The sequence below is a fragment of the Porcisia hertigi genome, chromosome 31 (assembly GCF_017918235.1).
Source record: "Porcisia hertigi strain C119 chromosome 31, whole genome shotgun sequence".
In the NCBI taxonomy this organism is placed as follows: Eukaryota; Euglenozoa; class Kinetoplastea; order Trypanosomatida; family Trypanosomatidae; genus Porcisia; species Porcisia hertigi.
Genome location: NC_090590.1, coordinates 287,895 through 359,343, shown reverse-complemented (window position 1 = coordinate 359,343; position 71,449 = coordinate 287,895). Strand labels below are relative to the sequence as shown.

At 58.9% G+C, this 71,449-nt stretch overlaps 5 protein-coding genes across 5 annotated transcripts; 4 read left to right on the top strand and 1 right to left on the bottom strand.

Moving 5' to 3' along the window:
* Positions 1–15,616: 15,616 nt before the first annotated feature.
* Positions 15,617–16,624, top strand: JKF63_03814 (uncharacterized protein; the record flags this gene model as incomplete). Its single annotated transcript, XM_067899812.1, has 1 exon — positions 15,617–16,624. The coding sequence occupies one exon, from the start codon at positions 15,617–15,619 to the stop codon at positions 16,622–16,624; it is 1,008 nt and encodes a 335-aa protein (XP_067755018.1).
* An 18,422-nt stretch (positions 16,625–35,046) lies between these two features.
* JKF63_03813 (uncharacterized protein) lies at positions 35,047–36,054 on the top strand (the record flags this gene model as incomplete). The annotated part of the gene is made up of 1 exon (XM_067899811.1): positions 35,047–36,054. One exon carries the CDS (start codon positions 35,047–35,049, stop codon positions 36,052–36,054), a length of 1,008 nt encoding a protein of 335 aa, XP_067755017.1.
* A 20,232-nt stretch (positions 36,055–56,286) lies between these two features.
* On the top strand, positions 56,287–56,730 carry JKF63_03812 (uncharacterized protein; the record flags this gene model as incomplete). Its single annotated transcript, XM_067899810.1, has 1 exon — positions 56,287–56,730. One exon carries the CDS (start codon positions 56,287–56,289, stop codon positions 56,728–56,730), a length of 444 nt encoding a protein of 147 aa, XP_067755016.1.
* On the bottom strand, positions 56,347–56,835 carry JKF63_03811 (uncharacterized protein; the record flags this gene model as incomplete). The annotated part of the gene is made up of 1 exon (XM_067899809.1): positions 56,347–56,835. The coding sequence occupies one exon, from the start codon at positions 56,833–56,835 to the stop codon at positions 56,347–56,349; it is 489 nt and encodes a 162-aa protein (XP_067755015.1).
* Positions 56,836–57,135: 300 nt separating this feature from the next.
* Positions 57,136–57,801, top strand: JKF63_03810 (uncharacterized protein; the record flags this gene model as incomplete). Its single annotated transcript, XM_067899808.1, has 1 exon — positions 57,136–57,801. One exon carries the CDS (start codon positions 57,136–57,138, stop codon positions 57,799–57,801), a length of 666 nt encoding a protein of 221 aa, XP_067755014.1.
* Between the last annotated feature and the right edge of the window lie 13,648 nt (positions 57,802–71,449).

Genomic DNA, 71,449 nt, shown 5'->3' with positions numbered 1-71,449 from the left:
TCGCCCCATAATGGCCCTCTGCTCATGATAGACACATGCCCAACCGCTCGTGCCCGCCTCATCGCGCACAGAGGCACGCACACGCCAGGTCAAACCTGCTAACCAGCGCCTTCTCACTCGGCTTTCCCCCCCCCTCCCCTCCCTTGACCGACATCGCTGCTGACCCCCTAATCCCTGAACCACACTATTGCCACCACCCGCATCCCAACCCTCGCCGCCAGCATGACTCGCGGCTTCCCAAGCAACACGCACGACGGGCTTAGCGGCGCCGCACGACTGGTGCACCTCGCAGCCGCCGCTTGCCTCGCCGTGGCCGTCGTCGGCTCCGCCTCCGTGTGCGCACAGGCCGCCAGTGAATCCCCCACCGCCCACCGTTGCGTCCACGACGATGTGCAGCATCAAGTGCTGCAGTCGGTGGCGCAGGACTATCACGTCGCTCGCGACCCCCTCTTAGCGGTGGGACTGCCCTACGTTGCAACAGCACGTGCAGTCGCTACAGGCCATGGCGCTGTAGGCTACCTCCTAGCGGACAGCACCTCGCCCAATGTCGTTCGCTCCACCGAGTGGGGTGAACTGCGCATCACCGTGTCCACTGAGGACCTCACGGACCCCGAGCGCTACTGCACACACGCTGGACAGAAGATCAATAACCACAACGGCCTCACTGTCACCTGCACCACTACGGACATCCTGACGGACGAGAAGCGCGACATGCTGATGAACTCGATCCTCCCCGAGGCGGTGCGGCTGCACACGCAGCGCCTGAAGGTGAAGCAGGTGCAGGACACCTGGAAGGTCACCCCATTAACGTACCCTCGCTGCGGTGATTTCAAGGTACCGGAAGCCCACCTCACTGACGGCGTCAACAACACCGACTTTGTGCTGTACGTCGCCTCGGTGCCCAGTGAAGTCGACGCTTCGGCCTGGGCTCTGACGTGCCTGGCGTTCTTGGACGATCAACCTGCCGTCGGTGTCCTGAACATCCCTGCTGCCAAGATCGTATCGCGGTATGACCAACGTCTCACGCGCACGGTAGCGCACGAGGTGGCGCACGCGCTGGGCTTCAGTGCGACATACCTTGAGCTGGCGGATGTGATGGACTACGTTGAGGGCATTCGCGGCAAGCCCTTTGAACATCCGGTGGTGAAGGGCCACAAGACGGTAGCGAAAGCACGCGAGCACTACGGCTGCCCAACCCTGCAGCACGTCGAAGTGCAATTTGATGGAGAGCCTTTTTCTGAGGCCTTGCACTTGTTGACGCGCGACGCCAAGGACGAGCTCATGGCGCCTTAGGTAGGCGCCTGGTACTACACTGCGCTGACGATGGCCATCTTCGAGGACATGGGCTTCTACAAGGCGGACTTCAGCAAGGCGGAGGCGATGCCGTGGGGCCGCAACGCCGGCTGTGACTTCTTCAACAAGAAGTGCATGGAGAACAACATCACGCAGTGGCCGCAGATGTTCTGCAATCGGACAGAACCGGGGCTCCTCTGCACGTCTAGTAGCCTCGAGATACGCAAATGCGGTGTTCACGCACCAGACACCCCCTTGCACGTGTATTACCCATACTTCACCGACACAGCAGTAGAGGAAAGCTCGCCTTACATGGAGCACTGCCCGTATGTGGAGGCCGAAGGTGAGGGTGCGTGCAACCAGGACACCTCCACTGCATTGGATCACATGAGTGCCTTCAACGTCTTCTCCGACGCGGCGCGCTGCATTGACGGGGCGTTTGCACCGAAGAACAGAAGTACGGATACCCGTCCCATCTTGGGCATGTGCGCCAACGTGCAGTGCGACAACACAACGAAGACGTACAGTGTTCAGGTGAAGGGCAGCAGCGCCTACGTGAACTGCACACCGGGCCAGCACATCACACTCGACACCATCAGCGACGCCTTCGAGCGAAATGGCTACATCATATGCCCGCCGTACGCTGAGGTGTGCCAGGGCAACCTGAAGGCTCTCGAAGGTCGTGCAGTGGACAGTAGCCACCCTCGCGGCAACGTCGCAGCTGGTGTGCACAGCACTGGCACCCTCTTGTTCGGTGGCGGAGTGACGCTGGTGATTCTACTGACTGCGGTGCTGTGTGCGTAGTCATGGAACGAATATACTCGCACCCATCATTGATGACTGTGCAGCTTCACATCGGCGGTGGGAGACGCGAGGTGTAACACCTTGCTGTGGCCTCTTATGCCCTCTGGACCTTTCTCCCGAAAGATACGGACGATGGTGAGTGGTGAGAGATGACAGGCCCTCATTCACCACGGTCGGTCTTTCAGGGACCGGCGCGAAAGCAGCGGCGGTACTGTGGTGCCCGCGCCTCGTCCAGTATGTCGGGGATAGTGTCGTCAGTCGCCAATCGTCCTTTTGAAAGTGAGAAGGACGAAAGAGAGACTGACGGTCCAAGTGCTAGCAACACCGCATCCCTCCGCTTCAGTGCGCACATGTGTGCGAGACGGGTGAAGGCGCGCTGAGTGAAGGTGGCGTGATGAATGCGGGTGACAGGAGGAAGACACACAGAGGAGCGCCATGGACTCCTCCACACCCCAGCGTAAGGAGTGTGCCAGCCATGCTATGGAATAGGGTGGCGTGAGGCCACTCAGGGGACAGTGGCGAGAGGCGCAGCACACGGTGCGCGTGCAGATCTGTGAGGTTGCATCATCTGTGGCTGCTCGTTTAAAAGGCCTCTCCTCATATCTTCTTGTTTGTACCCGGGTCCTCCCACTACCCCGACACCCTCACCGTGCAGAACCCCGGGCACGGCCCGCTGCGACCAACGGGTGTTGGCCACCGGAGCCTGTCTGGTGCCTATGAAGCGGCGCGTCTGCGATGAAGAAACCAACGACAATCATGCGGAGGGCCGATGAGACGGGTCGACCTTCTTCGGAGGGACGCGACGGTATGCCTGTGACGAACCTATGAGGCGCAAAGCATTCGCGGGGACACATGAACGATTGCCGGGTGCGGAAAAAGTCGTCGTTTGTTTTTCTGGGTAGGGGGGGTGCAGTCGACGGTTTTCTTTGCGCCTGACTTTGCCGCAGGATGTCTTTTGTCAAAGCTCATGTGAATGTGTTATCCCGCCGTTATTTTAGCCCCGGGTAGGAGATGGGCTGCTGGCCTCGTCCCCTCCCCTCTATCATCTCCCCTCCCCCGCCCCCTCCACTCAATTGCGATGTACCCCTGTATTTCTTATTGGGCTTTCCCTTCTCTTTTCGTATTTTGTTTTTGTGATTTCCTCGTTTGTTCCCCTATAGGGGGTCTATATACCCTCCCCCTCTCTCCCTCTCCCTCTTCTTTTTGTTTGTGGATTTTTTCTTTTTCTTGGTGAGCTCTCCTTCCCCTCCCCTCTCACAACATTCATCTCCCCATGGCGTGTGTATCGGTGTCTGTGTATGTGTGTGTGTGTCTTTGTGGGGAGGGAGAGAGTACTTACCCAACCGCTTCGCTACCGCTTCATGACCTGTCCCACCTCTGCGCCTCTCGGTGGAGTGATACATCGCTGTGCATACAAAGGCAAGAGGGGGGTGTGGGGTGGGCACTGTGGCGCTCGGAGTGTCGTTTTAATGTGGACCGCCCACGAAAAGCCATGTTTCACACGTCAAGTAGTCCACCGCACGGGTGGGGTGGGGGGGCACTCGGGAATCGAAGGCTGCAGGGAAGGGGGGCGGGGGTTCCACACCGCCGTCGGCAGTGGTCGATGTGGCGAACAGGCGCACACCCTGGAAGGCGTGTGTTTGCGTTTTGCTCGGTCTACCTTCTCCGTGCCAGACGAGACCCGCTCAGTTTCATCTGGTGGTGGTGAAGCGGTTCTTCGGGACACTGCAGGGAGACGAGCCTGAATGAAGGCCCCGGCAGGTGGAGGGGCCTGCAAGTGGGTGTGGGACGAGGGAGAGAGAGCCTGACCTCGGAATCCCTTGATGCACGCCGACGCACTCCGGAGACGAGCGGATACGCTCTTATTTGGAACTCTCTGCTCTCTCCGTGGCTCTTTTCGTGGGAGAAGAGGGCGCAGGCCGAGACAGGCACCCACTGCCATTTCCATTGTGCCTGTGCACTTTCGGTGGAGTCTGCACCAGCCCCACACTGACGGGCCTACACCACCGTTTTTCCCCCTCACCCCCACCACTCGCGCGCACCCCCTTCATCAGCGTCTGTGCTGTCGAATACGCCTCACTGTCAGAATCACTCACGCACATATGAGTACGCATTGTGCACACATTTATTTTTTTGGCCGAGGCGCACAGTAGACAGTGAGTGCTCACCACGTACTGACGCCTTCACCCTGCATCCTCCTCCCCCTAGAGGACAAGAGACGGAGAACTAAAGGTGTTCTCAAAACGTGTGTCCCTGGGAAGGGGCACGTGCAGAATGAACGCACACACAGATATGTAGACAAGCATGTACGCATTACATCCTCGCTCTGTGTCACTCCCCTTCCCCCCCCCTTCCTATCCATCCGTCCATCGCTTGCTGTGTACATTCATATATATGTACATTTATATTGGTGTATACTCTCTGTGAGTGCCGCAGAGAGGAATGGCAAGAGGCCCTCTCTCCCCCCCCCCTTCTGCCACGCCTTCATGAAGAAAACAGAACAACAAGAATAATGGTGGGGAGGGGAGAGAGTGACGGGGGAGGAGGTGTGCACGCTTGCAGTACTCTCTCTCTTTTCGGTCTTATCTATGTGTGGTGTCCATGTGGCTGCACTCTCTTTCAGAGAGGAGGACACAGCTTCTGCCTTCATCCCTCCTCGCACCCCCCCGCCCCTCCGATGTTACACGTGTCCATCTCGCCTCTTGGCTTGTTTGCCTTTGTATATTTGTCTCGTGACACACACGCGAGGAATGGCGGTATACCAACCAGGGCAACAACCACAAAGTCTGACAGAGGTGGGTGCATTCTGTACGTACATACATTGACGTGAGGTGTGGTGGTGCGAAGGGGGGGAGAGGAGGAGGGGCCGTGGCGGGCGGTGTATAGACCAACACAGGATGGGGTGGCGTGTTTTTATACGATTGGCTCCGTCACCAAATATTGTAGCTCAGAATGTACATCCTTCACCTCCCCCCCCCGCCTCGTGTGCACATACAACACGCGCGTGCCTCGAAGTGCTCCATTGTCCCCTACGTTACGCATACACACACTCACAGACTTTCCCCCCTCTCCACCTCCTGTTTGTGCTACTCGGTGACGTCCACATTGTTTGTGTGTGCGTGTACGTGTATAGACGTGGTTTTGTGTACTTGCATGTGTCGTCTTGTCAAAAGCTCTGGCCCCTCTCCCTCCCCTCCACTCCAGGCGGTGTGGCCCTGGTGAGATTCCCATTTTGATGCGGCCTGTTTCGCTCTCTTCCGCTTCGCTGACCCTCACCGGCGGCCCCTCCCTTCGCCCTCTCCACGCGCATGATGTGAACCATCCCCCACTCCACACACACAATCCCATCACGTCTCCCCTCCCCCCCCCACCGCCCACCGCTCCCCTAGACTGCACAATCCTGCGCCCATCAACGGCACTCGCCCTCGCTCTTTCTTCACTGAACCCCCTCCTCCCCCCCATACAGAGGCACGCACAGCACAGCACATACCCGCTGAGCAGCACCTCCCCACTCACTTGCCTTCTACCCCCTCCCCTCTATATACCTCCACATTCTACCCCACCGCCAGCATGACCCGCAACTGTTTGGGTAGCACGCACCAGCTGCGTAGCGCCGCCGCACGCCTGGTGCGCCTCGCCGCAGTGACGTGTCTCGCACTGGCGGCCGGCTCCGCCGCTGTGTGGGCACAGCCGGTGGGTGTCGTGACCACCGGCCACCGCTGCATCCACGACGAGCTACAGCAGCGCGTGCTGCAGTCGGTGCTGCAGCAGCACGGCAACCTCGGCACGCTCTCTGCCGTGGGTCTGCCATCTGTCGCATCCGCACCAGACCTCGATTCTGTGAGCGGCATGGTCGACTTCGCATGGCCGTATACCACGGGGCCCAATGTCACGCGCTCGAAGGACTGGGGTAAGCTGCGCATCAACGTGTCATTCGAGGACCTCACGAACTGCACGCGCTACTGCACGGAGGACGGGCAGATAGTCGATGCACACGACGGATCCAATGTTACCTGCACTTATGAAGACATCCTCACAGATGAGAAACGCAACATCCTGATGAACTCCCTCATACCACAGGCGTTAAAGTTGCACACGGACCGGCTGAGGGTGAAGCAAGTGCAGGACAACTGGAAGGTGCCTACGTTGCTAGGCGAAGTCTGTGGCAGCTTCAAGGTGCCGGAGTGGCACCGCACGACGGGCCTGAACAACACAGACTTCGTTTTGTACGTTGCGTCGGTCCCAAGCGAAGCGGGTTTGGTCGCGTGGGCAGCGATCTGCGAAGTGTTCACCGATGATCACCCCGCCGTCGGCGTGATCAACATCCCTGCAGTCGAAATCGTGTCAGCATACGACCAGAGAGCGATACGCGCGGTCGCGCACGAGATTGCGCATGCGCTGGGCTTCAGTAGTGCTTTCTTCAACGGCACCGGCATCATGCACAATGTCTCTGGTATTCGCGGCAAGGATCTCGATATCACTGTCATCAACGGCAGCAGAACGGTGACCAAGGCACGCGAGCACTACGGCTGCGACAACCTAAGTTACGTGGAGCTGGAAGACCAGGGTGGTCCTGGTTCTGCAGGCTCGCACTTGAAGATGCGCAACGCCAACGACGAGCTCATGGCGCCTGTGATGGGTGCCGGCTACTACACTGCGCTGACGATGGCCATCTTCGAGGACATGGGCTACTACAAGGCGAACTTCAGCAAGGCCGAGGTGATGACGTGGGGCCGCAACGCCAGCTGTGACTTCCTGGATAAGAAGTGCATGGAGAATGGCACAACGCAGTGGCCGCAGATGTTCTGCAACCGGACGATACCAGAGTACAGCTGCACCTCCGATCGTCTAGACATCGGACCATGCGGTATCGGGATCTACGCAGAATTGCCAAAGCCGTACTGGGACTACTTCAACAAGTACCCGCTCGCTGGCTACTCCCCATTTATGGACTACTGCCCCACTATCATCCCCTATTACGAAGGTGCCTGCAACCAGGATCCTCAGACTGCACCGGTGAGTTTCCAAAGCTTCAACGTGTTTTCTGAGGCAGCGCGCTGCTTCGATGGGGCCTTCGCGCCGAAGGGCATCAGACCTTGGCCTGGCTTCTACAACGGCATGTGTGCCAACGTCACGTGTGATACGTCGAAGCAGACGTACAGCGTCCAGGTGAAGGGGAGCACCACTTATGTGAACTGTACGCCGGGACTGAACATCACACTCGACAATATCAGCAACGGCTTCGAGGACGGCAGCTACATCACGTGCCCGCCGTACGCTGAGGTGTGCCAGGGCAACGTGAAGGCGGCCATGGACTTCGAAGATCAACATAAAAAAACACCGGACAGCGATAGCAGGTAGAGTAGCAACAGAAGCACTTCCACTGTCAGTGGTGATGACGACTACAACAACAAGAACATTACTCGTGGCAACGGTGCGGGTAGTGTCCACAACGCTCGCATACTGCTGACAGGTGCAGTAGCCCGTTGGTCTCTGATGCTGTTTGTGGGCCTGAATGCGTAGACCAGAAGGGGGGGAGCCGTCTCAGAGCCCGACGTTGAGGTGGCGTGTGTGTGTGGTTTGTGCCCCATTTGGCGTAATGGACGGACTGCTCCTGGGGATGAGGTGGGGGGTTGGATATTCATCGGTCCTCCCACCGGGATGTCGGTACGCTGCTGAGAGAGGAGTGAAGACAGCCCGACAGACCCCGCGGTCGTTGACTCCCCTGAGCACCCTCACTCCACAGAAGACAGTGTGTGGTGTGTGTGCGTTGTTGTCGAGAACTGCTTCCATCGCGTTTAGGTCGCGTACCGTCAACCCATTCGTGAGGCTGGAAGCTGAGTGTGCGGGACTGACGAGGCGCGACACGGCTCACATGTCCTCAGAGTGCACGTGTGTCGGAGGCATGCCGTATTCCCCGCATTGAAGTGTAGGTACCGTGCGCCGGGTGATGAGGATAGAGTGGGAAGACAGGCTCGCATGCCGGAAGCATGTTGGGCACACCTCGCGTTACACGGTGGCGTCATCCATATTCGTATGTGGCACGGTTGTACGGATCACGCGGTGGGGTGCAGATGGGGGTACGTTGGGTCGCTGGTTTTTAGGGGGGTGACAGCCGAATGACGTAGTGTGATGGTGCGGGTTGTGAAGGAGGAGGACAGGAGGGCTTCTCTGCTGTACCCTCGGTGAGACCAACCCTCCTTTGTTTTATGTGATCCACGCACTCATGCACTCCTCTTTGTCCCCTCATGCTCGTCATGCGACCCCGACACCGGTGCCCTCGTTCCCCGGAAAAGGAGCCCCTTGCTCCCCCTTCCCTCCCTCCCTGGTGCGAGCCTCCTGTGGCCAAAGAGGGAGAGGGAGCCGCTGCTGTCTGTCCGGTACTCGTGGTGCTACGCGTATGCACGGAAGAAACACACAGAGGGACGAGAGAAGGTGCCGTAGGATGTGCGAACCTCTCCGGTGACAGAGATGACGACGGTGCGTCTGTGAGAGAGAAAACGCTGCCGCCGTGCGCCAGCAGTGCTGCATGAGCGGTGGCTGTGTGTGTGTGTGTGTGTATGCATGTTGGTGTGGCCTAACGCCTGGACGTGTCGTGACGTATGTCAGGGGGTATTTCCCCTCTTTTTTGTGCTTTGAGTGTATGTGCCGGTGGACGTCTTGAGCTGATCTCCTGTGTCTGCACACACTCACTCGGTTTCTTTTTTCTCAGCTCTCGGTGCGGTTGAGGAGTTGCGCCAAACGTCCTTTTCCCTCCCATGCACGCTGTCCTCTCTCGAGGGTGGCGCTGATGTTTTTTTCTTACCCGCCGTTCGCTCATTTTGTTTTTGTTTTTGACCTGGTTGTCTACGTGAGGAGTGAACTACGCCGACCACCAGCAGATAACCACCCCTGACCCATCCTGTGTTGAGGCACACGTCGCCTTGTGGGCTCACATATCTGTCCATCTATACACACATATATGTACACACACACATGGAACAATCATATCCGAAGGTACAAATATATATGTATACATACATACACATGTATATACCCACACACAATACACACAAGGCTGTACTATAAATATGCCTGTATGTCTACCTCAGTACATATGAATGTATATATTTATATATTTATGTATATGTTTATGGATGTATATATGTATATATATGTATGGGTGTATGTATGCACACACACAGTCCCATGCTGTTTTTTGATATTGTATTGTTGTTGTTCCTCATTCCTCTCCGTACTGAATCGCAGTTGTTTCTCATGACTTCATTTTCTCAGCGTTTTCTGCTCTCTTTTATCTCACACCAGCCTGACCGCCTGCGTACACACCCTGCTCTCTTTTCCTGTGCGTGTGTAGGGGGGACGATGGCGGAGTTCACCGGCGAGGTGGTGTTTGTGGGCTCTATCCAAGACGAGCGGTAACACCCCTGCTTACCCATCATTCTTCCCTTCCCCCTTTAACCCCTTCTTTCCAGTTTTACTGTCCCTCTCCCCCTGTCTGCCATCCCCTCCCACCGACACACACACACACACCGCACACAGACGATGCATGTGAACCAACACGGCAATTGTGAACAGCCAGAAAAGACGGGCGGGATTCAGCTGCCATGCGTGTGTGATTGTGTAGCACAAGACTGAGGCTGATGACTTTGTGGGCACCGTCTGCCACCCGTACTGACTGGCGTGTGTGTGTGTTGTGGCGTGGGTGGTGGTGAAGGAGAGCCGCTGTGTTATACCCTCACGGCGTGTCGTTTACCCTTTTTTTATTGCTCTCTTTTATCTCCCTGATTTCTTCAAGGGTGCGTGTGGTCGTGGGGTGCCGTGCGTGCATTCCCCCACCCCCCCCTCTACCCTTTCTTTTTCCCCTCCTTATGGCTGCACTTTGTTTTCTTTTACTCCCCTGTGTGACTCGTGGGTGCCCCACTCTCAACTGATATACGCGTCGAGTTTGGGTGCGTGCGCGGTTGTGACAGCGCATCGGCTGCCTGGTTATCCCCGCGGGATCGCGGTTGCCGGAGCTCACTCTCCACTCCCACCGCCTTTTATCTGTACAGGTGCGCTGCAGCTTTGTTTTGCCCATGTACCCCCTTTCCTTCTTTGTGCCGCTGACACGTGCGCGGTGACCACACTGCGCAGAGGGCGGGTGAGGGTCACCCCACCCCTGCAAACACACACACACACGTATGTGGACACACTCATATATGCACGCAGTGCGGATGGTGCGCCAGCGCTGCACCGTTCCACCAAAGAGGAGTCTCATCCTTGTACGAGTCCCTCCATGATGTGTTTCATCGGACGTGTGTGTTGTCTACGCTGTGTGCTCGAGACACCCATTGTCCCTCACAGCAGCACTGCCCCCCACACACCTCAGGATATGCGTCAACACCACAACGCTCGCCTCCGCGTGTGGCGTTTTTGTGTTTTACTTGTGAAAGGGAGGGATCGTCTCGTGGTGGAGGGGGGGGGGGTCAATGATCCAATCTGTACTTTTGCTTCAACGGCTCATCTACCTCCCACGCCCGCAGGTGTGCGTACTCCCTGTACTCTGTGTGTATGTGTGTGTGGAGGGTGAGACGGGGTCTTTCTCACCCACACTGTTGCGGATGTGGATACTACTATACAAGACGAGAGATCACGTCTCTCCTTCCTCATCCCTGCCTCCCCTCCCTCTCCCTCCGTCCGTCCTCTCCTTTACCCCCTACGGCGGCGGATTCCCTCTTTTTTTCTTCTCATTGGGCTTTCGCTTTTCTGAATTCTCTACTCCTCCACCCCACCCCACCCCCTCACTCTCTCTGCAACCGCGTACTCCAAAGGCGCATGCGTCGGGATGTGCACTCTTTTCCTCACAGCGGGACAATCACTGGTGCCCGTGTGTGCCTGTGAGAGTGAGCTACAGTGTATTCCCTGTCTGTCTGCCGACTGGTTACCATGAGAGGAGTAGAGTGGGATAAAAAGTGTGCTGAGCTCCTCGCCCAGTGATTCCCCATGTGTTTGTGTAGAAGGCCCGTGTTCTTTTACCACGGCCGTCTTTTTATCTGGGCTTCGCTTCTTTTTCCTCTTTTGACGCCAGTGCGCTGTCGACACTTATCAGGGACACCGCTACACCCCCGGACGCGCACACAGACGCACAGACGCACACGCGCGTGGTCGACAGCAGTTGGGGTGGCTTGCGTATTGGTCGATCGTCAACCGTGCGCGTGCGGCCGTGTGGTGCGGTGATGCGTTGTGTCCCTGCGTTTTTTCTGTTTTCCAACGTGCCTTTTTCGAGTAGTCACTAAACGTGCTCCCACCCACCCTCCCCTTTCTTGGTCTAGCTGACGGCTGTGCGCTGCTCTGCGGTGCCGCATCTTCTAGCGTCACTAGCCCTTCGCGTTGCACCAACGCTGCACCACGGTTGTGGATTACGATTGGTGCAGCAGAGGCGGCTCATCCAGCGAATGTGGCCGTGAACTCTGTCTCCGTGTGCCGTCTACCCGCCCCTACCGCTCCTTCCCGCCACCCCCGAGACCCCTTGCCTTTGCCACCCCGCGGCAACTACCACCCGTAACCCCTCACCTCTCACCCCTTTGTTGTTTGCCCCTACACCGCTGGTTCGCGCGTCAGGCACAGGCACGCACGCACAGCACGTACTCGCTGGACAGCGCCTGCTCCCCTCACTTGTTCCCACACCGACACCTCCTTACTTTTTACACGTTTCCTCTCAGCGCCACTATGCCACCACACAATGCCAGCCGCACGCACCAGTTGCGTAGCGGCGCCGCACGTCTGGTGCGCCTCACCGCAGTGACGTGTCTCGCACTGGCGGCCGGCTCTGCTACTGTGTGGGCACAGGCCGGTGGTGGACCCGCTGCGGGCCACCGCTGTATCCACGACCAGATACAGCAGCAAGTGCTGCAGTCGGTGGTGCAGCAGCACGGCAACCTCGGCACGCTCTCTGCCGTGGGTCTGCCCGTTGTCGCAGCCGCCCCGGACCTCGGTTCTGTGCGCGGTAAGTTCAACTACGCAGTGGCTGATGGCACCCCGCGCGGTGTCACGCGCTCCAACGACTGGGGTGAACTGCGCATCACCGTGGCCACGGATAATTTCACGGACCCGCAGCGCTACTGCACACAGGACGGGCAGATGGTTGATAACCTCCTGGGCTTTCCCGCCCTCTGCACCACCGATGACATCCTGACGGATGAGAAGCGGGACATTCTGATGAAGTCGATCCTCCCCGAGGCGGTGCGGCTGCACACGGAGCGCCTGAAGGTGAAGCAGGTGCAGAGTAACTGGACGGTGACTCCCATGTCGGGAGTCGCCTGTGGTAGCTTCAAGGTGCCGCAAGAGCACGCCACCCACGGCGTCAACAACACCGACTTTCTGCTCTACGTGGCATCCGCGCCCAGCGCCCCAGGCGTAGTGTCGTGGGCTGCAATCTGCCAAGTGTTCCCCGACGGCCAGCCCGCTGTCGGCGTGATCAACGTCCCCGCAGCGAATATCGTGTCGCGCTATGACCAACGCGTCACTCGTACTGTAGCGCACCAAATCGCGCATGCCCTGGGCTTCAGCAACCAATCGTTCGTGAACGCCGGCATCAAGAACTCGAGCAGTGAGAAGCGCGATAATGCCAATACCCCTCCTGTCATCAAGGGCAACACGACGGTCGTCAAAGCACGCGACCACTACGGTTGCCCAACCCTGCAGCACGTGGAGCTGCAGGACCCTTTGGACACTAATATCGCCTTCTCTCATCTTGACGAGCACAACGCCAAGGACGAGCTCATGGCGCCTGAGGTGGGTGCCGGCTACTACAGTGCGCTGACGATGGCCATCTTCGAGGACACGCGCTTCTACAAGGCGGACTTCAGCAAGGCCGAGGTGATGACGTGGGGCCGCAACGCCAGCTGTGACTTCCTGAAGAAGAAGTGCATGGAGAACAACATCACGAAGTGGCCGCAGATGTTCTGCAACCCTACGCAGCCGCAGCTCCGCTGCACGTCTAGTCGCCTGGAGATGGGCAAGTGCGGGCCGAGCTTCATATTCGATGAGTCAGCATCGGACTCCCACTCTTTCACCCAGCCCTTCATCTACGGTGATGCGCTTCCCGTGAACTCCTGCCCGTATGTGGAGGCTGAACATAATGGTGCGTGCAACCTGAACTCCTCTACCGCGTCGGATGACTTCAAGAAGTTCAGCGTCTTCTCCGACGCGGCGCGCTGCATCGACGGGGCGTTTGCACCGAAGAACAGAAGTACGGATACCCGCCCCATCTTGGGCATGTGCGCCAACGTGCAGTGCGACAACACAACGAACACGTACAGTGTCCAGGTGAAGGGCAGCAGCGCCTACGTGAACTGCACACCAGGCCAGCACATTACACTCGACACCATCAGCGACGCCTTCGAGCTAAATGGCTACATCACGTGCCCGCCATACGCTGAGGTGTGCCAGGGCAACCTGAAGGCGGCCATGGACTTCAAAGCTGATCTCGGAAAGAACAGAGGCACAAGCAGCAGCAGCAGCGGACGAGGCGACACTCACACCGACAGCATGCCCAGCAACGGTAAAGGCGACAGCCTCAACCCCCGCGGCAACGGTGCAGCCGGCCTGCACCACGCACGCACCCTGGTGTCCGCTGGAGTGGCGCTGCTGGTGGTGACACTGACTGTTGGGCTGAGTGCCTAACATCAGAACGCCTGGCGCACTGCACATCGCAACTGCTGGCGCGGCCACCTAGCGAGGGTTGCATACACGACCGACACCCTCCGCTGAGGAAGTCATGGCGCACCCTGAGAGTGCCCCGACCTGAACCCGGTGAGCGTTTCTCCTCGTGGTGGTACTGCAGTGCATGCGCACAGCCCACCTCTACTCCAGTCACTTCGAAGCCGAGCACGAATCCGTACGGGGACCATTACGAGCGAAGAGTGGGACCCGAACACGCCTTCCTGGAGTCTGAGGTGCTACACACGTATCCGATGAGTGAATAGGCGTGTACGCAAACGGGCGTGACCCTCGGTGACACTCGTGCGTGAGACTGGAGGGCACGGGCCCCAGGCCAGCCCAGCGGTGTGGTGGACCATGAGCGGTGGCTGGGTGTGACACCACCGACCGGTGTCTTGAGGTACGGCTGCTGTCGATGGTTCATCGTACCGAGTGTTCTCGCTGCTCCACGTACTCGGTTGATGGGCAGGTGAGTGTTTGGCACCCCACCTCCACACCCCACCTCCATACTCGGGCGGTGGTGGTGTCGTCGTCTTCACCCCCTTCTCCACCACTTCTTTGTTTCTTATTGGATTCACCTTCCTCTCCTTCCCAGGTTATACCCGCTTACTTTATTATCCGCGTGTGTGGATTGGGTGGGTGGGTGCAGGGGTGGGATCGATGGGTGGAGTGGTGGACATGGAGGGCTGTCGATGTGGATGCTATATACAAAGCAAGAGGGTTCACTCCTCTTCTCCTTCCTCATCGCCCGCTCCTCCTCTTCATACCCCCCACTTCACCCCTCACCTCCACTCGGGGGAGCTCGTGTGCGTTCGTGGGCTTTACGCACCGATGTGTAGTGGGTTGGTGTGTGGATGAGTGGGTGTGTGCTCCCCCTCACCCCCCCCACGCCCTCCCGTCGCCCCGTCACCCCTCCCCTCACCCCCATCCCGAACGCGGTGGATTTCTCTTTTTTTCTTCTCTCTCTTTGGGCTCTTCATCATCCTTGACTTCTTCACTTTACCCCCCTCCCCTCCCCCTTCACTCCTTCAGAGGTGTCCTCCATGAGGATGGGATTTATGTTTGTACGTTTCTCTTCTTCTTACCCCTTCACAGCGCCCACATATACTCCTGCGGTCTGTGATGGTGACAGCGCCACGTCCCTGTGCCCCTCCTCCCCTACGACACAGAGTGGAGGGAGAGTGAGTGAGCGTGCTGGGTCCACCCCTCCGTGCCTCCGCCCTCTCTCCCTCCCTCTCTCTGTATGCGTGTGCTTGTCCCTCTTTATTTATCTCGTTCACTTCCCTTCTCATGTCGACACCAGTGCGCTGTCAACACGAAACAAGAAAACCATCACACACACCCCCCACTCACAGAGGACGAGAGACGGAGAACTGAAGGGGTTCTAAAAACGTGTGTCCCTGGGAAGGGGCCCGTGCAGAATAAGCGCACACGAAAAAAAAACAGGCGAACAAATATTGTTTTGATGGGGAGGCCCACTACGCTGTTATAGGTTTTTTCTGTTGATGCAACGCAATCACTGCGTCGCTTGGGCAAACGATTACCCCCCTTTAAATCACGCAACATTTCTTCCTCTTTTTCTTCCCCTCCTCCCCCCCCCCCCCCCGACTTCACCACCACGCACCCTCTATATATATATATATATATGCAGAGCAACAACGCGCCTCTGACTCTTTCCAATTGACTAGATCGCAACGCAACTCTCCCAAACGCACCAACGGTGAACACACACACACATATATATATATTTATATATTTATATAAATACATAGAGCGCTGTGTGTGTGTGTGTAAAAAAAAAGGAGTAAATACTATTCAAATGGAGGAAAAGCAGGCCTTCTTTGTCGAGAGCACGGATGGACGCAAATGCAAGATGGTCATCCGTGGCGATCTCGGCAAACTCAGCGTATCCAAGGTTCGCCGTTACCTCAAGTCTTACGGTGTACCAGAGAACCAGCAGCTGCTTGCGGGCAACCTGGTGCTGGAGGATGACATGCTGGGCGAACAGTTTGGCTTAACAAACGAAGCCGTGTTGCACCTACGGGACCCAGCGAGCATCGAATCCTCCCAGCCACTGTCAGCTGAACCATCTGAGCCGCCACAACAACAGCAGCAGCAGTCAAGCGCTGCTGCTTCGCCGCCTCATCGACTGAGCAACGCCAACCGCCAGTCGCTACAGCACCCGTTTCCCGCATCGCAACAGACGTGGCGCGAACCGCTAGACGACCCGGCCGTGCAGAATACACATCAGATGGAGCGTGAGATTGAACGCCTGCAGCGGCAGCTGAGTGTGACAGAAGCACGCAACGCGGATCTGGAGAATCAACTGTTACAAGCGACCCAGACATCCGCGATCACTCCACTGCGGGACAGAGCTCATGAAGCACGTCGAATGCGAGACTGCAGCGATGTGGATGGGCTTCTAGTGGCGAAGGAAAGTCTGAGGATGCTGGCAGAGAAGCTTCAAGTATCATTGAGCTTCGACAAGAACCTCACATGTGTCTTGGGGACGGACGAGGACTTCTCCATTTTGCTCACCTACGACCCCGCGACCGAGCGGTTGTACCTCTACTCATCACTTCTCACAGAACTACCCGAAAACATTCCGCTGCGGATGAAACTATTTGAGGTGCTCCTCGAGGGATCGCTGTTGGGCCGTGAGGTGTGTGGTGGTGGCATCGGCCTGTCAACTAAAAACAACGTAGTTGTCCTCACAACGTCTCTTCCGGTGCGTCATTGTAGTCCGGCGGCGCTGTGTGACGTGGTGCCCGTCTTTGTCGAGACACTGCAGCGCTGGAGAGGCCTGGTCGATGAGCTCCTGCGGTAGCCTAGAACAAAACGTTTTCTGGACAGGATGGGGGTGGAGGGATGGAGGTTGTCCTCCTCCCGCAACAACAACAACAACCTGATGCTGCCTTGGGCTGAACACCAGCCGCCTCCCGTTGCTCGAAAAGAGCCTCACCACTCTCTCGCTCTCTATCGATCTTGAATGCAGATGCATAAATGTGTATGCGCATGTCTCTGACATCGAGTGGCGCTGTTCCTTCCTTAACGTACGTACTGCGACGTGACCTGCTATTCGCTGGGGCCGTACCCCTTTTTAGGGATCACTCATCCTCGCCCGATCTTCAGTTCGGAAGACGAGGATTTCTTTTTTTGTTGTTGTTTGAGCATTGAGTAGAAGGAAACTTTTCAGTTGTAGCTGAAAGCGGGACGCAACTAATCTGGCATGCACCCGGGTAAGTGCTAGTGTGTGTTGGCTTTTGGCCCCCTCGCTCATTTCACGCCTACCCTCCCCCCCCCCCTCTCTATCATCCTGCCTGGCCTCATCCCTCCTCTCCTCCCTTCCCCCCCCTCCTCACTCACTCTTATGATTGGCAACATATCATTTTCAAATACTGCACTTGTGAGCGACTGCGTAAGCTTCACCCAAAGAATATATTAAATCTTTTTGTTTATTCGCCTCTCCCCTCTCCCCTTTCCCCCCTCCCACCCGCCACTGAACACGCGTTTTTATCACGGATAGGATGGATCGTTGTACGACTACTCTTTTGCATTACACATCTCTATGCTGTGAGTGTGACTGAATGAATGCGCATGTGCCAGCGCCTTGTCCCTCCCCTCCCCTCTCCCCTTCCTGTTACTATAACAGACTTTGACTGTTCTCTTTTTTACCCCCTGTGCCTCCAGGCTCAGTTGTCACCAGTGCGGTGTCGAAACCAAACAGGGACACCAACACACCCTAACGAGCTCATCCACCCACCCACCTACCACAAACACAGACACGCACGCACGCCGGGATACACAGCGAACGAGTGATCTGCGAGTTGGTCATTATGCGCCATGCGTGCTTGTGCTCGTGTGTGGTGCACCTCTGGTCCCAGTTTCCTTCCCCCCCCAATGCTCTCGTTTTTATTTCATCTGTAGTGTATGACATCCTCAGCCGTTGACTGCCCGACTCAGTGCAATGCGCCGAGGTCCCTCCCCTTCACCCCTCCCCTTTCCCCCCTCAAATGATAAAACAGAAGGACACCCCCGGGAGTTTTCCTTGCCGTGTCGCCTCGGCCACCACCACAGGCCCTCCCTCCGCGCTGACTAGGCGGTGCATGAGCTCCGTGGAGGTGCCGTTGTGGAGCCGAGGTGGTGAGGTCAGCGGACGCCGGCGTGGGCGTCCCACCATCACACCGCCGTTACCGTTGAGAGTTTACTCTACACCCGCGCACGGTCCCCTTCCCTCTTACCGCATCCCTAAATACAACTCAGCGCGTGACTGGGTGACTTGCACTGCTTCTTCCCCCCTCCGCTTTTCTCCCTCTCCCCCCCCCTCTCTCTGTCATGTAGCACAAACAGTGTCCACTGGTGGGGTCTGGCGCAGTAGTGCTGCTGTGGCGGCGCAGGCTCGCCTCGTGCCGGCATCACCGCTGCTTCGTGCCACGCACGGAGAGGGTGGGCTGCGTAGCACAGCCGCCTCTTCGCTCACGACTGATTGCCTGCCTGGCCGCGTACTGACGACGACCGTCCCCCGCTCCATTCCTCCCACCACAATCGCATCGGCGATATAAACGCGACCGAGCGCCACACAGAGCGGGCGACATGTGGCTGTGTGTTTCGCCTCTCTCCGGTTCGGTTACACTACGCAACCCAACATCCCCCTCGCTCTCCTTTGGAGGGAGATGGGGAGAGGGTGGGAGGAGCAGGCCGTAGAAACACACCACCACCACCGCCTCGCCTGTCCTTCCTCCCACCAGTCAACCCAGGTTACTTCTGTGGCGGCGTCCATGTTCTGCGTGAACAGCAACGATGGAGAGGTGATCCGTCAGCGCCTGGGAGAGCTGCAGGTGGCCAGCACGGTGCTGTGCGTAGCACTGCCGCGTAGCACGCACACACATACACACAGACGTTGCCCCCTGTCCACCTGCTGTTTGTGCTACTCGGTGACGCCTATATCTTTGTGCGTGTGTGTGTAGACGTAGTTTTGTGTACTTTCATGTGTCGTCCTGTCAAAGGCTCCGGCCTCTCTTCCTCCCTCCCTCCCCTCTCTCCACTCCAGGGGGTGCGGCCCTGGTGGGATTCCCACTTTGCAGCCGCCTGTTTCGCTCCCTTCCGCTTCGCTGATCCTCACCGGCCGCCCTCACCCTCTCCACGCGCATGATGTGAACCATCCCCCACCCCACACCCCCATCCCATCACGTCTCTCCCCCACCACCTGTCGGTGATGTTTCCCTCACCTCGCCCCACTCTCTCCCTCCCCTCTACCCCCACCGCCCACCGCTCCCCTAGACTACACAATCCTGTGCCCATCGACGGCACTCGCCATCGCTCTTTCTTCACTGAACCCCCCTCTCCCCCATACAGAGGCACGCACAACACAGCACATACCCGCTGTGCAGCACCTCCCCACTCACTTGCCTTCTCCCCCCTCCTCTCTATAAACCTCCACATCCTACCCCATCGCCAGCATGACCCGCAACTGTTTGGGTAGCACACACCAGGGACGTAGCGGCACCGCACGCCTGGTGCGCCTCGCCGCAGTGACGTGCCTCGCACTGGCTGCCGGCTCCGCCGCCGTGTGGGCACAGACCACCGGCAACTTGGCTGCGGGCCACCGCTGCATCCACGACGAGGTACAGCAGCGCGTGCTGCAGTCGGTGGCGGCAGAGCAAGGAAGCCTGGGCACGCTCTCTGCCGTGGGTCTGCCCGTTGTCGCAGCAGAGCCCGCCCCCACTGTGCAGCACGGCGGAGTCGACTACGCGCTGGCTGACAGCACGTCGTCGCAGGTGGAGCGCTCTGACGACTGGGAGCAGCTGCGCATCACCGCCTCTGTTGAGGACCTCACGGAGCACGAGTTCTACTGCGCAAGTGAGGGACAGCGCATCTACAATCACTTTAATGGTAATGTCACCTGCACTGCCGCTGACGTCGTGACAAAGGAGAAGCGCGACATTCTTGTCAATTATATCCTTCCGCAGGCACTCAAATTGCACACGGACCGGCTGAAGGTGAAGCGACAGCAGGGCACTTGGCAGGTGACTGGCATGATAGGGCAAGCCTGTGAGGCCTTCATGGTACCAAAGTGGCACACCACGACGGGGCTGAACAATACGGACTTCCTTCTGTACGTCGGCTCGGCTCCATGCGAAGAGGGTGTGCGCGCATGGGCTACTATTTGCCAGACGTTCTCCGACGGCCGACCCGCCGTCGGTGTGATTAACATCGCACCAGCGAAGATTGTGTCTCGCTACGACCAGCGTACCACGCGCACGGTTGCGCACGAGATCGCGCATGCGCTGGGCTTCACCGGTAGTTTCTTCAATGACAGAGGAATTACCCAGAATGTCTCTGGTATTCGCGGCAAGGATCTCGATATCACTGTCATCAACGGCAGCAGAACGGTGACCAAGGCACGCGAGCACTACGGCTGCGACAACCTGAGTTACGTGGAGCTGGAGGATCCAGGCTCGCCTGGGTCATCTGTCTCGCACCTGAAGATGCGCAACGCCAACGACGAGCTCATGGCGCCTTCGAGCAGCGCCGGCTACTACTCTGCGGTGACGATGGCCATCTTCGAGGACACGGGCTTCTACAAGGCGGACTACAGCAAGGCCGAGGTGATGACGTGGGGCCGCAACGCGGGGTGCGACTTCTTCAGCAAGAAGTGCATGGAGAACAACATCACGCAGTGGCCGCAGATGTTCTGCAACGACACAAACGAAGAGTACCTCTGTACCTCCAGCCGTCTACACATCGGGGGATGTGATGTCCTGACCTACGCAGAATCGCTGCCGTCGCACTGGCAGTACTTCGCCAACGACCGCCTGGGGGGCTCTATTGGATTCCTCGACATCTGTCCCGTTGTGGGCCCCTCTGACGAAGGTGCGTGCAACCAGAACACCACGACCGCACCGTGGTATGTCAGGACCTTCAACGTATTCTCTGAGGCAGCGCGTTGCATCGATGGGTCCTTCACGCCAAAGGGCCTCGCACATCTGCGTCGCCTCTACAACGGCATGTGCGCCAACATCCAGTGTGATACGTCGACGCGGACGTACGGTATCCAGGTGAGGTGGGGCAGCGGTTATTTCAACTGTACGCCGGGCCAGAACATCTCGCTCGCCACCATCAGCAACGGCTTCGAGGACGGCGGCTACATCACGTGCCCGCCGTACGCTGAGGTGTGCCAGGGCAACGTGAAGGCGGTGGTGGATTTCGAAGCTGCTCTCGAGAAGAACAGAGGCACAAGCAGCAGCAGCGGAGGAGGCCACACACCCACCGACAGCATGCCCAGCAGCGGACACGGCCACACCCCCACCGACAGCATGCCCAGCAGCGGCAGTGGTGTAAACAAACCGGATGCCACGTCCAGCAACGGCAAAGGCAACAGGCTCTTTCCCCTCGGCAACGGTGCAGCCGGCCTCCGCAGCGCACGCACCCTAGTGTCCGCTGGAGTGGCGCTGCTGGTGGTGACACTGACTGTTGGTCTGAGTGCCTAACATCAGAACGCCTGGCGCACTGCTCATCGCAAGTGCTGGTGCGGCCACCTAGCGAGGGTTGCATACACGACCGACACCCTCCGCTGGGGATGTCATGACACACCCTGAGAGGGCCCCGACCTGAACCCGGTGAGCGTTTCTCCTCGTGGTGGTACTGCAGAGCCTGCGCAGGGCCCCCTCCACTCCTGTCACTCCGAATCCGAGCACAAACCTGACACGGCTCATTACCAGAGAAGAGTGGGAGCCGAACAAGCCACCCTGGAGTCTGAGGTGCTACACACGTATCCGATGAGTGAATAGGCGTGTACCCAAACTGGCGTGACACTCGGTGACACTCGTGGGTGAGACTGGAGGGCACGGGCCTCAGGCCAGCCCTGCGGTGTGGTGGTCCATGAGCGGTGGCTGGGTGCGAAGCACCACCGACCGGTGTCTTGAGGTACGGTTGCTGTCGATAGTACATTGTGCCGAGTGTCCTCGCTGGTCCACGTACTCGGTTGATGGGCAGGTGAGTGTTTGGCACCCCACCTCCACTCCCCATCCACACTCGGGCGGTGGTGGTGTCGTCGTCTTCACCCCCTTCTCAACCACTTCTTGCTTATTGGATTCCCCTTCCTTCTCCTCTTCCCAGGTTATACCCGCTTACTGTATTATCCGCGTGTGTGGATTGGGTGGGTGGGCGCAGGGGTGGGATGGACGGTTGCAGTGGTGGACATGGAGGGCCGTCGATGTGGATGCTATATACAAAGCGAGAGGGCCCACTCCTCCTCTGCTTCCTCATCGTCTCACCGTCCCTCCCCCTCCTATCATCTCGCACACACCTTCTCTCCATACCCTCCACTTCTCCTCCCACCTCCCCACGGGACAGCACGCACGCACACACGATAAGGACGAACAGAACAAAGGACAGCGTGACGAGAGAGAGATGCAAACCATGTCGTGGCGTGTGACGTCGTGTTGGTCGATAGTGATGCTGGGGGAGCTCGTGTGCGTCCCTGGGCTTTACGCACCGATGTGTAGGTGGTTTGGTGGATGGATGAGTGGGTGTGTGCTCCCCTAACCCCCCCCCACGCCCTCCTGTCGCCCCGTCACCCTCCCCTCACCCCCATCCCGAACGCGGAGCTTTTCTTCTTTTTTCTTTTCTCTCTTTGGGCTCTCCACCATCCTTGACTTCTTCACTTCACCCCCCTCCCCTCCCCCTTCACTCCTTCAGAGGTGTCCTCCATGAGGATGGGATTTATGTTTGTATGTTTCACTTCTTCTTACCCCTTCACAGCGCCCACATATACTCCTGCGGTCTGTGATGGTAACAGCGCCACGTCCCTGTGCCCCTCCTCCCCTACGACACTGAGTGGAGGGAGAGTGAATGAGCGTGCTGGGTCCACCCCTCCGTGCCTCCGCCCTCTCCCCCTCCCTCTCTCTCTGTATGTGTGTGCTTGTCCTTCCTTATTTACCTCGTTCGCTTCCCTTCTCACGTCGACACCAGTGCGCTGTCAACACGAAACAGAAAACCATCACACACCCCAACACACACTCTTGTGCGCAGCACAGCGGAGAGGAGCTCGCTGGCTACGTCGGCGCCTGCGTCTGCATCACCTCGGATACATGCTCGGCTGTCCACGGCCTCGACGCTGCCGCAGTCTCAGAGTGTCGTAGAGCTGCCCCGACTGCCTCCATGTTTATTCTCATCCCTCCCATATTCGTTCTCCCCCCAACCGCCCTTTCCTCGCCCCATAATAGACCGCTGCTCATGACAGACAGGCCCACACGCAGTTCCTCAACCAACACAAGAGCACACACGCACAGCACCACCTGTCCGCTGGCCGAGACTGCTTCACACGTTCTGCTGCCTTGACCGCCGTCGCTGCTCACCCCCCAGCCCTGAAGCACACCGCCAAAACGACTAGCAGCTTCCCCAGCGGCACGCACCAGCGGCGTAGCGGTGCGGCCCGCCTGATGAGCCTCGCCCTGGTTGTTGGTGTCTCCGCTGTCGCGTGTGCACAATCCACGGGCACCGCGACCGTAGGCGAGCGCTCTATCCACGATGAAATGCAGCAGCGCGTGCTGCAGTCGGTGGCGCAGGACCAGCACGGCGGCCGCGTCACTCATTCAGCTGCGGGCCTGACCTACGCCGCGGTGGCATCTCACCCTGCTGTCGAGCACGACCCGGTGAACTACGCGCGGCTCGACATCACGCCACACGGCCTCGATCCCTCCGCAGACTGGGGTGAGCTGCGCATCACCGTGTCCGCCGAGGGCCTCACGGATCCCGCCTACCACTGCGCCTACATTGGGCAGCAAGTAAACAATCACAACGGAACGAACGTCCGCTGCACAGCCGCCGCCATCCTTCCGGATACACAGTGGGACATCTTTGTCAATTCGATCTTCCCAGAAGCAGTGCAGCTGCACACGGGACCGGCTGAGGGTGAAGCGAGTGCAAAGCACTTGGAGGGGGTCACTGCAATGACCGACAGGGTTTGCAGTACCCTTAAAGTGGCTGATGAGCACCGCACTGTGGGCTTCAACAACAACAAGGGCTTCGTGCTCGACGTCTTCTTGACGCCAAGCGAGGGGGATGTTCTCGCGTGGCCCACCATTTGCCAAGTGTTCTCAGGCAAGAACAACCCGCCATGGGTGTGATGAACATCCCTGCAGCCGTCGTTGTGTCCCGCTACGGCCGGGCCCTCACGCGCATTGTCACCCACGGGTTGGCGCATGTGCTCTGCTTCAGCATAGAGTATCTTCATGGCACCGGCATGCTTCTCCCCACACGACGGTGGCGAAAGCACGCGACCACTACGGCTGCTGGACTTCGGAGTGCATGGAGCTGGAGGAGCGGGGTGGACCGGGCTCAACTGGCTTGCACCTAAAAGGGGCGCAACGCCAAGGACGAGCTCATGGGGCCTGTGGTGAGTGCCGGGTACTACACTGCGCTGACGATGGTCATCCTCGAGGACATGAGCTTCTACAAGGCGGACTTCAGCAAAGCCGAAGTGATGACGTGGGGCCACAACGTCAGCTGTGACTTATTGGAGAAGAACATCACGCAGTGGCCAGAGACGTTCTGCAATCGGACAGAACCGGGGCTCCGCTGCACGTCCAGCCGCCTCGGCGTCGGCCAGTGTGATTTAGTTACTCACACGCATGTGTTGGCGGACTACTTCCAGCACTTCACAAACGTATAGCTTCTCGGCTCTTCGCTCTACATGGACTACTGTCCTGTTGTCGAAGCGAGCAGGGCGCGTACCTGCAACCAGAACCCCGTGACTACATGGGCTGATGTCAGAATCCTCAACGCCGTCTCCGATGCTGGGCGCTGCATCGATCTTGCCTTTTTGCCGAAAGGAGCATCCGTGCGGAACCGGGCTGACACGCGGGCATGTGCGCCCACGTGCAGTGCAACAACGCAACGCGCACGTACAGCATCCAAGTGTATCAGAGCAGCATCCACATGAAGTGCACACCGGGCCAGAGAGTCACGCTCGTTGATGTCAGCGACGCCTTCTAGGCCGGCGGCTCCATCACGTGCCCGCCGTACGTTTAGTTGCGCCAGGGCAACGTGAAGGCGGTGGTTGACATCGAAGCTGATCATGAGGCCAACACCACCAGAAGCAGTCCGGATACCCACAGCCAGAGGCACAGCAGCTCCAACAGTAGCAGTACAAAAGGCACATCGGAGGGCGAAGGCTGCGACTGTCGGTGCAACGGTGCAGCCAATCTGCTTGCAAGGCCCATACTGTTCTCGATTGGGGCGACAATGGCGACCCCGATGCTGGTTGTACTCACTTGTGCCTGAAGCAGGAACGGCTCTTGGGCCTCAAGGCAGTGCAACTATTTTCTCTCGGCCCCTAACGTCTGCCCCCCCCCCTCCTCCTCCCGGGTAAAGAGGAAGGCAAACAGTCTGTGGCGGGCTGCCTATTGCCGCTGTCCCTCTACCGAATGGTTGAGTGGATGGTATGGAAAGATCACGACACCGCCCCTGTTCAATACCCCCGTTGTTCTTCGAGGGGTGCCAAGATGAATCACCGTAACGACTGCGCGGACACGCACTGTCGTGCTATGGCTGGCGGCTCGCAACACCGTCATTCAAGCCATCTGAGGGAGAGAGGGCCACGAAAGGAGACGCACCAGTCGAGTGGTGCACCACATCATCCCATCCCAGATCACACATTTCTGTGACTCCCACCGTACACCGTCGATCCTCCCCCTCCCCCACTCGATTGTGAGCAGTTCTCCGGCCTTCATATAACGGGCAGGAACTCGCGGCCAGTCAGGAGAACCCTCATCGCACACAGCGTGGTTGAAGAGACTGAGAGAGCCCTATGGCCTGTACTCCTGGAGCATCCTCTTTTTTAAATTCCCTCCCCCCCCCCCCCCTCACCCCCTCGTACACACACACTGCCTGATCGCCCTCGTTCCTTTCTTCCAACTACCCACCCACTTTGCATATCCACTCTACGACAGGTGCCGCTGCTTCCACGCCCCGAGGAGGACCCTTGTTTGGCCCCGCTGGGACGAGGGAGTGTGGGCCACTGCAGGTGTCTTCAACACTCATATTGCCACGTGTCTCCAACGAATGGACGTGGAAGCACAACGAGGAGGGAGGCGGGAGGGGCGCATGGAACAGCTGTGCTCACTTCGTCGATCTTGTGCACAGAGGGTACGCTCTCTAATGATCCTCACGAGCAACCCCTCAGCACGGCCCGCCTGCCATCCACTCGCATGTGGCCGTGCACCTCACATGCCTTCACGCGTGACACAGGCGACGTTCTACTTACAAACGTATGCGCTTGAAGCATTGCACAAAAGGGAGGCAACTACCGTGGAGCTCCGATATACATGGATGTATACTGTACATTGGCATGTCGACTACGCGGTGAGCAGCTGCTGGTCGGAGTACGGTGGGACTCCTGTGCGGTTGTGGGCGCTCCATCCAATGGGCGTGTCTCCTCTGTGTGATTTCGTGTGTCCGGATGGGTGCCATGCCGATCGCACGTCTTCCCTCATCGCCCCCCTCCGTGTGGGATGGCGGGTGGTTTTCACTTATTTTGATCCGATGTGCCTTTCCCTTTTATAAACGACTTGTATATCCCCCACGCTGTCTTGTGAGCAGAGCGGAGGGGGCCGATGTCTGTCCGACTCGTCGTGTTAGCGGAGAGACAAAAAGAGGGCAGAGCGTCTGGTGTGGGTGTGTGCACTTATCACCACCACCACCCCCTGCTGGTGTTGTCGCTCTACTTGTTCTGTTATTGTTATACATCTCTCTTTGTTATACGCTGTCTAGAGTCTTTGTTGTCCTGCATATTTTTACTCCCACTGGTGCACTGCCAAGACAGGCACACCAGCATACTCGACAGCCCCCTCCACACACACACACAAACAACGCGAGTGTACACGCACAACCACCGGTGTGCAAGTCGCACGTTTTTGACTTGCGTGTGCGTGTGTGTGTGTGTGTGTGTGTGTGCGCAGGCATGTGGGTACACCCCCAGAGACGTGCAGTATCCCTTCGGTGCCCTACTTCACTTCGCCCAAGTGCCTTCTTCATCCGCGGTGAAAATGAGCTCCCCGGCCACTGGCCGTCCTCCATCCCCCCCTCTCGGCCACACCACAGAAAAACTCTCCCTGGTGTTGCATAGCCCTTGTGTTACACGCTCTGAGAATCGTGGCCTTTGTGAGGTGAGGGCTGGGAGGGTGTCAAGACGACTTGAGTTTCCACTTCGCACCCCCGTCTGTCGCTGTCACGGTCGCGCTGCGCCGGTACTACTCGGACGGCCCCCCTCGGGGCTACCGCTGTCAGCACCAGCACCACTTCTGGCGGGTGTACAATGGCGAATGCATGGGCGCCTGAACCCCCGTCTGCCGTAACCCCTCGGCTGCTGCGTGCTTGGTGCCTCCCTGCCTTGTATGCTCTCTGCGCGCATGTCGATTCCCCTCATGCTCGTCAATGACCGAGCTTATGGCGTTATATGTGGCGGCCTTCCGTGCCTCACGGTGTGGGACGTAACACTGGTTGTCAACAGCGTGACACCCCGTGTGTGTCGGTAGGGGTGGTCTGTGCACACGCTCACACCCACAACCACGCATACGCCTATACATACGCATGGGCAGTGACGCATCTGGTGTACCCCCGCACCTGCACTGCCCGGTCACATCTCTGCGCGGTCCAACTACTCCATGCTACACCCCACACCCTCCCCCTCCTCCGTGACAGTCTATCTAGCTCTCTTCTCCCTCTCCCACTTCTGTTATCCCTACACCGCACGGTCCTCTGCCACACTCACACAAACGGTCACGCGCACTCGTTCGACTCAACCAGCACACCGCCACACACACACACACAGCACATACCCGCTGAGTATTGTCTCCTGTGGCCCCTTGTCTTCTCTCCACTCTCCTATCCCCTCCACACGCACGCCCCCTCCCTCACCGCCAACATGACTCGCAGCTTACCAAGCAGCACGCACGACAGGCGTAGCGGCGCCGCACGCCTGGTGCGCCTCGCAACCACCGCGCTCCTCGCCCTGGCTGTCGTCGGCCCCGCCGTGTGGGTACGTCCGGTGAGTGCTCTGAACGCGGACAACCACTGCATCCACTGCGAGCTGCAGCACTGGTTGCTGGGGTCGTTGGTGAAGCAAAAAAGCACCGGCAGGAGCACACACTCTGCCGTTAGCCTGCCCTACGTTGCCATATTGAATAACCTCACCGTAATGAGTGGCACAGTTGAGTCTCTACGGTATGACATCACCGCACCAAGTGTCTCGCGCTTCGAGCACTGGCGTGAGCTGCGCATCAACATGTCCACGGATAATTTCACGGACCACCACCGTTACTGCACACAGTGACAAGCAGACAGGTCACGGATTAACGCGGCTACGTTGTCAACTGCAGCGAAGACGACATCCTTACACAAGATAAGCGCGACATCCTGATGAACTCGATCATCCCCGAGGCGGTGCGGCTGCACACGGACCGCCTGAGGGTGAAGCAGGTGATGAGCAGCTGGAAGGTGAAAAAGGGGAAGGACAGAATATGTGGTGACTTCACCGTTGCCACAGACCCGCCTCACTGACGGCGTCAACAACACCGACTTTGTGCTTTATGTGGGATCCCTGCTCAGCGATGTAGGGGTAGTGGCGTGGGGCGCGATCTGCCAAGTGTTTCCCAACGGTCAGCCCGCTGTCGGCGTCATCAACGTCCCCGCGGACAAGATCGTGTCGCGCTACGACCAACGCGTCATTCGTGTTGTAGCGCACCAGATCGCACATGCGCTGGGCTTCAGCGATCAATTTTTCGACAGCCCCCGCATGAAGAACTCGAGCAGTGGAGCTGGCGATGGGTATTATACCACTCCTGTCATCAACAGCAACAGGACGGTGGAGAAGGCACGCGATCACTACAACTGCCCAACCCTGCAGCAACTGGAGATGGAGAAAAATCCCGTAAATGACACCGAGATTTTTCACTTGTTGACGCGCAATGCCAAGGACGAGCTCATGGCGCCTGTAGTGGGTGCCGGCTACTACACTGCGCTGACGATGGCCATCTTCGAGGACACGGGCTTTTACCAGGCGAACTACAGTAAGGCCGAGGTGATGAGGTGGGGCCACAATGCCGGCTGTGACTTCCTAAACAACACGTGCAAAGATAACAACATCGCGCAGTTTCCGCAGATGTTTTGCAAACTGACGCAGCCCGACCTCCGCTGCACGTCCAGCCGCCTCGACATTGGGGGATGCGGTTTTGACACTCATCACACCCTCTCGGCGACAGCTTACCGATACTTCATGACAGAGCAGGACGATAGCTCACCTTACACGTACTCCTGCCCGTATGTGGTGCCAGTACGTAAGGGTGAGTGCAACCTTAACTCCTCCACTGCGTCGGGTCCCTTCGTGAAATTGAGTGTCTTCTCCGACGCGGCGCGCTGCATCGACGGGGCATTTAGGCCGAAGAACATCAGCAAGGAAACCCTCCCCATCTTGGGCATGTGCGCCAACGTCAAGTGCGACAACACAACGAAGACGTACAGCGTCCAGGTGAAGGGCAGCAGCGACTACGTGAACTGCACAGAGGGCCAGCACATTACACTCGACAACATCAGCAACGCCTTCCAGAACAGCAGCTATATCACGTGCCCGCCGTACGCTGAGGTGTGCCAGGGCAACGTGAAGGCGGTAGTCGAATTCAAAGCTGCTCTCCAAAAGAACAGAAGCACAAGCGGCAGCAGCAGCGGACGAGGCGACACTCACGCCGACAGCATCTCCAGCAGCGGACAAAGCAACGTCCCCGCCGACAGCATGACCAGCAGCGGACAAGACAACGCCCTCGCCCACAGCATGCCCAGCAGCGGACCAGCCACACCCCTGCCGACAGTATGCCCAGCAGCGGACGAGGCCACACCCCCGCCGAGAGCATGACCAGCAGCGGACAAGACAACGCCCTCGCCCACAGCATGCCCAGCAGCGGACACAGCCACACCCCTGCGGACAGTATGACCAGCGGCGGACGAGCCACACTACCCCCACCGACAGCATGCCCAGCAGCGAACAAGACCACGCCCCCACCGACAGCATGCCCAGCAGTGGCAGTGGTGCAAACAAGCCGGATGCCACGTCCAGCAATCGCAAAGGCGCCAGCCTCAACCCCCTCGGCAACGGTGCAGCTGGCCTCCGCAGCGCTCTCACCCTGGTGTCCGCTGGAGTGGCCCTGCTGCTGATGACACTGACTGTTGGTCTGAGTGCCTAACATCAGAACGACTGGCACACTGCTCATCGCAACTGCTGGTGCGGCCACCTAGCGAGGGTTGCATACACGACCGACACCCTCCGCTGGGGATGTCATGGCGCACCCTGAGAGGGCCCCGACCTCAACCCGGTGAGCGTTTCTCCTCGTGGTGTTACTGCAGTGCATGCGCAGGGCCCACCTCCAATCCAGTCACTCCGAAGCCGAGCACGAATCCGGACGGGGACTATTACCACCGGAGAGTGGGAGCCAAATAAGCCTTCCTGCAGTCTGGGGTGCTACACAGGTATCCGACGAGTGAGGTGGCGTGTACGCAAACGTGTCTGACACACCGTGACACCCGTCGGTGACTCGCGAGGGCACACTCTGGATCGCGATAGCACCAGCCCCAGTCCAGCAGTGTGGTGGCCCATGAGCGGTGGCTGGGTGTGATACCACCCACCGGTGTCTTGAGGTACGGCTGCTGTGGATGGTTCATCGTGCTGAGTGTCCTCGCTGTTCCACGTACTCGGTTGATGGGCACGTGAGTGTTTGGCACCCCACCGCCACACCCCATGCACACTCCGGCGGTTGTGGTGTCGTCGTCTTCACCCCCTTCTCAACCACTTCTTTGTTTCTTTTTGGATTCACCTTCCTTCTCCTCTTCCCATGTTATACCCGCTTACTGTATTATCCGCGTGTGTGTGTGGGTTGGGTGGGTGGGTGCAGGGGTGGGATAGACGGCCGTCGATGTGGATGCTATATACAGAGCGAGAGGGCCCACTCCTCCTCTCCTTCCTCATCGTTTCCCCGTCCCTCCCCCTCCTATCTTCTCACACACACCCTTCTCTTCATACCCCCCACTTCTCCTCCCACCTCCCCTCGGGACAGCACGCACGCACACACACACGATGAGGACGAGCAGAACAAAGGACAGTGTGACGAGAGAAACATGGAAACCATGCTGTTTTGTGTGTCGTCGTGTTGGTCGATAGCGGTGCTGGGGGAGCTCGTGTGCGTTCCTGGGCTTCACGCTACGATGTGTAGGTGGGTTGGTGTGTGGATGAGTGGGTGTGTGCTCCCCCCTCACCCCCTCCACGCCCTCCTGTCGCCCCGTCACCCCTCCCCTCACCCCCCATCCCGAACGCGGTGCATTTCTCCTTTTTTCTTCTTACCTCTCTTTGGGCTCTCCACCATCCTTGACTTCTTCGCTTCACCCCCTCCCTCCCCTTCACTCCTTCAGAGGTGTCCTCCATGAGGATGGGATTTATGTTTGTGTGTTTCTCTTCTTCTTACCCCTTCACAGCGCCCACATATACACCTGCGGTCTGTGATGGTGACAGCGCCACGCCCCTGTACCCCTCCTCCCCTACGATATAGAGTGGAGGGAGAGTGAGTGAGCGTGTTGGGTCCACCCCTCCGTGCCTCCGCCCTCTCTCCCTCCCTCTCTCTCTTTGTATGTGTGTGCTTGTCCTTCCTTATTTACCTCGTTTGTTTCCCTTCTTCCGTCAACATCAGTGCATTGTCAACACGAAACAAGAAAACCACCGCACACCCCAACACCAACACTCTTGAGCGCAGCACAGCAAAGAGGAACTCGCTGGCTACGTCGGCGCCTGTGTCTGCATCACCCCGTGTTCATCCTCGGCTGACCACGGCCTCGACGCTGTCGCAGTCTCAGAGTGTCGCAGGGCTGCCCCGACTTCCCCCATTGTTTATTCTCATCCTTCCCCTATTATTTCTCTCCCCCCAACTGCTGCTTCCTTGTTCCTCTCACTGCCCTTCGCTCATGACAGACACACGCCCAACCGCGCTTGCCCTGCACCACGCGCACCCAGTCACCCGCGCACACACAGCACATACCCGCTGGCCTGCGCCTTCTCACTGGACGGCTTCTCCACCTCTTTGACCACATCATTGCCGCCGCCAGCGTGCGCGACCGCGCTGTCGGCACGCCCCCGCCCCTCTCTCCAAGCAGCGCGCACCGCGGGTGTCCTAACCGCAGACAGCCTCTGCATCGTCGGCGAGGTACAGCACCGCGCCCTGCAGTCGGTCTCGCAGGTCCAGCACAGCGGCATCGACCCCCTCTCAGCTTTGGGCCTGCCCTACGTTGCAGCAGCACGTGAAACCGAGGATGCCCAAGGCGCGGTGAACTAAAAGGCGACAGCGGATGAGCAAGCCAAAGAGACACACACACACACATACACACGCAATGCGTCGAGTGAGGCGGCTTACAGCCCACGACTGCCAACTTTGGAGATACGCGGCGACGGAAAGCGGGGGAGTGACACGGGGGTGTGCGGGGCGGAGCGGACTGGCGTGCGGCTACACTGGGCGGAGAGCGTTGCCACATGGAAGCCGGGACACATGCGCTGGAGAACGTGGTCCCATCAGGAGGACACCGCCGCCTCGAGGTGGCAGTGCTTACAGACTCCTCCCCCCTCCCTCACCTCACTTCTGATGGCGCTGGACACACAGGCCCAACCAGCGTGTAAGATGGGACCCTCACACGTATTTGGTCCATCACCCTCAAACCCACTCGGCGCAAAGTCCACCTGTCCTTCCAGCTCGTCTTCTCACATTGCGGTGACCCGCGAAGCAAGGCCGTGTACAAAGCAGCCAACAAGGGGAATGACATGCCTGAATCCTATACGGCGTGGATCACAAACGTTGCGGCAGACATCAGGCGACAACTTGGGAAAGAAACAGATGCGGCACTCACCAACGGAGAGGGGCCCGAACACGCATCGGTCCAACTCACTCGGCCACGTCCACCACATACCGCCCTCAAGAAATACAGGGAAATAGGATCGCAGTAGAGAGCCCATAGTGGTGCATTATCGCACGGACACCTCCAAACACTTTTTGGTGGGCCACGTAGAGCCATTCGTCGGTAAGGAGGACAACATGGCCTGCCGATGGTGTCCACTCATTGGACCCAGATCCACCCCCCCCTCCTCCCTACTCTAGCCGTGGCAACACGGCAGCACAATTCACTAGTGTGTGCGGTCTGTCTCCCCATATGCGCCTCACGACAAGCGGGAGTAACGCACATGATGACGAGACACCGGTGGCAGGGAGGGCTCAGGCCCCTAGTAACGCTGAGAGGGACGGCAAAGGCACAGGGGTCCTACAAAAAGGTGTACAAGTGCCACACATGCTCTGAGGTGGTCCCCTCCCCCCGAGAGAGGCCTCTCGGAGCAGTACATGCCCACACCCATCTCCTCCTCTACCGGACAGACCCCCGGGACTACCTCCACCTGGCAGTGCGACGGCGGACCCAGTGACCCACAGCAGCGCCGTGAACAAACCCTCCCGGTGACCCACCGACAGAACTCGATGCACCAGACACGCGCCCCAGGAACTCCAATAGAGAGTGTGACAACAAAAAGAAACGTTGTGTCCTCGGAGGTTCATGTATCCCCTCAACAAGCGAGCAGCGGCAGCGCCTCCCCTGACAACGCTGCAGGCGAACGTTTGGAAACACGGCATGGCTCACACGCCACAGATGCCCGCTGAGGTCGCCCAGTTGCCCACCGCCGCCACCAGCGGCTACACTTCGGTGCCCGGTGTGGGGACTTTGTGGGTCCGCCTAGAGGGATAGTATCCCACAGGATCAGGACCCACTGGGGGGACATGACCCCCAACACTCCGACCCACCACCCTCCCGGGGGTAGACAAGACACGCCCGAGGCCACAGTCCCCTGGCGTCATTCCATGTCCACACACTGCGCGTGGGTATTTCGATCCAACGCAGCCCGTGTGTGGCTCCACACGACGACACGGCCCATGCACACGCATCGGAGACCCTCCCCCTCCAAATGAGTGGCAACGAGAAGCCCTTTGCAGTGTGCCCGATGTGCGAGAAACGGTATGAATAGTGGACCACTCTTGTCTGGCGCATCCCCGCACGCACCACAACGAGGGCACAGTGGCCCAACGCGAGATGCCGGGTGGGACGGATCCACACAGGGAGCCTGCCGCGAGAAACCCCACATGCCCGCACTGTCCGCGCACACCTGCAGATGAGCAGTGTCTCACGCATCATCCAACTGTCTCCCATGGCCAAGCTGCACCCGCCATCCCCCATGACCCACGGAAAGAGATCTGCGAGGAGTCCTCGACTCACCCATTGGTCTGTCCCGCACTGGCCAACGTTGGGTGAGAGTGTGGCGTAGAAGATGGTCCTGTGCATAGGGTTGTCCAGTCCAAGCGATTCTCGGTGTACCCCAGACGACTATGCGGCCTCGCGGATTCGGCCGAGATTCCCAAGCCAGGATAGGACGAGAGCAACATTGAGCGCCAACTGCGTTAATCGGCGACACCCCTCACCCCCATGATAATGATACCGAGCGGCGGACCGGCAGCGATCCACGTTTTACTTTTCTGCTCCAGGGCTGACCATCGGGAGCTGCACAGGGTGCGGCCTGTCGGGACGACGTGTGGAGGGTGCGGGACTCGCCCGCGTTCGAGAGTTGCACCGGCAGGCTGGGAGAAGGAGGCCCTGTGGTGTATATGCTGGGGGACATCCATCCCCCCACCCCCTCCCCTTCACAGAGGACGAGAGACGGAGAAGTGAAGGTGCTCTCAAAAATGTTTGTCCCTGGGAAGGGGCACGTGCAGAATGAACGCACACGAAAAAAAAACAGGCGAACATATATTTTTCCAAAATGGGAGGCTTACTACCCTGTTATGAACTTTTTTTTGATGCAACGCAATCACTGAGTCGCTTGGGCAAACGGTTACCCCCCTTTAAATCACGCAACATTTTCTCTTCTTCTTCCCCTCCTCCTCCCTCTCCCCCCCACTTCACCACCCCACACCCTCTATATATATATATATATATATATATACAGAGCAACAACGCGCCTCTGACTCTTTCCAATTGACTAGATCGCAACGCAACTCTCCCAAACGCATCAACGGCGAACAACACACACACATATATATATATATACTTTTATATTTATATATAGAAATACATAGAGCGCTGTGTGTGTGTGTGTGTAAAAAAAAAGGAGTAAATACTATTCAAATGGAGGAAAAGCAGGCCTTCTTTGTCGAGAGCGCGGATGGACGCAAATTCAAGATGGTCATCCGCGGCGATCTCGGCAAACTCAGCGTATCCAAGGTTCGCCGTTACCTCAAGTCTTACGGTGTACCAGAGAACCAGCAGCTGCTTGCGGGCAACCTGGTGCTGGAGGATGACATGCTGGGCGAGCAGTTTGGCTTAACAAACGAAGCTGTGTTGCACCTACGGGACCCAGCGAGCATCGAATCCTCCCAGCCACTGACAGCTAAACTATCGGAGCCGCCACAACAACAGCAGCAGCAGTCAATTGCTGCTGCTTCGCCGCCTCATCGACTGAGCAACGCCAACCGCCAGTCGGTACAGCACCCGTTTCCCGCATCGCAACAGACGTGGCGCGAACCGCTAGACGACCCGGCCGTGCAGAATACACATCAGATGGAGCGTGAGATTGAACGCCTGCAGCGGCAGTTGAGTGTGACAGAAGCACGCAACGCGGATCTGGAGAATCAACTGTTACAAGCGACCCAGACATCCGCGATCACTCCACTGCGGGACAGAGCTCATGAAGCACGTCGAATGCGAGACTGCAGCGATGTGGATGGGCTTCTAGTGGCGAAGGAAAGTCTGAGTATGCTGGCAGAGAAGCTTCAAGTATCATTGAGCTTCGACAAGAACCTCACATGTGTCTTGGGGACGGACGAGGACTTCTCCATTTTGCTCACCTACGACCCCGCGACCGAGCGGTTGTACCTCTACTCATCACTTCTCACAGAACTGCCCGAAAACATTCCGCTGCGGATGAAACTATTTGAGGTGCTCCTCGAGGGATCGCTGTTGGGCCGTGAGGTGTGTGGTGGTGGCATCGGCCTGTCAACTAAAAACAACGTAGTTGTCCTCACAACGTCTCTTCCAGTGCGTCACTGTAGTCCGGCGGCGCTGTGTGACGTGGTGCCCGTCTTTGTCGAGACACTGCAGCGCTGGAGAGGCCTGGTCGATGAGCTCCTGCGGTAGCCTAGAACAAAACGTTTTCTGGACAGGATGGGGGTGGAGGGAGGGAGGTTGTCCCCCTCCCCCCTCTCCGCAACAACAACAACCTGATGCTGCCTTGGGCTGAACACCAGCTGCCTCCCGTTGCTCGAAAAGAGCCTCACCACTCTCTCGCTCTCTATCGATCTTGAATGCAGATGCATAAATGTGTATGCGCATGTCTCTGACATCGAGTGGCGCTGTTCCCTCTTTAACGTACGTACTGCGACTTGACCTGCTATTCGCTGGGGCCGTACCCCTTTTTAGGGATCACTCATCCTCGCCCGATCTTCAGTTCGGAAGACGAGGATTTCTTTTTTGTTGTTTGAGCGTTGAGTGGAAGGAAACTCTTCAGTTGTAGCTGAAAGCGGGACGCAACTAATCTGGCATGCACCCGGGTCAGTGCCAGTGTGTGTTGGCCTTTGGCCTCCTCGCTCATTTCACGCCTACCCTCCCCCCTCTCTATCATCCTGCCTGGCCTCATCCCTCCTCTCCTCTCCTTCCCCCCTCCTCACTCACTCACTCTTATCATTGGCACCATATCATTTTCAAATACTGCACTTGTGAGCGACTGCGTAAGCTTCACCCAAAGAATATATTAAATCTTTTTTTTCTTCGCCTCTCCCCTCTCCCCTTTCCCCCTCCCACCCGCCACTGAACACGCGTTTTTATCACGGATACGATGGATCGTTGTACGACTACTCTTTTGCATTACACATCTCTATGCTGTGAGTGTGACTGAATGAATGCGCATGTGCCAGCGCCTTGTCCCTCCCCTCCCTCTCCCTTCCTGTTACTATAACAGACTTTGACTGTTCTCTTTTTTACCCCCTGTGCCTCCAGGCTCAGTTGTCACCAGTGCGGTGTCGGAACCAAACAGGGACACCAACACACCCTGACGGGCTCAGCCACCCACCCACCCACCACAAACACAGACACGCACGCACGCCGGGATACACAGCGAACGAGTGATCTGCGAGTTGGTCATTATGCGCCATGCGTGTTTGTGCTCGTGTGTGGTGCACCTCTGGTCCCAGTTTCCTTCGCCCCCCAATGCTCTCGTTTTTTCTTTCATCTGTAGTGTATGACATCCTCAGCCGTTGACTGCCCGACTCAGTGCAATGCGCCGAGGTCCCTCCCCTCCCCTCCCCTCAAATGATAAAACAGAAGGATACCCCGGGTGTTCTCTTCGCCGTGTCGCCTCGGCCACCACCACAGGCCCTCCCTCCGCGCTGACTAGGCGGTGCATGAGCTCCGTGGAGGTGCCGTTGTGGAGCCGAGGTGGTCAGGTCAGCGGACGCCGGCGTGTGCGTCCCACCATCACACCGCCGTTACCGTTGAGAGTTTACACCCGCGCACGGCCCCCTTCCCTCTTACCGCATCCCCAAATACAACTCAGCGTGTGACTCTGTGTCTCGCACTGCTTCTTCCCCCCTCCGCTTTTCTCACTCTCTCCCTCTCCCCCTCCCTATTTCTGTCATGTAGCGCGAACAGTGTCCACTGGTGGGGTCTGGCGCATTAGTGCTGCTGCGGCGGCGCAGGCTCGCCTCGTGCCGGCATCACTGCTGCTTCGTGCCACGCACGGAGAGGGTGGGCTGCGCAGCACAACCGCCTTTTCGCTTGCGACTGATTGCCTGCCTGGCCGCGTACTGACGACGACCGTCCCCCGCTCCATTCCTCCCACCACGATCGCATCGGCGATATAAACGCGGCCGAGCGCCACACAGAGCGGGCGACATGTGGCCGTGTGTTTCGCCTCTCTCCGGCTCGGTTACACTCCGCAACCCAACATCCCCCTCGCTCTCCTTTGGGGGGAGAGGGTGGGAGGGGGGAGGAGCAGGCCGTAGAAACACACCACCACCGCCTCGCCTGTCCTTCCTGCCACCAGTCAAACCAGGTTACTTCTGTGGCGGCGTACATGTTCTGCGTGAACAGCAACGATGGAGAGGTGATCCGTCAGCGCCTGGGAGAGCTGCAGGTGGCCAGCACGGTGCTGTGCGTAGCACTGCCGCGTAGCACGCACACACACTCAGACGTTGCCCCCTGTCCACCTGCTGTTTGTGCTACTCGGTGACGCCTATATCTTTGTGCGTGTGTGTGTAGACGTAGTTTTGTGTACTTTCATGTGTCGTCCTGTCAAAGGCTCCGGCCTCTCTTCCTCCCTCCCTCCCCTCTCTCCACTCCAGGGGGTGCGGCCCTGGTGGGATTCCCACTTTGCAGCCGCCTGTTTCGCTCCCTTCCGCTCCGCTGACTCTCACCGGCGGCCCCTCCCTTTCCCTCCCTCTCCACGCGCATGATGTGAACCATCTCCCACCCTCCACTCACACCCCCATCCCATCACTTCTCCCCACCACCCGTCGGTGATGTTTCCCTCACCTCGCCCCACTCTCTCCTCCCCTCTACCCCCACCGCCCACCGCTCCCCTAGACTGCACAATCCTGCGCCCATCAACGGCACTCGCCCTCGCTCGTTCTTCACTGAACCCCCCCTTCTTCCCCCCATATAGAGGCACGCACAGCACAGCACATACCCGCTGAGCGGCACCTCCCCACTCACTTGCCTTTTCCTTCTCCCCCCTCTCCTCTATAAACCTCCACATCCTACCCCATCGCCAGCATGACCCGCAACTGTTTGGGTAGCACACACCAGGGACGTAGCGGCACCGCTCGCCTGGTGCGCCTCGCCGCAGTGACGTGCCTCGCACTGGCTGCCGGCTCCGCCGCCGTGTGGGCAAAGACTACCGGTGACTCGGCTGCGGGCCACCGCTGCATCCACGACGAGGTACAGCAGCGCGTGCTGCAGTCGGTGGCGCAAGAGCGAGACAGCGTGGGCACGCTTTCTGCGGTGGGTCTGCCCATTGTCGCAGCAGAGCCCGCCCCCACTGTGCAGCACGGCGGAGTCGACTACGCGCTGGCTGACAGCACGTCGTCGCAGGTGGAGCGCTCTGACGACTGGGAGGAGCTGCGCATCACCGCCTCTGTCGAGGACCTCACGGAGCACGAGTTCTACTGCGCAAGTGAGGGACAGCGTATCTACAATCACCTTAATCGTTATGTCACCTGCACTGCCGCCGACGTCGTGACAAAGGAGAAGCGCGACACGCTTGTCAATTATATCATCCCGCAGGCAGTAAAATTGCACACGGACCGGCTGAAGGTGAAGCGACAGCAGGGCACATGGAAGGTGACTGGCATGACAGGGCAAGCCTGTGAGGCCTTCAAGGTACCAGAGTGGCACCGCACGACGGGCTTCAACAACACGGACTTCCTTCTGTACGTCGGCTCGGCTCCATGCGAAGAGGGTGTGCGCGCATGGGCTACTATTTGCCAGAGGTTCTCCGACGGCCGACCCGCCGTCGGTGTGATTAACATCGCACCAGCGAAGATTGTGTCTCGCTACGACCAGCGTACCACGCGCACGGTTGCGCACGAGATCGCGCATGCGCTGGGCTTCACCGGCAGCCTCTTCAATGACAGGGGAATTACCCAGAATGTCTCTGGTATTCGCGACAAGAAGCTCAATATTACTGTCATCAACGGCAGCACAACGGTGACCAAGGCACGCGAGCACTACGGCTGCGACAACCTGAGTTACGTGGAGCTGGAGGATCCAGGCTCGCCTGGGTCATCTGTCTCGCACCTGAAGATGCGCAACGCCAACGACGAGCTCATGGCGCCTTCGAGCAGCGCCGGCTACTACTCTGCGGTGACGATGGCCATCTTCGAGGACACGGGCTTCTACAAGGCGGACCTCAGCAAGGCGGAGGTGATGACGTGGGGCCGCAACGCGGGGTGTGACTTCTTCAGCAAGAAGTGCATGGAGAACAACATCACGCAGTGGCCGCAGATGTTCTGCAACGACACAAACGAAGAGTACCGCTGCACCTCCAGCCGTCTACACATGGGGGGATGTGATGTCCTGACCTACGCAGAATCGCTGCCGTCGCACTGGCAGTACTTCGCCAACGACCGCCTCGGGGGCTCTACTGCATTCCTCGACATCTGTCCCGTTGTGGTCCCCTCTGACGATGGTGCGTGCAACCAGAACACCACGACCGCACCGTGGTATGTCAGGACCTTCAACGTGTTCTCTGAGGCAGCGCGTTGCATCGATGGGTCCTTCACACCAAAGGGCCTCGCACATCTGCGTCGCCTCTACAACGGCATGTGCGCCAACATCCAGTGTGATACGTCGACGCGGACGTACGGTATCCAGGTGAGGTGGGGCAGCGGTTATTTCAACTGTACGCCGGGCCAGAACATCTCGCTCGCCACCATCAGCAACGGCTTCGAGGACGGCGGCTACATCACGTGTCCGCCGTACGCTGAGGTGTGCCAGGGCAACGTGAAGGCGGCCATAGACTTCAAAGCTGATCTCGAAAAGAACAGAGGCACAAGCAGCACCAGCAGCGGACGAGGCGACACTCACACCGACAGCATGCCCAGCAGCGGACAAGGCCACACCCCTACGGACAGCATGCCCAGCAGCGGCAGTGGTGTAAACAAACCGGATGCCACGTCCAGCAATGGTATAGGCAACAGGCTCTTCCCCCTCGGCAACGGTGCAGCTGGCCTGCACAGCGCGCGCACCCTGGTGTCTGCTGGAGTGGCGCTGCTGGTGATGACACTAACTGTTGGTCTGAGTGCCTAACATCAGAACGCCTAGCGCACTGCACATCGCAACTGCTGGTGCGGCCACCTAGCGAGGATTGCATACACGACCCCCACCCTCTTTTTGGGATGTCATGGCGCACCCTGAGAAGGCCACGACCTCAACCCGGTGAGCGTTTCTCCTCGTGGTGGTACTGCGGTGTATGCGCAGGGCCCCCTCCACTCCAGTCCCTTCGAAGTCGAGCACGAAGCCGGATGCGGACTCATTACCAACGAAGAGTGGGAGCCGAACAAGCCTTCCTGGAGTCTCAGGTGCTACACACGTATCCGACGAGTGAATAGGCGTGTACGCAAACGGGTCTGACACACGGTGACACTCGTCGGTGAGACTGTGAGGGCACGCGGCCTCAGGCCCAGCCCAGCGGTGTGGTGGTCCATGAGCGGTGGCTGGGTGTGACACCGCCGACCGCTGTCTTGAGGTACGATTCCTGTGGATGGTTTATCGTGCCGAGTGTCCTCGCTGGTCCACGTACTCTGTTGATCTGCAGGTCAGCGTTTGGCACCCCACCTCCACACCCCATCCATACTCGGGCGGTGGTGGTGTCGTCGTCTTCACCCCCTTCTCAACCACTTCTTTGTTTCTTTTTGGATTCACCTTCCTTCTCCTCTTCCCATGTTATACCCGCTTACTGTATTACCCGCGTGTGTGGATTGGGTGGGTGGGCGCAGGGTGGGATGGACGTTGCAGTGGCAGACATGGAGTGCCATCGATGTGAATGCTGTATACAAAGCGAGAGGGACCACTCCTCCTCTGCTTCCTCATCGTTTCCCCGTCCCTCCCCTTCCTATCATCCCACACACACCTTCTCTCCATACCCCCCACTTCTCCTCCCACCTCCCCTCAGGACAGCACGCACACACACACGATAAGGACGAGCAGAACAATGGACAGTGTGACGAGAGAGAGATGGAAACCATGCTGTAGTGTGTGTCGTCCTGTTGGTCGATAGCGGTGCTGGGGGGAGCTCGTGTGCGTCTCTGGGCTTCACGCACCTAGGTGTGAGTGGGTTGGTGGATGGATGAGTGGGTGTGTGCTCCCCTCCCCCCCCCACGCTCTCCCGTCGCCCCGTCACCCCTCCCCTCACCCCCATCCCGAACGCGGTGGATTTCACCTTTTTTCTTTTTTCTCTTTGGGCTCTCCACCATCCTTGACTTCCTCACTTCACCCCCCTCCCCTTCCCCTTCACTCCTTCAGAGGTGTCCTCCATGAGGATGGGGATTTTTGTTTGTATGTTTCACTCCTTCTTATCCCTTCACAGCGCCCAGATATACCCCTGCGGTCTGTGATGGTGACAGCGCCACGTCCCTGTGCCCCTCCTCCCTTACGACACAGAGTGCAGGGAGAGTGAGTGAGCGTGCTGAGTCCACCACTCCGTGCCTCCGCCCTCTCCCCCTCCCTCTCTCTCTCTGTATGTGTGTGCTTGTCCTTCCTTATTTACCTCGTTCGCTTCCCTTCTCACGTCGACACCAGTGCGCTGTCAACACGAAACAAGAAAACCACCACACACCCCAACACCAACACTCACTCGAGCGCAGTACACTAAAGAGGAGCTCGCTGGCTACGTCGGCGCCTGCGTCTGCATCATCCCGAGTGCATCCTCGGCTGACCACGGCCTCGACGCTGCCACAGTCTCAGGGTGTCGCAGGGCTGCCCCGACTCCCTCCATGTTTATTCTCATCCTTCCCCTATTCTTCCTCTCCCTCATCTGCTGCTTCCCTGTCCCTTTCACTGCCCTCTGCGCATGACAGACACACGCCCAACCGCGCGTGCCCGCCTCATCGCGCACAGAGGCACGCACACGCCAGGTCAAACCTGCTAACCAGCGCGTTCTCACTCGACTTTCCCTCCCCCCCTTCCCTTAACCGACATCGCTGCTGACCCCCTAATCCCTGAACCACACTATTGCCACCACCCGCATGCCCACCCTCGCCGCCAGCATGACTCGCGGCTTCCCAAGCAACACGCAGTAGAGGCGTAGTGGTGCCGCACGCCCGGTACACCTCGCAATCACCGCGTGCCTCGCCGTGGCTGTCGTCGTCTCCGCCTCCGTGTGCGCACAGGCCGCCAGTGAATCCCCCACCGCCCACCGTTGCATCCACGACGATGTGCAGCATCAAGTGCTGCAGTCGGTGGCGCAGGACTATCACGTCGCTCGCGACCCCCTCTTAGCGGTGGGTCTGCCCTACGTTCCAACAGCACGTGCAGTCGCTACAGGCGATGGCGCTGTAGGCTACCTCCTAGCGGACAGCACCTCGCCCAGTGTCGAACGCTCAACAGAGTGGGGTGAGCTGCGCATCACCGTGTCCACTGAGGACCTCACGGACCCCGAGCGCTACTGCGCACGCGCTGGACAGAAGATCAATAACCACAACGGTCTCACTGTTACCTGCACCCCCGATGACATTCTCACGGACGAGAAGCGCGACATGCTGATGAACTCGATCCTCCCCGAGGCGGTGCGGCTGCACACGGATCGCCTGAAGGTGAAGCAGGTGCAGGGCACCTGGAGGGTCACCCCATTAACGTACCTGGGCTGCGGTGATTTCAAGGTACCGGAAGCCCACCTCACCAACGGCGTCAACACCGACTTTGTGCTGTACGTCGCCTCGGTGCCCAGTGAAGTCGACGCTTCGGCCTGGGCTCTGACGTGCCTGGCGTTCTTGGACGATCAACCTGCCGTCGGTGTCCTCAACATCCCTGCTGCCAAGATCGTATCGCGGTATGACCAACGTCTCACGCGTACGGTAGCGCACGAGGTGGCGCACGCGCTGGGCTTCAGTGCGACATACCTTGAGCTGGCGGATGTGATGGACTACGTTGGGGGCATTCGCGGCATGCCCTTTGAACATCCGGTGGTGAAAGGCAGCAAGACGGTGGCTGTGGCACGCACGCACTACGGCTGCCCAACCCTGCAGCACGTGGAGCTGCAGGACTCTTTGGACACTAATATCGCCTTCTCTCATCTTCACAAGCACAACGCCAAGGACGAGCTCATGGCGCCTGTGGTGGGTGCCGGCTACTACACTACGCTGACGATGGCCATCTTCGAGGACACGGGCTTCTACAAGGCGGACTTCAGCAAGGCCGAGGTGATGACGTGGGGCCGCAACGCGGGGTGTGACTTCTTCAACGAGAAGTGCATGGAGAACAACATCACGAAGTGGCCGCAGATGTTCTGCAATCGGACAGAACCGGGGCACCGCTGCACGTCCAGCCGCCTCGAGATGGGCAGATGCGGTGTTCACCCACCAGACACCCCCTTGCATGCGTATTACCCATACTTCACCAACACAGCAGTAGAGGAAAGCTCGCCTTACATGGAGTACTGCCCGTATGTGGAGGCCGAAGGTGAGGGTGCGTGCAACCAGAACACCTCCACTGCATCGGATTACATGAGTGCCTTCAACGTCTTCTCCGACGCGGCGCGCTGCATTGACGGGGCGTTTGCACCGAAGAACAGAAGTACGGATTCTCGCCCCATCTTGGGCATGTGCGCCCACGTTCAGTGCGACAACACAACGAACACGTACAGCGTCCAGGTGAAGGGCAGCAGCGCCTACGTGAACTGCACACCGGGCCAGCACATTATACTCGACACCATCAGCGACGCCTTCGAGGCCGGCAGCTACATCACGTGCCCGCCGTACGCTGAGGTGTGCCAGGGCAACCTGAAGGCTCTCGAAGGTCGTGCAGTGGACAGTAGCCACCCTCGCGGCAACGTTGCAGCTGGTGTGCACAGCACTGGCACCCTCTTGTTCGGTGGCGGAGTGACGCTGGTGGTTCTACTGATTGCGGTGTTGTGTGCGTAGTCATGGAACGGATATACTCGCACCCATCATTGATGACCGCGCAGCTTCACATCGGCTGTGGGAGACGCGAGGTGTAACACCCTGCTGTGGCCTCTAATGCCCTCTGCACCTTTCTCCCGAAAGAGACGGACGATGGTGTGTGGTGAGAGATGACAGGCCCTCATTCACCACGTTCGCTCTTTCAGGGACCGGCGCGAAACCGGCGGCGGTACTGTGGTGCCCGCGCCTCGTCCAGTATGTCGGGGATAGTGTCGTCAGCCGCAAATCGTTCTTTTGAAAGTGAGAAGGACGAAAGAGAGACTGACGGAGCAAGTGCTAGCAACACCGCATCCCTCCGCTTCAGTGCGCACATGTGTGCGAGACGGGTGAAGGCGCGCTGAGTGAAGGTGGCGTGATGAATGCGGGTGACGAGAGGAAAACACACAAAGGAGCGCCATGGACTCCTCCACACCCCAGCGTGAGGAGTGTGCCAGCCATGCTATGGAATAGGGTGGCGTGAGGCCACTCAGGGGACAGTGGTGAGAAGCGCAGCACACGGTGCGCGTGCAGATCAGAGAGGTGCGTCATCTGTGGCTGCTCGTTTAAAAGGCTTCCGCTCATATCATCTTGCTTGTACCCGGGCACGGCCCGCTGCGACCAACGGGTGTTGGCCACCGGAGCCTGTGTGGTGCCTATGAAGCTGCGCGTCTGCGATGAAGAGACCAACGACAATCATGCGGAGGGCCGATGAGACGGGTCGACCTTCTTCGGAGGGACGCGATGGTACGCCTGTGACGAACCTATGAGGCGCAAAGCAGTCGCGGGGACACATGAACGATTGCCGGGTGCGGAGAAAGTCGTCGTTTGTTTTTCTGAGTAGGTGTGTGTGTGTGTGCAGTCGACGGTTTTCTTTGCGCCTGACTTTGCCGCAGGATGTCTTTTGTCAATGCTCATGTGAATGTGTTATCCCGCCGTTATTTTAGCCCCGGGTAGGAGATGGGCTACTTGCCTCGTCCCCCCCCTCTATCATCTCCCCTCCCCCGCCCCCTCCACTCAATTGCGATGTACCCCTGTATTTCTTATTGGGCTTTCACTTCTCTTTTCGTATTTTGTTTTTGTGATTTCCTCGTTTGTTCTTCTATAGGGGGTTTATATACCCTCCCCCCTCTCTCCCCCCTCTCTCCCCTCTCCCTCTTCTTTTTGTTTGTGGATTTTTTTCTTTTTTCTTGGTGAGCTCTCCTTCCCCCTCCCCTCTCACAACATTCATCTCCCCATGGCGTGTGTATCGGTGTCTCTGTGTGTGTGTGTCTTTGTGGGGAGGGAGAGAGTACTTACCCAACCGCTTCGCTACCGCTTCATGACCTGTCCCACCTCTGCGCCTCTCGGTGGAGTGATACATCGATGTGCATACAAAGGCAAGAGGGGGGTGTGGGGTGGGCACTGTGGCGCTCGGAGTGTCGTTTTAATGTGGACCGCCCACGAAAAGCCATGTTTCACACGTCAAGTAGTCCACCGCACGGGTGGGGTGGGGGGCACTCGGGAATCGAAGGCTGCAGGGAAGGGGGGCGGGGGTTCCACACCGCCGTCGGCAGTGGTCGATGTGGCGAACAGGCGCACACCCTGGAAGGCGTGTGTTTGCGTTTTGCTCGGTCTCCCTTCGCCGTGCCAGACGAGACCCGCGCAGTTTCATCTGGTGGTGGTGAAGCGGTTCTTCGGGACACTGCGGCGAGACGAGCCTGAATGACGGCCCCGGCAGGTGGAGGGGCCTGCAAGTGAGTGCGGGACGGGGGAAAGCCTGACCTCGGAATCCCTTGATGCACGCCGACGCACTCCGGAGACGAGCGGATACGCTCTTATTTGGAACTCTCTGCTCTCTTCGTGGCTCTTTTCGTGGGAGAAGAGGGCGCAGGCCGAGACAGGCACCCACTGCCATTTCCATTGTGCCTGTGCACTTTCGGTGGAGTCTGCACCAGCCCCACACTGACGGGCCTACACCACCGTTTTTCCCCCTCACCCCCACCACTCGCGCGCACCCCCTTCATCAGCGTCTGTGCTGTCGAATACGCCTCACTGCCAGAAGCACTCACGCACATATGAGTTCGCATTTTGCACACGTTTATATTTTTGGCCGAGGCGCACAGTGGACAGTGAGTGCTCACCACGTACTGACGCCTTCACCCTGCATCCTCCTCCCCCTAGAGGACAAGAGACGGAGAAGTGAAGGTGTTCTAAAAACGTGTGTCCGTGGGAAGGGGCACGTGCAGAATGAACGCACACACGGGCATGTAGACAAGCATGTACGCATTACATCTTTGCTCTGTGTCGCTCCCCTTTTGCCCCTCCCCTCCCTATCCATCCGACCATCGCTTGCTGTGTACATATATTTGTATATATATATATATATTTGTGTATACTCTCTGTGAGTGCCACAGAGAGGAATGGCAAGAGGCCCTCTCTCTCCCCCCCCCTTCTGTCACGCCTTCATGAAGAAAACAGAACAAGAAGAATAATGGTGGGGAGGAGAGAGAGTGACGGGGGGGGAGGTGTGCACGCCTGCAGGACTCTCTCTCTTTTCGGTCTTATCTATGTGTTGTGTCCATGTGGCCACACTCTCCTTCAGAGAGGAGGACACAGCTTCTGCCTTCATCCCTCCTCGCACCCCCCCCGCCCCTCCGATGTTACACGTGTCCATCTCGCCTCTTGGCTTGTTTGACTTTGTTTATTTGTCTCGTGACACACACGCGAGGAATGGCGGTATACCAACCAGGGCAACAACCACAAAGTCTGACAGAGGTGGGTGCATTCTGTACGTACATACATTGACGTGAGGTGTGGTGGTGCGCAGGGGAGGGGGGGCCGCGGCGGGCGGTGTATAGACCAACACAGGATGGGGTGGCGTGTTTTTATACGATTGGCTCCGTCACCAAATATTGTAGCTCAGAATGAACATCCTTCACCTCCCCCCCCCGCCTCGTGTGCACATACAACGCGTGTGCCTCAAGGTGCTCGATTATCCTCTCCGTCACACACACTCACAGACCTTCCCCCCTCTCCACTTTCTGCTTGTGCTACCCGGTGATGTCTATATCTTTGTGTGTGCGTGTAGACGTGGTTTTGTGGACTTGCATGTGTCGTCCTGTCAAAGGCTCCGGCCCCTCCCCTCCCTCCCTCCCGCCCCCCCTCCCTTCCACTCCACTCCAGGCGGTGTGGCCCTGATGGGATTCCCATTTTGCTGCCGCCTGTTTCGCTCTCTTCCGCTTCGCTGACCCTCACCGGCGGCCTCTCCCCCTCGCCCTCTCCACGCGCATGATGTGAACCATCCACCCATCCCCCACCCCACATCCCCATCCCTTCACGTCTCCCCCACCACCCGTCGGTGATGTTACCCTCACCTCGCCCCACTCTCTCCTCTACCACACCCACCACCCACCGCTCCCCTAGACTGCACAATCCTGCGCCCATCAACGGCACTCGCCATCGCTCTTTCTTCACTGACCCCCCCTTCTCCCCATACAGAGGCACGCACAGCACAGCACATACCCGCTGAGCAGCACCTCCCCACTCACTCGCCTTTTCTCTACACCTCCCCCCTCCCGCCTATATTCCTCCACGACATACCCCACCGCCAGCATGACCCACAACTGTTTGGGTAGCACGCACCATGGACGTAGCGGCGCCGCACGCCTGGTGCGCCTCGCCGTAGTGACGTGTCTCGCATTGGCGGCCGGCTCCGCTGCCGTGTGGGCACAGACTACCGGCGACTCGGCTGAAGACCACCGCTGCATCCACGACGAGCTACAGGAGCGCGTGCTGTGGTCGATGGCGCAAGAGCACAACGGACGCAATAGTCTCTCTGCGGTGAGTCTGCCCGTTGTTGCCGCAGAGCTCGCCCCCAATGCGGAGCACCGCGGAGTCGACTACGCGCGCGCTGGCGGCGGCATACTCACGGAAGCCGCAGCGCTCCACGGAATGGGGTGAGCTGCGCATCAACGTGTCGTACGAGGACCTGACGTGACTCCAAGTACTACTGCACAGAGTGACGGGACAGCGTGTCAACAATCACCTAGATGCTTTTGTCAACTTGCACTAAAGCTGACATCCTCACGAGATGAGAAACGCAACATTCTGATCAACTCCCTCATCCCACAGGCGCTCAAAGCTGCACACGGACCGGCTGAAGGTGAGGCAGGTGAAGGGCAGGTTGATAGTGCCAACAACTATAGAGGTCGAATCTGTAAAAGCTTCAAGGTGCCGGAAGCGCATCGCACGACGGGGCTCAGCAACACGGACTTTGTGTTGTACGTTGCTTCAGTTCCAAGCGAAATGAGTGTACTCGCATGGGCAGTGACTTGCCAGATGTTTCCAGACAAGCATCCCGCCGTCGGTGTGATCAACATCCCCGCATCCGCATCGTGTCCCGCTACGACCAGGCCATCACGCGCACGGTTGCGCACGAGATTGCGCATGCGCTGGGCTTCAGTAGAGCTTTCTTCAACCGCACTGGCATCATGCACAATGTGTCGGGTGTTCGAGGCAAGCCTTTTCCTGTTCCCGTGATCAAGGGCAACAACACGTTGGCGCAGGCACGCGAGCACTACGGCTGCGACACCCTGGAGTACGTGGAGCTGGAAGACCAAGGTCGTCGTGGCTCTTCAATCTCGCACCTAAAGATGCGCAACGCCAAGGACGAGCTCATGGCGCCTGAGGTGGGTGCCGGCTACTACAGTGCCCTGACGATGGCCATCTTCGAGGACATGGGCTTCTACAAGGCGGACTTCAGCAAGGCCGAGGCGATGACGTGGGGCCGCAACGCCAGCTGCGCCTTCCTCAAGGAGAAGTGCATGAAGAATGGCACAACGCAGTGGCCGCAGATGTTCTGCAACCGGAGGATACCAGAGTACAGCTGCACCTCCAGCCGTCTAGACATCGGGCCATGCGGTATCGGGACCTACGCAGAATCGCCCGAGGCGTACTGGGACTACTTCAACAAGTACCCGCTCGCTGGCTACTCCCGATATATGGACTACTGCCCCACTATCATCCCCTATAGTGGCGGTGGCTGCAACCAGGACCCCGGGAAGGCACCGGAGAGTTTCCAAAGCTTCAACGTGTTTTCTGCGGCAGCGCGTTGCTTCGATGGGGCATTCGCGTCAAAGGGCATCAGACCTTGGCCTGGCTTCTACAACGGCATGTGTGCCAACGTCACGTGTGATACGTCGACACAGACGTACAGCGTCCAGGTGAAGGGCAGCAGCACTTATGTGAACTGTACGCCGGGCCTGAACATCACACTCGATGAGTACAGCGGCAATTTCGAGGCCGGCGGCTACATCACGTGCCCGCCGTACGCTGAGGTGTGCCAGGGCAACGTGAAGGCGGCCATGGACTTCGAGGGCAAACATCGTAAAGCAGTCAAAATGGGACAGCGGGGGTAGAGTACCGACAGGGGCACTTCTACTGTCAGCGGTGATGACGACTACACCGACAAGAACATTACTCGTGGCAACAGTGCGGGTGGCGTCCACAACACGCGCATACTGCTCACAGGTTAAGTAGCCCGTTGGTCTCTGATGCTGCTTGTGGGCCTGAATGCTTTAGACCAGAAGGGGTGGGAGCCGTCTCAGAGCCCGACGTTGAGGTGGCGTGTGTGTGTGGTTTGTGCCGCGTTGGAGTAATGGACGGACTGCTCCAGGGTGGTGTGGTGGGTTTGGATGCTCAGCGGTCCACCCACCGAGATGTCGGTACGCTGCTGAGAGAGGAGTGAAGACAGCCCGACAGACCCCGCGGTCGTTGACTCCCCTGAGCACCCTCACTCCACAGAAGGCAGCGTGTGGTGTGTGTGTGTTGTCGAGGACTGCTTTCATCGCGTGTGTCGCGTACAGTCAACCCATTCGTGAGGCTGAATGCTGAGTGTGCGGGACTGAGGAGGCGCGACACGGCTCACGTGGCCTCGGAGTGCACGTGTGTCGAAGGCATGCCGTATTCCTCGCATTGAAGTGTGGGTACCGTGCGCCGGGTGATGAGGATGAAGCGGGTAGGCAGGCACGCATGCCGGAAGCATGTTGGGCACATCTCGCCTTCCGCAGTGGCGCGCCATCCATATTCGTATGGGGCACGGTTGTGCGAGCGATGCGGTGGGGTGCAGATGGGGGTACGTTAGGTCTCTGTTATGGCGAGGGTGACAGCCGAATGACGTAGTGTGATGGTGCGTGTTGTGAAGGAGGAGGACAGGAGGGCTTCTCTGCTGTACCCTCGGTGAGACCATGCCTCCTTTGTTTTGTGTGATCCACGCACTCATGCACTCCTCTTTGTCCCCTCATGCTTGTCATGCGACCCCGACACCGGTGCCCTCGTCCCCCGGAAAAGGAGCCCCTTCCTCCCCCTTCCCCTTCCCTCCCTGGTGCGAGCCTCCTGTGGCCAAAGAGGGAGAGGGAGCCACTGCTGTCTGTCTGTCTGGCACTCGTGGTGCTACGCGTATGCTCGGAGGAAACACACAGAGGCACGAGAGAGGGTGCCGTGGGATGTGCGAACCTCTCCGGTGTGGGCGAGACGACGGTGCGTCTGTGAAAAAGAAAACCGCCACCGCCGTGCGCCAGCAGTGCTGCATGAGCGGTGGCTGTGTGTGTGTGTGTGTGTGTGTATGCATGTTGGTGTGACCTAACGCCAGGACGTGTCGTGACGTATGTCAGGGGGTATTTCCCCTCTTTTCTTGTGCTTTGAGTGTTTGTGCCGGTGGACGTCTTGAACTGATCTCATGTGTCTGCGGACACTCACTCGGTTTCTCTTTTTCTTCCCCTTCTCTTCTCTCTCACCTCGTTTGGGCGGGAGGGGGATGAGGAGTTGCGCCAACCCTCCACTCCCCCTCCACCCCTCCTCCACCCAGTCATGGCGGTGAATTTCTCATTTTGTTCTTTTTCATTGTTGGGTTTCTGCGTGCGCTGTTTTTCCTTTTTTTCTTCTCCGCCTCCTCCCCTCCCTTCTTATACGCATCTTCCTCCGTTCGCTCTGTTTTTATTATCCACAGCGAACATCTCTCTGTGGGCTTCGTGTGTGTTTGACAGATGGCTGTCTGTCTGTTTTCCTCTAGAGAACAGAAAGGGGGATGGAGAGAGAGTGGGGGAGACGGAGGGCGGCTTGGTGAGTACACCCCACCCCTCCTCTCCCTCACACACACTCCGTACCCCGTGTCCTGTTCGATTATGGGAACGCACATGCCCCGCTTTTTATCTGGGCTTCGCTTCTTTTTCCTCTTTTGACGCCAGTGCGCTGTCGACACTTATCAGGGACACCGCTACACCCCCGGACGCGCACACACACGCACACGCACACGCGCGTGGCCGACAGCAGTTGGGATGGCTTGTGTATCGAGGGATCGTCAACCATGCGCGTGCGACCGTGTGTGCGGTGATGCGTTGTGTCCCTGCGTTTTTTTCTGTTTTCCAACGTGCCTTTTTCGAGTACTCACTTTACGTGATCCCACCCATCCTCCCCTTTCTTAGTCTGGCTGACGGCTGTGCGCTGCTCTGCGGTGCCGCATCTTCTAGCGTCACTAGTCCTTCGCGTTGCACCGACGCTGCACCACGGTTGTGGGTTACGATTGGTGCAGCAGAGGCGACTCATCCAGCAAATGTGGCCGTGAACTCCGTCTCCATGCACCGTCTTCCCGCCCTTACCGCTCCTCCCCGCCACCTCCGTGACCCCTTGCCTTTGCCACCCCCCGGCAACTATACCACCCGTAACCCTTCGCCTCTTGTCCCTTCTGTTGTTCGTTGTTTGCCCCTACACCGCTGGTTTGTGCGTCAGACACAGGCACGCACGCACAGCACATACTCGCTGGACAGCGCCTGCTCCCCTCACTTGTTCCCACACCGACACCTCCTTACTTTTTACACGTATCCTCTCAGCGCCACTATGCCACCACACGACGCCAGCCGCACGCACCAGTTGCGCAGCGGCGCCGCACGTCTGGTGCGCCTCACCGCAGTGACGTGTCTCGCACTGGCGGCCGGCTCTGCCACTGTGTGGGCACAGGCCGGTGGTGGACCCGCTGCGGGCCACCGCTGTATCCACGACCAGATACAGCAGCACGTGCTGCAGTCGCTGGTGCAGCAGCACGGCAACCTCGGCACGCTCTCTGCCGTGGGTCTGCCTGTTGTCGCAGCCGCCCCGGACCTCGCTTCTGTGCGCGGCAAGTTCAACTACGCAGTGGCTGATGGCACCCCGCGCGGTGTCACGCGCTCCAACGACTGGGGTGAACTGCGCGTCACTCTCTCTGCAGAGGATCTCACGCAGACAGACCGCCACTGCACACAGGACGGGCAGATAGTTGATAACCACCTTGGCTTCGACGTCCCCTGCACGGCTGAGGACATCCTGACCGAAGAGAAGCGAGACATCCTGATGAAGTCGATCCTCCCCGAGGCGGTGCGGCTGCACACGGAGCGCCTGAAGGTAAGGCAGGTGCAGAGTAACTGGACGGTGACTCCCATGTCGGGAGTCGCCTGTGGTAGCTTCAAGGTGCCGCAGGAGCACGCCACCCACGGCGTCAACAACACCGACTTTCTGCTCTATGTGGCATCCGCGCCCAGCGCCCCAGGCGTGGGGCCGTGGGCTGCAATCTGCCAAGTGTTCCCCGACGGCCAGCCTGCTGTCGGCGTGATCAACGTCCCCGCAGCCCAGATCGTGTCGCGCTATGACCAACGCGTCACTCGTACTGTCGCGCACCAAATCGCGCATGCCCTGGGCTTCAGCAACCAATCGTTCGTGAGCGCCGGCATCAAGAACTCGAGCAGTGAGAAGCGCGATAATGCCAATACCCCTCCTGTCATCAAGGGCAACACGACGGTCGTCAAAGCACGCGACCACTACGGCTGCCCAACCCTGCAGCACGTGGAGCTGCAGGACCCTTCGGACACTAATATCGCCTTCTCTCATCTTGACGAGCACAACGCCAAGGACGAGCTCATGGCGCCTGAGGTGGGTGCCGGCTACTACAGCGCGCTGACGATGGCCATCTTCGAGGACACGCGCTTCTACAAGGCGGACTTCAGCAAGGCGGAGGTGATGACGTGGGGCCGCAACACCAGCTGTGACTTCCTGGAGAAGAAGTGCATGGAGAACAACATCACGAAGTGGCCGCAGATGTTCTGCAACCCTACGCAGCCGCAGCTCCGATGCACGTCCAGCCGCCTCGACATTGGCAAGTGCGGGCCGAGCTTCATATTCGATGGGTCAGCATCGGACTCCCACTCTTTCACCCAGCCCTTCATCTACAGTGATGCGCTCCCCGAGAACTCCTGCCCGTATGTGGAGGCTGAACATAATGGTGCGTGCAACCAGGACACCTCCACTGCATCGGATCACATGAGTGCCTTCAACGTCTTCTCCGACGCGGCGCGCTGCATCGACGGGGCGTTTGCACCGAAGAACAGAAGTACGGATACCCGTCCCATCTTGGGCATGTGCGCCAACGTGCAGTGCGACAACGCAACGAACACGTACAGCGTCCAGGTGAAGGGCAGCAGCGCCTACGTGAACTGCACACCGGGCCAGCACATTACACTCGACACCATCAGCGACGCTTTCGAGCTAAATGGCTACATCACGTGCCCGCCGTACGCTGAGGTGTGCCAGGGCAACGTGAAGGCGGTGGTGGACTTCAAAGCTGATCTCGGAAAGAACAGAGGCACAAGCAGCAGCAGCAGCGGACGAGGCGACACTCACACCGACAGCATGCCCAGCAACGGTAAAGGCGACCGGCCCAACCCCCGCGGCAACGGTGCAGCTGGCCTCCGCAGCGCGCGCACCCTGGTGTCCGCTGGAGTGGCGCTGCTGGTGGTGACACTGACTGTTGGTCTGACTGCCTAACATCAGAACGTGTCGCACACTGCTCATCGCAACTGCTGGTGCGGCCACCTAGCGAGGGTTGCATACACGACCGACACCCTCCGCTGGGGATGTCATGACGCACCCTGAGAGGGCCCCGACCTGAACCCGGTGAGCGTTTCTCCTCGTGGTGGTACTGCAGTGCATGCGCAGGGCCCCCTCCACTCCAGTCCCTTCGAAGTCGAGCACGAATCCGGACGGGGACTATTACCAGCGAAGAGTGGGAGCCACTGCAGCTTTTCTGGAGTCTCAGGTGCTACACGTATCCGACGAGTGAATAGGCATGTACGCAAGCGGGTCTGACACACGGTGACACCCGTCGGTGGGACGTGAGGGCACACTCTGGATTGCGATAGCACCAGCCCAGGGGTGTGGTGATCAATGAGCAGTGGCTGCTATGGATCGTTCATCGTGCTGAGTGTCCTCGCTGGTCCACGTACTCGGTTGATGAGCAGGTGAGTGTTTAGCCCCCCACCGCCACACTCCTTCCATACTCGAGCGGTGGTGGTGTCGTCGTCTTCACCCCCTTCTCAACCACTTCTTTGTTTCTTATTGAATTCACCTACCTTCTCCCCTTCTCATGTTATACCCGCTTACTGTATTATCCGCGTGTGTGGATTGGGTGGGTGGGTGCAGGGGTGGGATCGACGGTTGGAGTGGCGGACATGGAGGTCCGTCAATGTGGATGCTGTACACAAAGCGAGAGGGCCCACTACTCCTCTCCTTCCTCAATACCCGCCCCTCTCTTCTTACTACCCACTTCACCTCTCACCTTCCCTTGGGGGAGCTCGTGTGCGTCTCTGGGCTTTACGCACCGATGTGTAGGTGGTTTGGTGGATGGATGAGTGGGTGTGTGCTCCCCCTCCCCCACCCCCCACGCTCTCCCGTCGCCCCGTCACCCCTCCCCTCACCCCGTCACCCCTCATCCCTAACGCGGTGGATTTCTCCTTTTTCCTCCTTTCTTCTCTCTTTGGGCTCTCTATCATTCTTGACTTCTTCACTTCACCCCCCCCCCTTCACTCCTTCAGAGGTGTCCTCCAATGAGTATGGGGATTTATGTTTGTGTGTTTCTCTCCTTCTTATCCCTTCACAGCGCCCACATATACTCCTTCGGTCTGTGATGGTGACAGCGCCATGTGCCTGTGCCCCTCCTCCCCTACGACACAGAGTGGAGGGAGAGTGAGTGAGCGTGCTGAGTCCACCCCTCCGTGCCTCCGCCCTCTCTCCCTCCCTCTCTCTGTATATGCGTGTGCTTGTCCCTCTTTATTTACCTCGTTCACTTCCCTTCTCACGTCGACACCAGTGCGCTGTCAACACGAACAAGAAAACCACCACACACCCCAACACCCACACTCACTCGAGCGCAGTACAGCAGAGAGGAGCTCGCTGGCTACGTCTGCGCCTGCGTCTGCATCACCCCGGGTACAACCTCGGCTGACCACGGCCTCGACGCTGCCACAGTGTCAGAGTGTCGCAGGGCTGCCCCGACTTCCCCCAATGTGTATTCTCATCCCTCCCATATTCTTCTTCTCCCCCCAACCGCCCTTTCCTCGCCCCATAATGGACCGCTGCTCATGACAGACAGGCCCACACGCAGTTCCTCAACCAACACAAGAGCACACACGCACAGCACCACCTGTCCGCTGGCCGAGACTGCTTCACACGTTCTGCTGCCTTGACCGCCGTCGCTGCTCACCCCCCAGCCCTGAAGCACACCGCCAAAACGACTAGCAGCTTCCCCAGCGGCACGCACCAGCGGCGTAGCGGTGCGGCCCGCCTGATGAGCCTCGCCCTGGTTGTCGGTGTCTCCGCTGTCGCGTGTGCACAATCCACGGGCACCGCGACCGTAGGCAAACCCTGCATACACGATGAAATGCAGCAGCGCGTGCTGCAGTCGGTGGCGCAGGACCAGCACGGCGGCCGCGTCACTCATTCAGCTGCGGGCCTGACCTACGCCGCGGTGGCATCTCACCCTGCTGTCGAGCACGACCCGGTGAACTACGCGCGTCTCGACATCACGCCACACAGCCTCGATCCCTCCGCAGAACGGGGTGAGCTGCGCATCACCGTGTCCGCCGAGGGCCTCACGGATCCCGCCTACCGCTGCGCCTACATTGGCCAGCAAGTAAACAACCACAACGGAACGAACGTCCGCTGCACAGCCGCCGCCATCCTTCCGGATACACAGTGGGACATCTTTGTCAATTCGATCTTCCCAGAAGCAGTGCAGCTGCACACGGGACCGGCTGAGGGTGAGGCGGGTGCAAGGCACTTGGAGGGTCACTGCAATGACCGACAGGGTTTGCAGTACCCTTAAAGTGCCTGATGAGCACCGCACTGTGGGCTTCACCAAAAATAAAGGCTTCGTGCTCGACGTCTTCTTGACGCCAAGCGAGGGGGATGTTCTCGCGTGGCCCACCATTTGCCAAGTGTTCTCAGGCAAGAACACTCCGCCATGGGTGTGATGAACATCCCTGCAGCCGTCGTTGTGTCGCACTACGGCCAGGCCCTCACGCGCATTGTCACCCACGGGTTGGCGCATGTGCTCCGCTTCAGCATAGAGTATCTTCATGGCACCGGCATGTTTCTCCCCACACGACGGTGGCGAAAGCACGCGAGCACTACGGCTGCTGGACTTCGGAGTGCATGGAGCTGGAGGAGCGGGGTGGACCGGGCTCAGCTGACTCGCACCTAAAAGGGGCGCAACACGAACGACGAGCTCATGGCGCCTGTGATGGGTGCCGGCTACTACACTGCGCTGACGATGGCCATCTTCGAGGACACGAGCTTCTACAAGGCGGACTTCAGCAAGGCCGAGGTGATGCCGTGGGACCACAATGCCAGCTGTGACTTATTGAAGAAGAACATCACGCAGTGGCCAGAGATGTTCTGCAATCGGACAGAACCGGGGATCCGCTGCACGTCCAGCCGCCTCGGCGTCGGCCAGTGTGATTTGGTTACTCACACGCATGTGTTGGTGGACTACTTCCAGCACTTCACAAACGTATGGCTTCGCGGCTCTTCGCTGTACATGGACTACTGTCCTGTTGTCGAAGCGAACAGGGCGCGGACCTGCAACCAGAACCCCGCGTCCACATGGGCTGATGTCCGAATTCTCAACGTCTTCTCCGATGCTGGGCGCTGTATCGATCTTGCCTTTTTGCCGAAAGGGGCATCCGTGCGGAACCGGGCTGACACGCCGGCATGTGTGCCCACGTGCAGTGCAACAACGCAACGCGCACGTACAGCATCCAAGTGTATCAGAGCAGCACCTACATGGAGTGCACGCCGGGCCAGAGAGTCACGCTCGCTGATGTCAGCGACGCCTTCGAGGCCGGCGGCTCCATCACGTGCCCGCCGTACGTTTAGTTGCGCCAGGGCAACGTGAAGGCGGTGGTTGACATCGAAGCTGATCATGAGGCCAACACCACCAGCAGCAGTCCGGATACCCACAGCCGGAGGCACAGCAGCTCCAACAGTAGCAGTACAGGGGGCACATCGGAGGGCGAAGGCTGCGACTGTCGGTGCAACGGTGCAGCCAATCTGCTTGCAAGGCCCATACTCTTCTCGATTGGGGCGACAATGGCGACTCCGATGCTGGTTGTACTCACTTGTGCCTAAAGCAGGAACGGCTCTTGGGCCTCAAGGCAGCGCAACTATTTTCTCTCGGCCCCTAATCTCCGCCCCCCCCCCCCTCCCCTCCTCCTCTTCCTGGGTAAAGAGGAAGGCAAACAGTCTGTGGCGGACTGCCTATTGCCGCTGTCCCTCTCCCGAATGGTTGAGTGGATGGTATGGAAGGATCACGACACCGCCCCTGTTGAATACCCCCTGTTGTTCTTCGAGGGGTGCCAAGATGAATCACCGTAACGACTGCGCGGACACGCACTGTCATGCTATGGCTGGCGACTCGCAACACCGTCATCCAAACCATCTGAGGGAGAGAGGGCCACGAAGGGAGACGCACCAGTCGAGTGGTGCACCACATCATCCCATCCCAGATCACACATTTGTGTGACTCCCACCGTACACCGTCGATCCTCCCCCTCCCCCACTCGATTGTGAGCAGTTCTCCGGCCTTCATAAAACGGGCAGGAACTCGCGGCAAGTCGGGAGAACCCTCATCGCACACAGCGTGGTTGAAGAGACTGAGAGAGCCCTATGGCCTGTACTCCTGGAGCATCCTCTTTTTTTTAATTCCTTCCCCCCCCCCCCCCACCCCACTCTCTCACCCCCTCGCACACACACACTGCCTCATCGCCCTCGTTCCCTTCTTCCAACTACCCACCCACTTTGCATGTTCCCCGTACGACAGGTGCCGCTGCTTCCACGCCCCGAGAAGGACCCTTGTTTGGCCCCGCTGGGACGAGGGAGTGTGGGCCACTGCAGGTGTCTTCAACACTCATATTGCCACGTGTCTCCAACGAATGGACGTGGAAGCACAACGAGGAGGGAGGGGCGGGGGTGCACATAAAACAACTGTCCCCTCCGTCGATCCGAAAGAGGGTACGCCCAAGACGACGAGAAACCCCTTCGCAGGGCAGCCTCAGTGAATGGGCCGTGGCCAGATGTGTGCGCGTGTGACCGGGTGAAGTTCTGTTTGTAAGGGTATGCGTTGAAGCTGGAAAAAAAGGGGGGGGAAACAGCGGTCGGTTGGTTGTCATTGGCGTGTCCTCGCCGAGCAGCGCTGTCCCGCTGTGACGCATGTGTGTGCCTCCATCCAACGATTTGTCCATACTCCCCTTTTCCCCTGGTCGGGTGTGTGGCCCCTCCGTGTGGGATGGCGGGTGTTTTTTTCATTTTATTTGATCCGGTGTGGCTTTCCCTTTTATAAACGTCTCGTATATCCCCCACGCTGTCTTGTGAGCAGAGCGGAGGGGGCCGATGTCTGTCCGACTCGTCGTGTTAGCGGAAAGACAGGGAAGAGGGCAGAGCGTCTGGTGGGTGTGTGTGCACTTCCCACCACCACCTCCCTGCTGGTGTTGTCGCTCTACTTCTTCTGTTATTGTTATACATCTCTCTTTGTTGTACTGTGTCTAGAGTCTTTGTTGTCCTGCATATTTTTACTCCCACTGGTGCACTGCCAAGAGAAGCACACCAGCATACTCGACCGCCCTCTCCACACACACACACACACAATGCGAGTGTACACGCATAACCACTGGTGTGCAAGTCGCACGTCTTTGACCCCGCGTGTGCGTGTGTGTGTGCGCACGCATGGGGGTAACCCCCCAGAGATGTGGAGTATCCCTTGGGTGCCCTACTTCTCTTTGCCCAAGTGCCTTCTTCATCCGCGGTGAAAATGAACTCACCGGCCACTGGCCGTCCTCCATCCCCCCTCTCGGCCACACCACAGGAAAGCCCTCCCTGGTGTTGCATAGCCCTTGTGTTACACGCTGTGAGAATCGTGGCCTTTGTGAGGTGGAGGCTGTGAGGGTGTCAAGGCGACTTGAGTTTCCACTTCGCACCCCCGTATGTCGCTGTCACGGTCGCGCTGCGCCGGTACTACTCGGACGGGCCCCCTCTGGGCTACCGCTGTCAGCGCCAGCACCACTGCCGGCGGGTGTACAATGGCGAATGCATGGACACCTGAACCCCCGCCTGCCACACCCTATCGGCTGCTGCGTGCTTGGTGCCTCCTTGCCTTGTGTGCTCTCTGCGCGCGTGTCGATTTCCCTCATGCTCGTCAATGACCGGACTTACGGCGCCATATGCGGCGGCCTTCTGCTGCCTCTCGGTGTGGGACGTGACACTGGTTCTCGACGGCGTGACACCCCGTGTGTGTCGGTAGGGGCGGTCGGTGCACACGCTCACACCCACAACCACGCCTATACATACGCACAGCACGGGCAGTGACACATCTGGTATGCCCCCGCGCCCGCACTGCCCAGGCGCATCTCTGCGCGGTCCAACTTTCCAACGCTCTACTCCACACCCTCCGCCTCCTCCGTGACGATCCATCCCGCTCTCTACTCCCTCCTCCACTCCTGACATCCCTACATTGCACGGTCCTCTGCCACACTCACACACAGACGCTCACGCTCACACGCACTCACTCGACTCGACCAGCACACTGCCACGCACACGCACAGCACATACCCGCTGAGTAGTGTCTCCTGTGGCCCCTTGTCTTCTCTCCACTCTTCTATCCTCTCCACACGCACGCCCCCCTCCCTTACCGCCAACATGACTCGCAGCGCCCCACGCAGCACGCACGACAGGCATAGTGGCGCCGCACGACTGGTGCACCTCGCAACCACCGCGCTCCTCGCCGTGGCTGTCGTCGGCTCCGCTGTCGTGTGGGCACAGACCACCTACAACCACTGCATCCACGACCAGATACAGCAGAACGTGCTGCGGTCGGTGGCGCCGGACCAGAGCAGCGGCAGCGGCACACTCTCGTCCGTGAGCCTGCCCTACGTTGCCATAGTGAATAGCCCCACCGTCATGAGCAGCGCAGTCGAAACTATGGGATCTGACAGCACCTCGCCCAATGTCACCCGCCTCGAGGACTGGGATCAGCTGCGCATCACCGTGTCCACGGATAATTTCACAGACACCGACCGCTACTGTACACACGACAAGCAGACGGTCAAGGATCAACAGAGGCTTCAATTTCAACTGCTCTGCTACTGACATATTGACGGACGCGAAGCGCGACATCCTGATGAACTCGATCCTCCCCGAGGCGGTGCGGCTGCACGGGGAGCGCCTGAAGGTGAGGCAGGTGCAGAGTAAGTGGAAGGTGACGGACATGAACGGCAAAATCTGTGGCTTATTCAACGTATCACAGGCGCACCGCACGGAAAGCTTCAACAACACCGACTTTGTGCTCTACGTGGCATCCGTGCCCAGCGATTCAGGGGTAGTGGCGTGGGGCGCAACGTGCCAAGTGTTCCCCGATGGTCAGCCAGCTGTCGGTGTCATCAACGTCCCCGCGAACAAGATCGTGTCGCGCTACGACCAACGCGTCACTCGTGTGGTAGCGCACCAGATCGCACATGCGCTGGGATTCAGCAACCACTTTTTCGAGACCACCCGCATAAAGAACTCGAGCAGTGGAGTTAGCAATAAGCACGATACCACTCCTGTCATCAAGGGCAACAAGACGGTCGCCATGGCAGGCGATCACTACAACTGCTCAACCTTGGAGCAACTGGAGATGGAGAACCACCACCTAGGTGAAAGTCAGATCTTCCACTTGTTGACGCGCAACGCCAAGGACGAGCTCATGGCGCCTGAGGTGGGTGCCGGCTACTACAGTGCGCTGACGATGGCCATCTTCGAGGACATGGGCTTCTACCAGGCGAACTTCAGCAAGGCCGAGGTGATGACGTGGGGCCGCAATGCCAGCTGCGCCTTCCTCAACAGTACGTGCAAGAGACAACATCACGCAGTGGCCGCAGATGTTCTGCAATCGGACAGAGCCGGGGCTCCGCTGTACCTCCAGCCGCCTCGAGATCGGGGGATGCGGTGTTGACACTTCTAAGACCCCCTTGGCGTCGGCTTACCAATACTTCAACACAGAGGAGGAACAAAGCTTACCTGCCCTGGAATCCTGCCCGTATGTGGAGCCCGTACGTAATGGTGCGTGCAACCTGAACTCCTCTACCGCGTCGGATGACTTCAAGAAGTTCAACGTCTTCTCCGACGCGGCGCGCTGCATTGACGGGGCATTTAGGCCGAAGAACATCAGCGAGGAAACCCTCCCCATCTTGGGCATGTGCGCCAACATCAGTTGCGACAACGCAACGAACACGTACAGCATCCAGGTGAAGGGCAGCAGCGCCTACGTGAACTGCACAGAGGGCCACAACATCACACTCGGCAATATCAGCGCCGCCTTCGATACCGGCAGCTACATCACGTGCCCGCCGTACGTTGAGGTGTGCCAGGGCAACGTGAAGGCGGTGGTGGACTTCAAATCTGCTCTCGAAAAGAACAGAGGCACAAGCAGCAGCGGACAAGACAGCGCCCTCACTGACAGCATGACCAGCAGCGGACAAGACAGCGCCTTCGCCGACAGTATGCCCAGCAGCGGACAAGGCAACACCCTCACCGACAGTCTGCCCAGCAGCGGACGAGGCCACACCCCCACCGACAGCATGCCCAGGGGTGGACAAGGCAACATCCCCACTGACAGCATGCCCAGCAGTGAACAAGGCCACACCCTCACCGACAGCATGCCCAGGGGTGGACGAGGCAACACCCCTACCGACAGCATGCCCAGCGGCGGACGAGGCAACACCCCCACCGACAGCATGCCCAGCAGCGGTAGTGGTGCAAACAAGCCCGATGCCACGTCCAGCAACGGCAAAGGCGACAGCCTCAACCCCCGCGGCAACGGTGCAGCTGGCCTGCGACAGCGCACGCACCCTGGTGTCCGCTGGAGTGGCGCTGCTGGTGGTGACACTGACTGTTGGTCTGAGTGCCTAACATCAGAACGCCTGGCGCACTGCTCATCGCAAGTGCTGGTGCGGCCACCTAGCGAGGGTTGCATACACGACCGACACCCTCCGCTGAGGATGTCATGGCGCACCCTGAGAGGGCCCCGACCTGAACCCGGTGAGCGTTTCTCCTCGTGGTGGTACTGCAGTGCATGCGCAGGGCCCCCTCCACTCCAGTCACTCCGAAGCTGAGCAGGAATCCGGACGCGACTCATGACCACCAAAGAGTGGGACCCGAACAAGCCTTCCTGGAGTCTGAAGTGCTACACACGTATCCGACGAGTGAATAGGCGTGTACGCAAACGGGTCTGACACACGGTGACACCCGTCGGCAAGATGCGAGAACACCAGCGCCCCAGTACAGCGGTGTGGTGGTCCATGAGCGGTGGCTGGGTGCGAAACACCACCGACCGGTGTCTTGAGGTACGGCTGCTGTCGATAGCTCATCGTGCCGAGTGTTCTCGCTGCTCCACGTACTCGGTTGATGGGCACGTGAGTGTTTGGCACCCCACCTCCACACCCCATCCACACTCGGGCGGTGGTGGTGTCGTCGTCTTCACCCCCTTCTCAACCACTTCTTTGTTTTTTTTTTGGATTCCCCTTCCTCCTCCTCTTCCCATGTTATACCCGCTTACTGTATTATCCGCGTATATGGATTGGGCGGGTGCGGGGGTGGGATCGACGGTTGGAGTGGCGGACATGGAGGGCCGTCGATGTGGATGCTATATACAGGGCGAGAGGGCCCACTCCTCCTCTGCTTCCTCATCGCTCCCCACTCCCTCCCCTTCCTATCATCTCACACACCCCTCGGGACAGCACGCACACACACACGATGAGGACGAGCAGAACAATGGACAGTGTGACGAGAGAGAGATGCAAACCATGCTGTAGTGTGTGTCGTCGTGTTGGTCGATAGCGGTGCTGGGGGAGCTCGTGTGCGTTCCTGGGCTTCACGCACCGATGTGTAGGTGGTTTGGTGGATGGATGAGTGGGTGTGTGCTCCCCTCACCCCCCATCCCTAACGCGGTGCATTTCTCCTTTTTTCTCCTTTCTTCTCTCTTTGGGCTCTCCACCATCCTTGACTTCTTCACTTCACCCCCCTCCCCTCCCCCTTCACTCCTTCAGAGGTGTCCTCCATGAGGATGGGGATTTATGTTTGTATGTTTCTCTTCTTCTCACCCCTTCACAGCGCCCACATATACTCCTGCGGTCTGTGATGGTGACAGCGCCACGTCCCTGTGCCCCTCCTCCCCTACGACACAGAGTGGAGGGAGAGTGAGTGAGCGTGCTGGGTCCACCCCTCTGTGCCTCCGCCCTCTCTCCCTCCCTCTCTCTCTGTATGTGTGTGCTTGTCCTTCCTTATTTATCTCGTTCACTTCCCTTCTCACGTCGACACCAGTGCGCTGTCAACACGAAACAAGAAAACCATCGCACACCCCCAACACCAACACTCACTCGAGCGCAGTACAGCAGAGAGGAGCTCGCTGGCTACGTCGGCGCCTGCGTCTGCATCACCCCGGGTTCATGCTCGGCTGACCACGGCCTCGACGCTGCCACAGTGTCAGAGTGTCGCAGGGCTGCCCCGACTTCCCCCAATGTGTATTCTCATCCCTCCCATATTCTTCTTCTCCCCCCCCAACCGCCCTTTCCTCGCCCCATAATAGACCGCTGCTCATGACAGACAGGCCCACACGCAGTTCCTCAACCAACACAAGAGCACACACGCACAGCACCACCTGTCCGCTGGCCGAGACTGCTTCACACGTTCTGCTGCCTTGACCGCCGTCGCTGCTCACCCCCCCCCCCAGCCCTGAAGCACACCGCCAAAACGACTAGCAGCTTCCCCAGCAACACGCAAAAGAGGCGTAGCGGTGCCGCACGCGTGATGACCCTCGCCCTGGTTGTTGGTGTCTCCGCTGTCGTGTGAGCACAATCCACGGGCACCGTGACCGTAGGCAAACGCTGCATCCACGATGATATGCAGCAGCGCGTGCTGCAGTCGGTGGCGCAGGACCAGCACGGCGGCCGCGTCACTCATTCAGCTGCGGGCCTGACCTACGCCGCGGTGGCATCTGACCCTGCTGTCGAGCACGACCCGGTGAACTACGCGCGGCTCGACATCACGCCACACAGCCTCGATCCCTCCGCAGAACGGGGTGAGCTGCGCATCACCGTGTCCGCCGAAGGCCTCACGGATCCCGCCTACCACTGCGCCTACATTGGCCAGCAAGTAAACAACCACAACGGAACGAACGTCCGCTGCACAGCCGCCGCCATCCTTCCGGATACACAGTGGGACTTCTTTGTCAATTCGATCTTCCCAGAAGCAGTGCAGCTGCACACGGGACCGGCTGAGGGTGAGGCGGCTGCAAGGCACTTGGAGGGGGTCACTGCAATGACCGACAGGGTTTGCAGTACCCTTAAAGTGCCTGATGAGCACCGCACTGTGGGCTTCAACAAAAACAAAGGCTTCGTGCTCGACGTCTTCTTGACGCCAAGCGAGGGGGATGTTCTCGCGTGGTCCACCATTTGCCAAGTGTTCTCAGGCAAGAACACTCCGCCATGGGTGTGATGAACATCCCTGCGGCCGTCGTTGTGTCGCGCTACGGCCAGGCCCTCACGCGCATTGTCACCCACGGGTTGGCGCATGTGCTCCGCTTCAGCATAGAGTATCTTCATGGCACCGGCATGTTTCTCCCCACACGACGGTGGCGAAAGCACGCGAGCACTACGGCTGCGAGAGTTCGGAGTGCATGGAGCTGGAGGAGCGGGTGGACCGGGCTCAGCTGACTCGCACCTAAAAGGGGCGCAACACGAACGCCGAGCTCATGGCGCCTGTGGTGGGTGCCGGCTACTACACTGCGCTGACGATGGCCATCCTCGAGGACATGAGCTTCTACAAGGCGGACTTCAGCAAGGCCGAGGTGATGCCGTGGGGCCACAACGCCAGCTGTGACTTATTGAAGAGGAACATCACGAAGTGGCCAGAGATGTTCTGCAATCGGACAGAACCGGGGATCCGCTGCACGTCCAACCGCGTCGGCGTCGGCCAGTGTGATTTGGTTACTCACACGCATGTGTTGGTGGACTACTTCCAGCACTTCACAAACGTATGGCTTCGCGGCTCTTCGCTGTACATGGACTACTGTCCTGTTGTCGAAGCGAACAGGGCGCGTACCTGCAACCAGAACCCCGCGCCCACATGGACTGATGTCCGAATTCTCAACGTCTTCTCCGATGCTGGGCGCTGTATCGATCTTGCCTTTTTGCCGAAGGGGGCATCAATGCGGAACCGGGCTGACACGCCGGCATGTGTGCCCACGTCCAGTGCAACAACGCAACGCGCACGTACAGCATCCAAGTGTATCAAAGCAGCACCTACATGGAGTGCACACCGGGCCAGAGAGTCACGCTCGCTGATGTCAGCGACGCCTTCGAGGCTGGCGGCTCCATCACGTGCCCACCGTACGTTGAGGTGTGCCAGGGCAACGTGAAGACGGTGGTTGACATCGAAGCTGATCATGAGGCCAACACCACCAGCAGCAGTCCGTATACCCACAGCCGGAGGCACAGCAGCTCCAACAGTAGCAGTACAAGGAGCACATCGGAGGGCAAAGGCTGCGACTGTCGGGGCAACGGTGCAGCCAATCTGCTTGCAAGGCCCATACTGTTCTGAATTGGGGCGACGATGGCGACTCCGATGCTGGTTGTACTCACTTGTGCCTAAAGCAGGAACGGCTCTCGGGCCTCAAGGCAGTGCAACTATTTTCTCTCGGCCCCTAATCTCCGCCCCCCCCCCCCTCCCCTCCTCCTCTTCCTGGGTAAAGAGGAAGGCAAACAGTCTGTGGCGGACTGCCTATTGCCGCTGCCCCTCTACTAAATGGTTTAGTGGATGGTATGGAAGGATCACGACACCGCCCCTGTTGAATACCCCCTGTTGTTCTTCGAAGGGGTGCCAAGATGAATCACCGTAACGACTGCGCGGACACGCACTGTCATGCTATGGCTGGCGACTCGCAACACCGTCATCCAAACCATCTGAGGGAGAGAGGGCCACGAAGGGAGACGCACCAGTCGAGTGGTGCACCACATCATCCCATCCCAGATCACACATTTGTGTGACTCCCACCGTACACCGTCGATCCTCCCCCTCCCCCACTCGATTGTGAGCAGTTCTCCGGCCTTCATAAAACGGGCAGGAACTCGCGGCAAGTCGGGAGAACCCTCATCGCACACAGCGTGGTTGAAGAGACTGAGAGAGCCCTATGGCCTGTACTCCTGGAGCATCCTCTTTTTTTTAATTCCTTCCCCCCCCCCCCCACCCCACTCTCTCACCCCCTCGCACACACACTGCCTCATCGCCCTCGTTCCCTTCTTCCAACTACCCACCCACTTTGCATGTTCCCCGTACGACAGATGCCGCTGCTTCCACGCCCCGAGAAGGACCCGTGTTTGGCCCCCCTGAGACGAGGGAGTGTGGGCCACTGCAGGTGTCTTCAACACTCATATTGCCACGTGTCTCCAACGAATGGACGTGGAAGCACAACGAGGGTGGAGGGGCGGGGTGCACACAAAACAACTGTCCCCTCCGTCGATCCGAAAGAGGGTACGCCCAAGATGACGAGAAACCCCTTCGCAGGGCAGCCTCAGTGAATGGGCCGTGGCCAGATGTGTGCGCGTGTAACCGGGTGAAGTTCTGTTTGTAAGGCTATGCGTTGAAGCTGGAAAGGGGGGGGGACAGCGGTCGGTTGGTTATCATTGGCATGTCCTCGCCGAGCAGCGCTGTCCCGCTGTGACGCATGTGTGTGCCTCCATCCAACGATTTGCCATACTCCCCTTTTCCCCTGGTCGGGTGTGTGGCCCCTCCCTCCCCCCCCTCCGTGTGGGATGGCGGGTGTTTTTCATTTTATTTGATCCGGTGTGGTTTTCCTTTTTATAAACGACTTGTATATCCCCCACGCTGTCTTGTGAGCAGAGCGGAGGGGGCCGATGTCTGTCCGACTCGACGTGTTAGCGGAAAGACAGGGAAGAGGGCAGAGCGTCTGGTGGGTGTGGGTGCACTCACCACCACCACCACCACCCCTGCTGGTGTTGTCGCTCTACTTCTTCTGTTTTTGTTTTACATCTCTCTTTGTTATACGGTGTCTAGAGTCTTTGTTGTCCTGCATATTTTTACTCCCACTGGTGCACTGCCAAGACAGGCACACCAGCATACTCGACCGCCCCCTCCACACACACACACACACACAACACGAGTGTACACGCATAACCACTGGTGTGCAAGTCGCACGTCTTTGACCAGCGTGTGCGTGTGTGTGTGTGTGTGTGTGCGCACGCATGGGGGTAACCCCCCAGAGATGTGCAGTATCCTCTCGGCGCCCTACTTCTCTTTGCCCAAGTGCCTTCTTCATCCGCGGTGAAAATGAACTCCCCGGCCATTGGTCGTCCCCCTCCCCCCTCCCGCGTTGTAGTGCGCCGACGCCCCTCGACCACACCACAGAAAAGCCCTCCCTGGTGTTGCATAGCCCTTGTGTTACACGCTGTGAGAATCGTGGCCTTTGTGAGGTGGAGGCTGGGAGGGTGTCAAGACGACTTGAGTTTCCACTTCTCACCCCCGTATGTCGCTGTCACGGTCGCGCTGCGCCGGTACTGCTCGGACGGGCCCACTCGGGGCTACCGCTGCCAGCGCCGGCACCACTGCCGGCGGGTGTACAATGGCGAATGCATGGACACCTGAACCCCCGCCTGCCACACCCTATCGGCTGCTGCGTGCTTGGTGCCTCCTTGCCTTGTGTGCTCTCTGCGCGCGTGTTGATTTCCCCCATGCTCGTCAATGACCGGACCTACGGCGCCATATGCGGCGGCCTTCTGCTCCTTTCGGTGTGGGACGTGACACTGGTTCTCGACTGCGTGACACCCCGTGTGTGTCGGTAGGGGCGGTCGGTGCACACGCTCACACCCACAACCACGCCTATACATACGCACAGCACGGGCAGTGACACATCTCGTATGCCCCCGCGCCCGCACTGCCAGGGGCATCTCTGCGCGGTCCAACTTTCCAACGCTCTACTCCACACCCTCCGCCTCCTCCGTGACGATCCATCCCGCTCTCTACTCCCTCCTCCACTCCTGACATCCCTACATTGCACGGTCCTCTGCCACACTCACACACAGACGCTCACGCTCACACGCACTCACTCGACTCGACCAGCACACTGCCACGCACACGCACAGCACATACCCGCTGAGTAGTGTCTCCTGTGGCCCCTTGTCTTCTCTCCACTCTTCTATCCTCTCCACACGCACGCCCCCCTCCCTTACCGCCAACATGACTCGCAGCGCCCCACGCAGCACGCACGACAGGCATAGTGGCGCCGCACGACTGGTGCACCTCGCAACCACCGCGCTCCTCGCCGTGGCTGTCGTCGGCTCCGCTGTCGTGTGGGCACAGACCACCTACAACCACTGCATCCACGACCAGATACAGCAGAACGTGCTGCGGTCGGTGGCGCCGGACCAGAGCAGCGGCAGCGGCACACTCTCGTCCGTGAGCCTGCCCTACGTTGCCATAGTGAATAGCCCCACCGTCATGAGCAGCGCAGTCGAAACTATGGGATCTGACAGCACCTCGCCCAATGTCACCCGCCTCGAGGACTGGGATCAGCTGCGCATCACCGTGTCCACGGATAATTTCACAGACACCGACCGCTACTGTACACACGACAAGCAGACGGTCAAGGATCAAAGAGGCTTCAATTTCAACTGCTCTGCTACTGACATATTGACGGACGCGAAGCGCGACATCCTGATGAACTCGATCCTCCCCGAGGCGGTGCGGCTGCACGGGGAGCGCCTGAAGGTGAGGCAGGTGCAGAGTAAGTGGAAGGTGACGGACATGAACGGCAAAATCTGTGGCTTATTCAACGTATCACAGGCGCACCGCACGGAAAGCTTCAACAACACCGACTTTGTGCTCTACGTGGCATCCGTGCCCAGCGATTCAGGGGTAGTGGCGTGGGGCGCAACGTGCCAAGTGTTCCCCGATGGTCAGCCAGCTGTCGGTGTCATCAACGTCCCCGCGAACAAGATCGTGTCGCGCTACGACCAACGCGTCACTCGTGTGGTAGCGCACCAGATCGCACATGCGCTGGGATTCAGCAACCACTTTTTCGAGACCACCCGCATAAAGAACTCGAGCAGTGGAGTTAGCAATAAGCACGATACCACTCCTGTCATCAAGGGCAACAAGACGGTCGCCATGGCAGGCGATCACTACAACTGCTCAACCTTGGAGCAACTGGAGATGGAGAACCACCACCTAGGTGAAAGTCAGATCTTCCACTTGTTGACGCGCAACGCCAAGGACGAGCTCATGGCGCCTGAGGTGGGTGCCGGCTACTACAGTGCGCTGACGATGGCCATCTTCGAGGACATGGGCTTCTACCAGGCGAACTTCAGCAAGGCCGAGGTGATGACGTGGGGCCGCAATGCCAGCTGCGCCTTCCTCAACAGTACGTGCAAAGACAACAACACGCAGTGGCCGCAGATGTTCTGCAATCGGACAGAGCCGGGGCTCCGCTGTACCTCCAGCCGCCTCGAGATCGGGGGATGCGGTGTTGACACTTCTAAGACCCCCTTGGCGTCGGCTTACCAATACTTCAACACAGAGGAGGAACAAAGCTTACCTGCCCTGGAATCCTGCCCGTATGTGGAGCCCGTACGTAATGGTGCGTGCAACCTGAACTCCTCTACCGCGTCGGATGACTTCAAGAAGTTCAACGTCTTCTCCGACGCGGCGCGCTGCATTGACGGGGCATTTAGGCCGAAGAACATCAGCGAGGAAACCCTCCCCATCTTGGGCATGTGCGCCAACATCAGTTGCGACAACGCAACGAACACGTACAGCATCCAGGTGAAGGGCAGCAGCGCCTACGTGAACTGCACAGAGGGCCACAACATCACACTCGGCAATATCAGCGCCGCCTTCGATACCGGCAGCTACATCACGTGCCCGCCGTACGTTGAGGTGTGCCAGGGCAACGTGAAGGCGGTGGTGGACTTCAAATCTGCTCTCGAAAAGAACAGAGGCACAAGCAGCAGCGGACAAGACAGCGCCCTCACTGACAGCATGACCAGCAGCGGACAAGACAGCGCCTTCGCCGACAGTATGCCCAGCAGCGGACAAGGCAACACCCTCACCGACAGTCTGCCCAGCAGCGGACGAGGCCACACCCCCACCGACAGCATGCCCAGGGGTGGACAAGGCAACATCCCCACTGACAGCATGCCCAGCAGTGAACAAGGCCACACCCTCACCGACAGCATGCCCAGGGGTGGACGAGGCAACACCCCTACCGACAGCATGCCCAGCGGCGGACGAGGCAACACCCCCACCGACAGCATGCCCAGCAGCGGTAGTGGTGCAAACAAACCCGATGCCACGTCCAGCAACGGCAAAGGCGACAGCCTCAACCCCCGCGGCAACGGTGCAGCTGGCCTGGACAGCGCACGCACCCTGGTGTCCGCTGGAGTGGCGCTGCTGGTGGTGACACTGACTGTTGGCCTGAGTGCCTAACATCAGAACGCCTGGCG